This window comes from Physella acuta, unplaced genomic scaffold (genome assembly GCF_028476545.2).
Source record: "Physella acuta isolate Inbredline_101_S28 unplaced genomic scaffold, ASM2847654v3 ptg001236l, whole genome shotgun sequence".
Lineage (NCBI taxonomy): Eukaryota > Metazoa > Mollusca > Gastropoda > Physidae > Physella > Physella acuta.
This window is the reverse complement of record NW_026732752.1, coordinates 46,353-118,441: the sequence shown is the minus strand read 5'-3', so window position 1 is coordinate 118,441 and position 72,089 is coordinate 46,353. Positions and strand designations below refer to the sequence as shown.

The 72,089-nt window shown below is 34.6% G+C and overlaps 1 protein-coding gene across 3 annotated transcripts; it reads left to right on the top strand.

Annotated features, from left to right (window-relative positions):
- The first annotated feature begins 14,164 nt into the window (after positions 1–14,164).
- Positions 14,165–55,774, top strand: LOC131957366 (cyclin-dependent kinase 2). Of its 3 annotated transcripts, XM_059322116.1 has the most exons (9): positions 14,167–14,196; positions 14,343–14,523; positions 28,192–28,269; positions 30,420–30,543; positions 34,412–34,582; positions 40,407–40,508; positions 45,408–45,477; positions 45,741–45,874; positions 53,821–55,773. In XM_059322116.1, the coding sequence occupies exons 2-9, from the start codon at positions 14,381–14,383 to the stop codon at positions 53,929–53,931; spliced, it is 933 nt and encodes a 310-aa protein (XP_059178099.1). In that variant the 5' UTR covers positions 14,167–14,196; positions 14,343–14,380; the 3' UTR covers positions 53,932–55,773. The 3 variants fall into 3 exon arrangements, with proteins under 3 accessions (XP_059178098.1, XP_059178099.1, XP_059178100.1); XM_059322115.1 differs by having other exon boundaries at positions 14,165–14,523; positions 53,821–55,458; XM_059322117.1 differs by lacking the exon at positions 14,167–14,196 and having other exon boundaries at positions 14,391–14,527; positions 53,821–55,774.
- The last annotated feature ends 16,315 nt before the right edge of the window (positions 55,775–72,089 follow it).

The following is a 72,089-nucleotide window of genomic DNA, read 5'->3' as shown; positions in this document are numbered from 1 at the left end:
GATCTATATATTAATAATACTATATTCTGCTTATTTTGGCATTATGCCATTAGGGTAATCCATAAACGACGTCACGCTTTTTTGGACGATTTTTACCTCCACCTTCCCTCCGTCATACATCGTCACAAAAAGCCAGACCCCCATCCCTAAAATGACGTCACACTTCAGCCTGCAACCCCTCTCAAAATTGCAGTTGAATTTTTCTTAATACATCGACGATATTGTTCCAAAATCTTGTCTGAACTCTGTCTATATAATATAGAGTATTGTTATCAATTCCTATTACAATTTATTAAAACAGTTTTCTAAAACCCAATATAACGTCTAAAATTAGTTTTCTAACATGGCTTTTTTATAATGCAAAAGTCACAGTGTGAAGTCGCAACATCTGAACCCCCCCCCCCCTCATCATACACCGTCACAAAATTACGCCCCCCCCCCCTCCCCTACGAGTGTGACGTCATTTATGGACGACCCCTTAGGCCTTAGGCTATAATTAAATTTTACAATAATCTCCTAAATTCTAGACTAAATGATAGATCTAGTTACTAAAAGTTTTAGGATCTAGATCTAGATTAGATCTATGTTTTCAAGGGAAAACTATCTAAAAATTAAATCTAAAGTTCTGATTGTCTAATCTAATTCATAATATCTTAAGCAGTGAAGTTATGTGGCAGACTCAGAAATGTTAATTTTAGGCTAATTATTTTAGTTACGATCTAGATCTAGATATTAGATCTAGATCTAGATTCTAATACTAAATAAAATAACAAAAAATCGTAATTAGAGGGCTGTTAATTTTGTCAGCGTTTTTTGTGTATTGAAAAGTATGCAAGTATGTTTGGGATTATATTGATTATTGATAGATATATCATTATATGTATTTATTGGTTTTCAACTTTAGGTATAATTATCAAGCATGGGGGGGGGGGGGGGGCTTAAATGTTAATAAATTAATAAATATGGCCTAATCATTCACTTTAACTTAAAAAACAACAACTGAATTTTATTGTAGTAGGCCTATTTGTGTAAGGATTTGAAACTGTCTTTAATATTAATTCATGGAGAGAGAGAGAGAGAGAGGAACAGTAGACACAATTATAGAACAAATTTCTACATGTTAAACAGTGTATTTTGATAGGTATTAATTTTGAAAAAAATTAACTTAGTCAACTAAAATTCTAAATTGATTCAAGATTGTCATTCAAATTCCTATTACTGTTACAGCTTCCTATGAGAGAATAAGATGTAAATAGTAGTGTGGAGACCTCAGAGCAACACTTAATTTCATGACCAGCAGTGATAAGATGGTACTATTCGTAAGTCCTACTTATTGATCAACACTACTCATATTATCATATAGAGGACAGAGTAGTCAAATGGTTGAGGACGCTATTGCTAAACATAAAACCAAGTTAGTAGTACATTCATCGGTGCACCTAACTCTGATATATACCCGATTTAAGACTATGAAATAAAAAGGTGGCTAGATATAGTGCTGACTACACAATCCTTTATATACAGATATCAAATAAACAGAGATACTGTACATACCTTGTCCTATTGGCACACGCTAGAAAGGGAACTTGACATTTTTAGACATTCTTATGATACTTATGTACTATAAAATGATAGTATCATTTTTGGAGTTTTGTGTAGGATTAGGCTTGGGTTTGATGTATCATTGTCCACAATTAGTACATTGTTATTAATAGCCTTAAAAATGGAGTATCTAATCTGGCTATCATTTATTGTATTACTCACTCACTTTATTATTATATTTAATAACTAATAACTAAGAATGCCATTTATTTTCAGGTCTCCAGGTGTTGTGTGTATCAATCAGCCCACTGTATCAATCTTTTAATAAATTAAAAGGTCCCCACTGCTTGATACTTCACCAAATACTGGCTACACCAGAAGATGACTAAATGTTCTTAACACTTAACAACTGTAAGTTTACATTGTTTCAAAGTGAATAATAATATTCATATAGTATTTTTTGCTTGCATTTAATGATCAGCATGTGCAGTTAATGCCTTTACTGATATTAGTAAAATAATTTCAGACCACAAGCATCACTTCTGGGTCACTGAAGGGTCCAATAGTTCAATTACGGAAATGATAAAGTTGATGAAATTGCTCAAAAGTTGTCTGGCACCTTCTTAACTCAGAGACATAGGGTAAGGGTTTTATAATATTTATATACATACTATTTTTTTTATTACAAGGTCTTTTTTTTCACTCTTGTTTATAAAAATATACATATAACACACACACACACACACACATATATATATATATATATATATATATATATATATATATATATATATATATATATATATATATATATATATATATATATATATATATATATATATATATATATATATATGCAGTATAAGTGTACACGGCAAGGAACTGCAGTTCTACTATTAAAATTATATATAGCCACTTTTTATTTACTTGGGTAGCATGAGCACCCCAGACCACCAGTCTTTATACCTATATAATATATCGTTACAAAGTAGCAAACATAATGTTAGGGGCTTCTTGTTGTATGTTTATTGCAGTGCAAAATAAAATAAACATAACACATTTAATGCAAAAAGAGCAGTGTATAGTTGTAATTATTTCATAAATGACTTTTAGTGTGTAACTTTTCTTTTTTAGAATGTGGATGGATTATGACATACCTTGCACAAATCAACAACCAGGCTTATATTGGATTTAAAACCCAAAGGAAAGAGAAAGTTTGTTATCCAAAACAAACATGGAAAATATCAGAAACCAACAAAGCACAAGCAGGCAGAATGTCATGGACCCAACTTTGGGGAATCTCCCAAAACCAAGTATAAAAAGAGAGGTGTGGTTGTGTCTCTCAGCTCCACAAGGGTCCACAAGAATGAGGACAACATTGATTTTTGTAATAATTTTAGATCAGATTTTCAATTTTTTTTGGATCAGTTGGATCAGGTTTATTAACAGTTTGATACATATTGCATTTAAATACTTAACAAAAAGAAAAGATTCTCTTACCAAAATAGTCTAAGAAAAATGCTGATTTGTAAATTAATAAATTGTTTCCTTTTGTAATAATATAATAATTTAAGTTTGCATTGTATGTATGTTTAGTGTAGATTTAATGCCCTAAATGAAATACAATATACAATTTACATTTTTTTCTTTAAAGAATTAGTTGCAAATTTCTTTCATTATTTTGTTTCACTGTACAATCTGAAAAAAGTTTGCAACATTTGTATTGACAATACTTCTGCTGGTGATATTTATTTCTAATTAATGAAGTAAATTAATATATATTCAGTTTACTATAATTAAATACCTCATACTCGAGACAAAAAAACATTTATTGAATATCGCAGTGATATCCCTGTTCTACACAATTCATATAAACCCTCGAACCATCGGTCTTTTGAAAGATTGTACATTTTGTATACACAATGGCATTAATTTTAACACTATTTAACCACAACTATAATCTAGAGATCCTGAACATATTTTCGTTCTGTTATTTATGGACAAGGCAGACTGGTCCAGCATTAAACTGTAATCTACCTTAATTAGAATACTTAGAATATACAAGCTATGCAAGTAATTGTTTTAGACAAATATTTTATACTTTTTATTTTTAATGTTATGTTTACGTAAGATACTACAAGACAGCTTCTGTATTCTTGTACAGTAAATTAAGTTTTTACATTAGTTTAATTTAAACTGTACTTACCATCTGTTACATTATATGAACATGTTTTGTATATTTGTTTTAATTTGTTTGTATAAAAGTCAAAATGAAAGTTACTACACTATTATTTACATAGTCGTTTTCAATCAATACTTGATAGTATAGTTATAGTTTTCTTACATTTGAATGGATCGTATAATACAGATTTTAATAAATGAGCAGTTTTTGTGAATGCATTGCTGCTTTACTACATTTTGATTAAAATTTCTTTCACATTTTGAAAAAAACTTTGTAAATATTATGACTGATATGAGAATTGATCTTTTTGTATGCTGAAAATCAAAATCTTAGCCAAGATGTAGCCAGGATATAATACAGGCTGAGCCAAGGTATAGCCGAGATAAAGCCATTATTGGGCCAAGATGTAGCCAGGATATAATACAGGATGAGCCAAGGTATAGCCTATATTGGGCCAAGATATAGCCATTATTGAGCCAAGATATAGCCAATATTGGGCCAAGATATAGCCAATGTTGAGCCAAGATGTAGCCAATATTGGGCCAAGATGTAGCCAATATTGGGCCAAGATGTAACCATGATATAGCCAATGTTGGGCCAATATGTAGCCGGGATATAGCCAATATTGGGCCAAGATATAGCCAATGTTGGGCCAATATGTAGCAGGGATATAGCCAATGTTGGGCCAATATGTAGCCGGGATATAGCCAATATTTGGCCAAGATCTAGCCAATGTTGGGCCAATATGTAGCCGGGATATAGCCAATATTGTGCCAACATTGCGCCAACATCATGCCGAGTTTCACTACCAATGTTTGGCCAAGGTTAAGCCAATGTTGCACCAAGATGTAGCCAATATTGGTAGCCAATGTTTAGCCAATATTGGGCCAATATATGTGTGCTGACTGGGTAATAGCCGTCACCAAACCCGGCCTGTAAACATTTAGCGTGAACCACAGCTCACCAGACCATGTGGGGGGGGGGGGGGGGGTGGTAGCGATAGAGAGGAAGAGAGGGGACTGCAAGGCGCGCTTGCAGCTTGTTTTCTAACGTCTCCCAGAAGAGAATTATATCTATACGAGCCGACCCGCTGCGTATCATACGCCGCTATTTAGTTGTTGTTTTTTTCTACTTTTCAGTAATTTATAATTTGTGAATTCGACAGTACCAATGCTGCCACTGAAAATATTTGCTTAAAAACACTAAACCCCCCTTCCCCCCACCCAACGTGAAAGCAGCCTCCTCTTAGTTACCTCCTCTAAGTTTAAAATCGTTTCAAACTAAATTATCTGCCCCTAATAGCCGTCACCAAACCCGTCTCTATTATTGTAAAACGTAAACAGCGTGAACCACAGCTCACCAAACCATGTGAGGGGGTGGGGGTGGTAGCGATAGAGAGGAAGAGAGGGGACTGTAAGGCGCGCTTGCAGCTTGTTTTCTAACGGCTCCCAGAAGAGAATTATATATATAGATATATAAAGCAAAGTGGTCAAGTGCCCGATAGGGCACTTCCCGGCGCCGCAGGCGCGTCAAATTTGGCACGATGGTGCCTTGGGGCGATAGAACACGAGGGCCGGTGACGGTTGGCCGAAAAGTTCACGGAGAGGGGGTCGAAACTGACCTCGACTGACCGGCGCCTTATATGAGCTCTATTACGAAAAAAAAATTCCTCCGACGACCCCCCTTGAAATTTTGTGAGGTGGTAGGAGAACGCCTTGGGGTGTCACAAAAAACTCGCCCGGGAAAATTCGTTAAATGGGTCAAAACTGACCAGTCGTATTTCCCTATATAATCTTTGTATTTTATGGGAAAAACAGAGGGTTATTTCAAAACGAATTTTAGGGCACTTACCGTCTTTACATCTGGCTAATTTTTTGCATGCTCTTAGGTAAATGGCTTGGCCTTTAAGGAAAACTGTCGGTTTCACTCAAAGCCCTCCACGAGGGCTAAAAAGTGACCGCGAGTGAAATTCTCTTTATATAAGCTCTATTACGAAAAAAAATCTCCTCCGACGACCCCCCTTGAAATTTTGTGAGGTGGTAGGAGAACGCCTTGGGATGTCACAAAAAAACTCGCCATATCCGGGAAAATTCGTTAAATGGGTCAAAACTGACCAGTCGTATTTCCCTATATAATCTTTGTATTTTATGGAAAATACAGAGGGTGATTTCGAAACGGATTTTAGGGCACTTACCGTCTTTACATCTGGCTAATTTTTTGCATGCTCTTAGGTAAATGGCTTGACCTTTAGGGAAAACTGTCGGTTTCACTAAAGCCCTCGACGAGGGCTAAAAAGTGAGGTGGTCAAAGCCCGAAGTCGGCCAATGTTAGGATTGGCCGGCCAATCCGCACATTGGCCAATATCGCCTCCCATAGGTCGGTCAAAGTCCGAAACTTTGCTTGATTTCGGCCTTTGGCCGGCCAGTCCGCAGACTGGCCACGGTGGACCGGCCAAAGTCTGAAATAGCTCTTGATTTCGGCCTTTGGCCGGCCAGTCCGCGGACTGGCCATGGTGGACCGGCCAAAGTCTTAATTAGAAGATCATCTGGCGAGGGACGACCGGCCAAAGTCCGAATTAGAAGATCATGAGCAGATTTTGGTTTTTTTTATACCGTAAGGATCATGAAATTAACTCTTTATTGATTATTAATTAAAGTAAATGACAGAAACATTCAAATTTGTAATTGTACCATAGTCTCAATCTATCAATATCATCATTTGTTACAACATGTTGAACTTTTATGGCATTTAGAATTACGTAGCAGATTGTTATTGGTGACCCGTCAAAAGAGCGCACGACAAAAGAGCGCCGACATAAAAGCGCAGAAAAAAGAGCGCCGACATTAGAGCGCCGACATAAGAGCGCACTAATTTGCCGACAAAAGAGCGCCGACATAAGAGCGCAAGCTAAAGATCGAAAAACCATATTTAATAAATAGGAACAAGAAAATTAACTCAGATCAGAAGGCATTGTTTGATGTTAACTCTTTATTGTATTATTTAAAAAACGAATTGTAGAGTTTCTTAAACTAAAAAAACTGGTATTGACGATTGATATTATTCGTTGTTCCGAACATCATCATTCTGTAAATGTCAGTCCCACAATCCCACAAGACGAAATTTTGTGCTCTTGTTGACGTTTGAAGAGGTTCAGGAATTTTTATCGATTATATATATAGAATATATATTCTATCAGGAATTGTTATCCCTGCAACGTTCTGTGGATTAGGGTATGGTAGCTGCTTGCGTTTTCTCTGTCTTTCTATTGCACGTTGTGAAGCGACGAATGCCGGCAAATGAGGTGCTATGTCCATCGAAATTCCTGCTCTGGCTGGTTGTATAATCTGCCTTGGTTTTTCCACCCCTTCAACTGCCCGTTTTCGTATAGCCGAAACGACTTTCGCTGCTTCAATTTTAGCCTGATCATGAACGTGATTGTGTTCCGATAATGACAGAACAACATCGTTCAGCATTTTTATCCGTCCTCGGCAGCCATCTTTCTTAAAGCATCTTTATGTCGTATTTCCATCAGCATGTGCTCTGTCCTTTCGATATCTGTAGCCTTCGACCTATATAACAACCTTCCCTTTCTGTGATTCGATCTTCTCCATGTTACTTGGGTTAGAACTATTTTCAAACTGCATTCATAACATATTAACCATAATATATAAATAACCACATGTCGTTTTATCGTACCGCCGATTGTTTAATTAAAACAAGTGTTAACCACGTCATATTCGTTAGCATACAACATGTGTTTTTTTAATTGACTGCGCTCTTATGTCGGCGCTATTTTGTCTGCGCTCTTATGTCGGCGCTCTTATGTCGGCGCTCTTTTGTCTGCGCTCTTATGTCTGCGCTCTTTTGTCGTGCGCTCTTTTTACACTTGCAACGATTTGTTGTGCACTTGGTTGTGCAATTGCAGCGAGTGTAGCCTTGGTCCCCAGTCAATGATTGTGAAGATGCGATAGTTCTTAGTTCGTAGTGATTTTTCCTCAGTGCCAACTGACGACAATAAGAGCAGTTTTTCGTGAAGAATTGAAAACTCACTTCTAGCATACAGTTGTTTTAGAACACCATGTTTCATTCCTAATTTGTAGAAACCGCCCTCGACGCTCATGACAACTGCAATCACGCTTCGGGGATCACCGTGACCTCTGTCAACATCTGGAAAACGGATGCGTACATTGTCACCCACTTCATCATCTTTAAATTTTGTATTTGATGTTTTAAGCATCTTAGCACCTTGAGTTTGCGAGCCAGTATGAGCTGCTGATCTGTGTTCCATGATGTCTTGTTTGTTGTGACACAATCTGCAGGTAATGTTCCCTCCGTACCCTTTGTCTGCTTCATTGGGTATTCCACAAATAGCATGGACATCATTGCCACAGGATCCAAAAGAATGAGCTGCTCTACAATGTTTTTCACAAACTATATAGAATCTGTTGGCCACATTATTGTCACGCAACTGGTCTGGGCGTTCCGCCACGGCAGTAGATGTGTTAGCTGAGGATGTCGTTGCAGTTATGGCAACCTCCATTTCTTGTTCAATGTTCTCAAGATCTTCCTCAGTAACTATTTTATCGAGAGCCCATATATGGAAACTAACATGGATTTACATTTTTTTTTCTTTTGACAGCCATCTGCTATGTCTGTCTCATGGTCTGACGGCCCTTTTGATCCATGTCGCTTGCATATAGAATGCTATACAAACAAGAGCTAAACAATACGTTACTCTCAATGAAAACGCACCCAGAATAATGAAAATGCGATCACATTGGCCGGCCAATGTACAAAATACGCTGTCAAGTTTAAGCGCTTCGGACTTTGGCCAGTACGTCCCGGCCAGTGCGCACATTGACCGGCCAATGTACGAAATACGATCTAAGTGCTAAGTTATTCGGGCTTTGGCCAAGAGAGCCAGCCAATGAGCGGATTGGCTGGCCAATCCGCGCTTTGGCCGCAATTCGGGCTTTGACCGTAACACACACACACACACACACACACACACACACATATATATATATATATATATATATATATATATATATATATATATATATATATATATATATATATATATATATATATATATATATATATATATATATATATATATATATTCTGTCACCATCTGAACACCCCTCCCCCTCATCACACACCGTCATAAAATTATGGACCCCCTTCGAGTGTGACGTCATTTATGGACGACCCCATCGAGTAAAAAAAAATTGGAAGATTGTATAGCAAACGCTGTTGTTGCATTGTTGTTTTCAGTGTCCATGGTTAGTGGAGAAAGCAGTTTTTTCAAAAATTAAAATTAATTAAAACTTACTTGCGTTCAACAATGTCTCAAACCAGACTCGTTGCATTACACCGCGTTTACACTTACGACATGTATACTAGACTTGACCTACTAAAGTGTATACTAAACATGTTACGAGTATATGGAACATATTCTGAGTAGCAGAGCACAAAACCACACCCCTTTTTACTTTCTCGTATATACGAAGTATAGAGAAAGTCTTGTAATCGTGCAAAAAAAAAAATCGAGATTTTTACAAATCTCGACGTTTCACACCTCACTGATACGGAAAAACATAATTTTGCAATCTTGTCCGTATGTCTGTGTGATGAAATTTCATATATAAGTATTTTATCAAAATCGTAGATCCTGATCAACTTTTGAGCGATTTCCGATAACCCTCGCTACGCCTCTCCTATAAAACCCGAAAGATAGAATAATAATTAGAAAACAGTATAAATAATAGGCAGTATTTAAAATACCGTGTTTTACCTACACTATTTCACTTTATCCATTCACGCATTTTTTTTCCAGTACTTTAAATTTTAAAAATTTACAAAAGAGTTTCATAACTAAAACCATTGCGCACCTAATGAACGTGATGACGCGTCTATAATAGTGCTGAATAGTTGATTAAAAATTATAAGTAATAAACAGTAGGGCCTACATTCAGTGAATAAAATAAATAAAAGATTGCCTTTTATCAATCCATGCTAATTATAATTTTCTAACAATAATTTCCTCTTACACATCCGAATAATTTGCATTCACATTTTGCTAATTATATTATTGCAACACTAATTCCTTCTATGACGAACGTATATTTGCATTCACATTTTTTATTAGCGTGAGTTTAATGTATTTTTAAATTACCTCCTTTGTCAAAATTAGAAAAGAGTTAAATTAATTTGATTTTTCTACCGTACTGTTATTATCTTATTAAAATGTATCAACTTTTTCTGGGAACCTAAACGAAAATGATATTTGACATTAATCTTTTTAATACGTTTTAGCAGTTTGCGTGTATTTAATATTTTCTTGACGTTATGCGAAAGAGTAAAAACCGTGGCAATTATAAAATAGCTCTATGCCGCTATATAAACAAACCCTACTCTAACACTTATAATAAGACACTGCGGTGCACTGAAAAGCACAGCATGGTGCGAATGTTTACTTTTATGGTTCCAAAAGCTATAGCGATGACGGAAGGAAGGACTGACACACTACTTGCCCGCTTATATTATAGACTAGCTGCATCCCGTACTCCGCCACGGTAAATCTTTTTTAAATGTACCAACTTTGGAACAGAACAAAACAAACAAAAACAACACAAACACAAAAAACACAACCACAAACACAACACAACCACAACACAACCACAACACAACCACAACACAACCACAACACAACCACAACACAACCACAACACAGCCATAACACAACCACAACACAGCCACAACACAACCACAACCACAACACAACCACAACACAACCACAACACAACCACAACACAACCACAACACAACCACAACACAACCACAACACAACCACAAACACAACCACAAACACAACTACAACACAACCACAACAAAAACACAACCACAACAAAAACACAACCACAACACAGCCACAACACAACCACAACACAACCAAAAATCAACCACAACACAACCACAACACAACCACAACACAACCAAAAAACAACCACAACACAACCAAAAAACAACCACAACACAACCACAACACAACCAAAAAAAAAAAACAACACAACCACAACATTAGAATCACCACCAAACAACACGCTTTTTTAGGCGTCCGCGCCCAAAGAGAGCCTTTCCAACATTAAAAATTTAAGTCACATAAATAGATCCTACTCCATAACTTACAATAAAACAATGCGATGCAAATGAATGTACGGCAAGTGGTGTTTACTTTTATGCTTCTAAGAAAACACATTGGCAATGTAATTAGAATAACCACCGAAAAACACGCTTTTCCCAGGCGTCCGCGCCTAGAGAGAGTCTTTTCAGCATTCTCTATACTATAATTATAAAATTTCACCATCTGTTAACACCAAAAAACAAAAACAAAAAATAGTGATTTTGAGAAATCATAGACTAATTAGAAAATAATATAAATAATCTTAACATTTTTCTCTTTTAATTATGAACCTTAACATAGACTAATCAATGCGGTAGTAATAAAAAAAAGATTAACTTAAATTATTGTTGAGTTAAATATATTTTTAAATTACCTCCCTTGAAAAAATTACCACAAAAAAAAAGTTGAATTAATTAGTTTTTTCGACCTACTTTTATGGAAATGTATCCATTTTTTCTAGGAATATAAACTAAAATGATATTTGACATTGATTTTTTTAATATGTTTTAGCAATGTGCGAATATTCAATATTTTCATAACGTTATGCAAAAAAGTAAACACAGTGGCATTTATAAAATAGCTCTATGCCGTTATATAAACGAACCCTACTCTATTACTTATAGTAAGACACTTCGGTGCACTGAAAAGCACAGCATGGTGCGATGCTTACTTTTATGGTTCCAAAATCTATAGCGATGACGGACGGACGGACGGACGGAAGGAAGGAAGGACAAGCACAGCCCGCTTATATTATAGATTATATTATAGATTAAAGAATGTAAATATATAGTACACACAATTCTGTAGAATAGGAACGATTGGGAGGGAAGTGACATTTAGCGCAGGAAATTTAGAGGTTAGGTAGTGTATAATAAATGGTGGGGTTAGGAAAATTAGGGGGTCCTTTCTCTAACAGGCAGTCTATGTCTCTTTTGTACTTTCGTGTTGGTTTATTGTCGAACCTGTCCTCACCTCACATCACAACAGTTGGGTGACGCTAACCGTGTAATGTTAAAATAAATAGCATGTAATTGAGTTAGTTCGAAGTGAGTTTTCATACAAGCCCAACGCACTAATTAAGATTGTCGCAAAATGTAACATATATGTAACATATGTCAATGATGTCACTGAATTTTCATTAAAACAAAGATGTCTAGTACAGTTTACGAAACTAACGAACTTCGCCGATACTTTTTTGGTGGGTAGGTGGGCAAGTGGGTAGGCGGGTAGGTGGGTAAGTGGGTAGGTGGGTAAGTGGGTAGGTGGGTAAGTGGGTAGGTGGGTAGGTGGGTAGGTAGGTTTGTAGGAGGGTAAGTGTGTAGGTGGGTAGCAAGGTAGGTAGGTAGTAGGTAGGTAGGTAAGTGCGTCATTATGAAATAATAGTAAATACATAATTGTTATTTTGGTGCGAATGAATGTTGTTGCGAGAGATATGACGAATGCATGTTTGATGACGCGGATGAAAGAGAGTGAAGTTTTGCCATAGAAACGGGTTGTTATGGTATGCAAGGTAGGTAGTTCGGACTAGGGAGAATGTGAGAGATACTTCGTGTAATGTCGATATCAAGGATAGTTTTATGTTTATTTATATGAGAATAGTAGTTGAATAATTATTGACCAAGAAAATAATAGGCATTGTGTAAAGCGATTATCGCCTGTATCGCGGTGATGAGAATGCAGATGGTAGTGGTACGCTTTAAATGGTAGTAGATCACGTGATCAAACACGACACTCTCACAGCAGCCCTAACAGTCATGTATCAATGTGTCATCTAGACGATATAGGTCTTTGTGCTTAATTTCTCTTTTGCACATTTTTCGTTCTGTTTTTTTTCTGGTTGCGCATTTTTCTGTTTGCGCTTTTTTCTGTTTGCCATTTTTTCCGTTTGCACTTTTTTCTGTTTGCGCTTTTTTCCGTTTGCGCTTTTTTCCGTTGCGCTCTTTGTTTTGCGCTTTTTTCCGTTGCGCTTTTTTCCTTTGCGCTTCTTTCTGGGAACCATATATAGCAGACGCTCTGTGTCAAAGGTCATGCTTGTTTTATAAAATGTTCTATAACATGTTCTGTAAGTGTGAACGCTAAAGTGTACATGTTCTGTGGAGAAAATTGTTCCAGATAAAAATAACTTTTGGCGGGCTTTGTGTTCTGGAAATGTATAGTATACATGTCGTATGTGTAAACGCGGTGTAACAATTTTAATTGAATGTGATGATGCTTCGACACTGGAAATTGAAGGAATTAGTAGAAACCTCTACGAAAAAGAGAAGGCACGAAAAATATGTATTTTGATTTTGTAGTCTGCTGGTAACGTTTATGTAATAGATAATAAATTTATGTCACTTTAAATACATTGTTTTCTTATACAAATTTTAAAAAATGGTTCGAAAGGGTGCGTGTCAATACGTTTTGCCTTGGGCGCTAAATTACCTGGAATCGGCAGTGCAGATCATGGCACTTTTGCCGCCCTCCAGAACCTGAAGGACAATAAAAGAACATAGGGACCTAAGGAGACAATTTTTAAGGTTAGTTTTGGAAATTAAATATCTGCCGACTTTAGTCAAATTACAAAATAAATGCTAGCCCCTAGTAGATCTAGTAGTATTATTACATGACCGTACCATTTAGATCTATCACTGACTTTTCACTACCATCAACAAGAGGCTTCGGGATTTGTTTTCTTTTAAAGGATGGGTCATCCATAAATGACGTCACCCTTTTTTGACGATTTTTACCTCCCCCTCCCATCCGTCACACGTCTTCACAAAAAGCAAGACCCCCCCCCCCTAAAATCACGTCACACCTCAGCCTACAACCCCCCCCCCCTCTAAATTGCAGTTGAATTTTTTTTTAAACATCGACATTTTTCTAAAATTTTGTCTGAACTCTATCAAAATAGATTATTTTAATCAATTCCTATTTCAATTTTTTTAAAAACAGTTTTCTAAAACGCGAAATAACGTCTAAAATTCGTTTTCTAACATTTCTTTTTTATAATGCAAAAGTGTGACGTCGCACCATCTGAACCCCTCCCCCTCATCACACACCGTCACAAAATTACGGACCTCTCCCTCCCCCCCTACGAGTGTGACGACATTTATGGACGACCCCGGAGCAGTAGTCCGAAAAAACTTTGAGATAGACTGTGAGCTAGAATAGACCTAGATCTAGATAAATTAGTAATTAGGCTAGATCTAAATTACTAGGCATCTTTACGACTAGTTATTTAATTCTACAGCATTTAGCCCGGTTCTGTCATCGCGGGAAGTTTCGGTGTCGTCAGGACCTTATTGTATGTTTTCAATGCAGTTAGGCCCAAGCTAGATCTAGAATCTAGATAGACTAGATCTAGAATCTAGATCTATGTGTAGAAGAAATCATTATTCTAGATTATTAGTTTCGAAATTCCTTATTAATTTTTGTACTGTCACTAAGTAGATTCTACATCTATCTGGCCCACTTGTGCTGGATGTTCAATGGGTGTGGCAATGGATGAAAGTTCAATGGAGAACTTTCAGAAAATTGAAAAAATCGGCGAAGGAACCTACGGAGTTGTTTACAAAGCTCGCGAAAAAGCATCAGGCAAACACGTAGCACTGAAAAAAATACGGCTTGATGCGCAAGTTATTTTCTTTTTTTTTTAATCACTAGTTTCTAAATCTCGATTCTGATAATTTTTTTAGATAACCTAGCAAGAGTAGATATGGTAATCCCTTAGTTTAGCGTCGGAAATTATCGGGTAATGTTTGTTGAGTCTCGGTAACTAGAGTTACGGTAAACCATGTTTTATTTGACCATTGAAATATAAATAAATTGAAAGTCGATTGTAGTAAATTAATGTTTTAATTTTTTAAGTTTAATCGACAAAAGGAAACAAGAATAAATATAATAGTAGATTTAAATTAGTAGGCCTATATCTAAAAAAAAAAAAAAAACATATATTAATATAAATATAAATAATGAAGTCAAATGTAGGCTGATAATTTAATGTTTTTTGCTTGCAGCGGATTTGGTACCATTAATTAATTAGATCTAGAATCTAGATATCTAGCTGCTAGGCCAAGTAAAAAAATCTAGATTACGAAAATAGTAAAAATGATTACAAAATGTAAAAATGATTACGAAAATAAATCTATCTAAATTTTAAACATTCTGTAGGCCCTAAAAAAATAAAAGATGACACCAAATAAAGTATGGTTTACAGTACTTCCGGTGAATTCCGGAAGTGTGTGACAGACTTTGGCATTGTTTTACTGTTTTTTATTGCTATACGATTCCGGAATAATAACCGACGCTAAACTAAGGGATTACCATATTAATTATTATTAGGCATTAGGTCTAGTTAGATCTAGATTAGATTTAGAATCTAGATACAGAGTCCGATAATATTAGACTCTTCCATTAAAAATAAATAGACATCTAGATCTAGAATAATTCTAAATAGTAGGCCTAAATAGTAAATAGAATTTCTAGAATCTAGTAAATAGTAGGCTTAATACTGCAATAGGTGTGTTGGGTTGTTAGTTTAGTAGTATTAGGTTTTCTTTTTAAATTCTTTAATTACAATTGTCTGTCACTTATGATATATCATTACAAACTATATCACTTACTGGTTAATTTGAGACCAAATTTAATGGTCTAGCTTAATTAGGGGGCCAAGAAAACAAACAAAAACAAAATGACCAATTAACTTCTTAAAATGCGAAACTCTTTTTCGCCTTCAACAAAGCTCAAAAAGTTACGTTGGTTTGTGTTTTCAGTTCGTATCATGATGTCATAGCAATTACGACAACATTGGGTATTTTAGTTACCAAAAAAAACCAAAACATTTTGTTGGAAATAAAACTTTATATTCATTATGTTTATTAAAGAAATATCAGACATATTTATTATAAATTCTATGTATAATGTACAATTTAAGACATTAGGCCTTCCATGATGAATTGAACAATCAATACCCATGAAGATGATAATAAAATTAATATCCAAAACTAAAAATAGATCTGACAGAAATCTAGATCTAGGCATTCTAACTGTAAAGACAATACAGTATTAGGTAAGATGATAAATCAACTTTTTTTAAAACTTTAAATAAATACTCTATAATTATTTTTCTCTTCTGTAGTAGCATTAGGTTAGGCGAAGTTTTTTTTTTTTTTTTTTAACCAGCTATGTGTAGTAAATCTATTAGTCTATAGTCCTTTAAGCTTGCATGAACTTAAAATGACCCTAAGTTGTTTTACAATTTGCTTGGTTTATGATGGGAGGGGTGGGATTGCCCACCGACGATCTCTAACAGCAATCGTTAATGCTGTGACGTATGTATGGTAGGCCTGCTGAACTCACGGTGAACACTCGACCATGTCAACATTTTTCTCCCGCAGACAAGAAAATGTAAGCAGTCGATCTCGCGAGCGATGCGAGCGACGATGTTTGGAAAATCTTGAATAATTATTTTATAAAATATTATTTCGATCAAAAAAATATTTTTTAAAAAGAAAGAAAATAAAGCCGCTCGTGGCATTTCCTATGTGAAACAATAAAATAAAGCACAACTGATTTACTTCGGATTCGAACTCGGAGATTCTAGGTCACCTACCGCACCGTTCTGTTTACTCTGCCACACACCACGATATATTGGAAAATAAAATATTAGACATTTTGTATCAAAAGATTGCTAAAAGGAAATAAATAATACTTTATTTATTGATATCGTACTACGTAGTAACTGAGTAACTGCGTAAATTTTACACACAATTCCTATATGTTTAACTAACACAAGAGCATTAACGAGGTTACCAAGTCTAAAAATAAAAAAAATTGCCAGTAGGCCTAATTAGATTTAGCACAAAAAAGGCTCGGAATGAGCATTGTTTAAAATACAATACTAAGGCCTAATTAAAAACTACATATAATTTCATATAAATTATGCAGTCGGGTAGGCCACGAAGTATTTAGATCTAGTATTTACAAGGTTAACGACCGGTCACGAATTATGTTCAATAAAACTAACAGTGCAGTCGGCCTACTTGGCTTCCAGTGAAGAAAAAAAATCAATATACTTATAAAATTACTAATACTTTAATACAGTAATAATGTCCACAATTTCTACACACGCTACAACTGAATTATAATTAAAATACTAGACTTAACAGTGCATTCCGCAAAAAACAAAAATTAGTTTTTTCTATCTGACAACTAGCGTAACAATGACGTAACGTTACTAAAAATAGCAAAGGCATGGTATTTCTATGGTGAATTGGATTTTGGAAAGGGGAAACATCATCAATGTAATTAATCATGGTAAATATCTCAAATATATATTTATCTAGGATCTGTCGAGCGCTATTGCCCGGTGGTCGGTCGTTTTTCGTTGAAGTTCAGTTTCTCCTGAGAGTGCTCAACAAGCAATGCTTGTATTAATTATAACTACATATCTTGCAAATTTTTCTGGCATTTAAGCCATAGTATCCATTTCCTTAGCATTTCGCATTAAAATAATGATGAGATATTGCTAGATTAGCAGTTTTTTCATTTTTGTATATAGGACCCCCCCCCCCCCCCCCCCCAAAACACTTAAAATGCGAAAACCAAAAGAGCATGACGTTTCAGGGTCAGGCTCTGACTTCCGGTTTTAGTAAGGAGATTAACTAGTAGTATTGTAATCTCGACCAATTTTATGGTTAGAAATTACTTGAAATTAGGGTTAGGCATATGGTTATGGTAGGACTAGGTTAGGGACAGGGTAGGCTTTTCGGTTCAACGCTTCCGGGTTTGTCATTTTCGTGGCATCTCACGGCTCATGCGCTTACTAAAAATGGCGATCATTTTCGCTTTCACTAAACGGTGGAGGGATAAAACTAATAATTACGAGGCCATCGTTAATTTTAGACATCGGAACTATCCGTTTCTATTTCAGTCTGTTATTTAAGAATTCCCAGATGTACTTCTGACCTAATTTCTTTGTTTGTCTCGCAAGCGACGCGTTAGTGAAAATAGCTCTATAAATTCTTGTCTTTTATATCAAATAACTCTTACATATCGCTTCACTGCGCAAACCAGCTTATGTCAGATGAAAACTCTAAAGTATTAATTTTACACACATTACAATTAACTGGTAATAATTTATTGTGTTAATGAGATATGTGCGTGGGTAGACGATCACCCCCAATAATGCCATTTTATTATAATCTTGTTTAGTGAAAACGAGGCGCGGGAAAATGTGTGCTGCGCAAGAATCCAATCATTTGGCTAGATTTATGACTGTTTTTTTATGTCACACCTAAAAATAGAATGTTTACGTTTTCTTCATTGATGATCGTTTTTATTATTTTTTAAACTGAAAGTATGAATTACTAGTTAGATTGCAGGTTTTGTAACTTGGTATACTTACCATTTATCAATTTTAAAAGCATAGCATCCTGATTGTGTACAAATATACTAATATAGTCATAAAACACAGAAACATTAAGTTATAATTGCGATGTGCCACACCCCCTCAAGAAAACACGTGTTTATTAAGCTGTTTATCTCACTTTACAACAGTAATTAAGATTAATTTTCAAATTTTTATCACTTATTGGGTAAGATTAAGCACATGTTTACTAAAAAATAAAAAAAAAGACAAAAGCAAATTCTGTTTTAATGAAGGTCACGGGTCAATTTTTTTTTCCTTCTGTCAAGTTCTATGCAACAATACAAAATATGTTTGCAGCGGCAGCGGATTCGGGCACTGTGATCTTCAAAGACGGTAAATCAGGCGGCCTCGGCGTTCCACACAAAAGACAGAAGTTGATCTATCGTCGGCGGTATTTCCGTCGGTTTCGAACAAGGTGGTATTCTAAGTCGACACAAAAGATGGGGGGAGTTGACAAGTCATCAGTATGTCTAGCGACGGAAAAATCGGAAGTTTTAACAATGTAAACGAAACGTCTTTGAAATCTGGACCAATTACCACTGAAAATCGGGTGCGGTAAATTTTTCGCAGAAATCTTCGCATTTCAACACCACCCAGCGTAAGTATCGGGTTGTGGTAAAATGCGAGACAAAAAGTCACGTGACAGACCGTTTTCGCGCCCTTCTCGCATTTTCCCGCCTCGCCATTTCGCTTTTCGCGTCTCGCAATTTCCCCACACCCTATTAAAACTTTCAAAGTGACTACTTGGAAGATTTTTCTCCCCAACGTCTCCACTTAGTCGGCAAAAGATAGCTCTGCGCATGCGCATTGACCTATGGTTAGGGTTAAGGATTGGATGAGGGATAGGGTTATTGATAGAATTAGGGTTGGTGTTAGGGTTCTGTGGTTGTTCTGTGGCATGCGCAGTACCATCAAAATCATCGCCGTGATTGCAAGTCATAGTTTCTCTCCATTGCGCATGCGTATCTTTTTCTGGCTAGCATTGGCCTAAAACTTTTTAGTTAAGGCTATAATTAAAGACTAGCGATTAGGCATTTCAACTGATGGAGTTTTGATGCGGTACTTCCACTACCAGACTTTTTAATTAAGCATACTTCTAGAAATTCGCCATTTTTTAATATGTTAATTCTTGCCTTTGGAATCAAAGAAAAAAATGTTTTCGGTACGAAGATTTGAGTTGTATTTTATCTTTTATAGTCCTATATATTTATGAATGAATTAGCTCCCGTTTTACTTTGTCCGATACCAAAAGCGATCTACGATAATAGCAAATAGTTGTCTAAGTCGCGAAGCTACTGAGCTTGCGCATTGACATAATGACAACCAAATTTGAGATATAAAATAAGGGTGAACGGAAAAAAAGTCACAGGAAAAAAAAACACAGAAAAAAAGTCACAGTGGAAAAATTTTATCGGAAAAAAGTCACAGAAATAAAGTCACAGAAAAAAGTCACAAAAATCTTTTTAGAAATATTTTTATTAATTTGTTAGGAATTGTACAATTTTGTATGTTTATTGTTGTGGGTTGTATTTTTTGATAGCATAAATTATTTATAGCCGTTAAAAGCATTATGATTTATAACAATTGTAAGTAAAAATACTCTAAGATAATTAACACAACAATCTCAACTTTTGTTACGTATTTAGTTAAATACGCGGTAGAAAAGTTAATTATTAAAGAAATTTATTCACATTTTGCCGTAGGCTATTCTCTGGTCGGCCTCTCCTGAGCATTGTCCGAACATATTTTGTGTTGCCAATGCGTCAATGACAGCCTTTGAACCTTGTCGGCTTTCTGTTTTGATCCTAAGTTTTGTTATGTAATGAGCGTGATAAATGTGGGCAGTAAAGGTGGTTGAACTAAACATAACTATTGTTGCCATGAGTAGAGGGCAGCAAGTCAGATGAACTTCCCATTTCACGGTAATTAAATATTGGTATTTTAAAAAAAAACACGATGAAAATGTGGACTTTGGAGCATTCTATTAAATGCTACTAATCTTAAGTTTAAAATAATTACAATCTACATACTACATATTTTTAGATGAATTATAAAAAATCCTATGCTTATACAGCCTACACACATTACATTACATTTAATTAATCCTAAGTTAATTTGCACTCTCTAAATATTTAATACATAAAAGTATTAACACATATCATGCAAATATATATTTGTGACTTTTTTTCCTGTGACTTTTTTTCTGTGTTTTTTTTTTCCTGTGACTTTTTTTCCTACAATCAAAATAAGCATCTAATTCATATGGTAGGAAGGAGAAATCCTGGATAATTTGATAATGGCAGCAGAGTTACGAGATATTAATAGAAAGTATGCACACAATGATTTTTATTAACTGTGTTTTTAAATGGACTGTTACAATAAAATGGGCTTAAAATAAATAGGGGGGGGGGGTGGGGGGCTATACTGTAGATCTATAGGCCTATCTAAATTATTAAAATAAAAATTGAAAGAATGGAATTAATTGCTGCCCAAATTATAAAATTTTAAATTAGCCAGATTGTTATTAACCTTTTTAATACCAGGTTATTAATTAGATCTAGATAATTAGTATTAATGAATTATAAACAGGATTTCTGGGCAGATAGATTATAAAGTAGTCTGGCTCGTTGCTTAGATAGCAGGATTGACCGCTGACCCTGAAATGTCACGTGTCGTTTTCTGCCGGTTTTTACGTTTATTTTAGGGGTCCTATCCACGACAAATGAAAAAACTGTTAATCTTGCAAATTCTCATCATTATTTTATTGCAAAATGCTAATAAAATGGATAATATGTCTTAGAATGCCAGAAAAAATCGAGAGATTTGTTGTTGTAAATAATGAGAGGATTTCTAGTGGAGCGCTCTCCGTAAAAACTGAACTGCCGCTAAAAACGACCGACCACCGGGGAAAACGGCCCGACCTACTCTAAATCTATAATATAAGCGGGCTGAGCGTGTGTCAGTCTGTCATCGCTATAGATTTTGAAACCATAAAAGTAAACATCGCACCATGCTGTGCTTTTCAGTGCACCACAGTGTCTTATTATAAGTACTAGAGTAGGGTTTGTTTATATAACGGCATAGAGCTATTTTATAATTTCCACTGTTTGTACAATTTTGCATAACAAAGAGAATATTAAATACACGCACATTGCTAAAACATATTAAAAGGATCAATGTCAAATATCGTTTTCGTTAATATTCCCAGAAACAGTGGATACATATTAATAACATAATAACAGCACGGTAGAAAAATCTAATTAAACTGCTTAGTAATTTTGCCAATGGAGGTAATTCAAAGATAAATTGAACTCACGCTAAAAATGTGAATGCAAAATCTGCAAGACGGAATAATTGTTGGAATAATATAATTAGCAAAATGTGAATGCAAATTATGCAGACGTGTAAGAGTACATTATTGTTGGAATATTATTATTAGCATTGATTGATAAAAGGCTATCTTTTATTTATTTTATTCACTGAATGTACTGTTTACTAATTATAATTTTTAATCAACTATTCTCCATTACTATATTAAGTCATCACGTTCATTAGGTGCGCAATGGTTTTAGTCATGAAACTTTATTGTAAATTTTTAAAAGTACTGAAAAAAATGCATGAATTTATAAAGTGCAATATGGTCGGTAAAACACGGATATTCTAAATACTGCCTTTAATTTATTTGCGGAAAAGCTAGGGGTTTTATAACAGAGGCGTAGCAAGAGGGGGGGGGAGGGTGGAAATCTAAAGTTTGAGGGAGGTGGGAGGGTGTAAATCGAAATTTTCCGCCGGCGTTCGGAAAGGGCGCGATTTGGCGCTACGGGATAGACTGTGAGCAATATGCCTTTATGATTACATTTAAATTGAGTGTTGTGTTTGTTTTTTCGTTTTTGTTTTTTCTTTGCGTTCGTTTGTGTTGTATTTAGTTTTGTTATGTTCCCAACTTGGTACATTTAAAAAAGATTTACCGTGTGTTGTGGTTGTGTTGTGGTTGTTTTGTGGTTGTGTTGTGATTGTGGTTGTGTTGTGGTAGTGTTGTGATTGTGTTGTGGTTGTAATGTGGTTATGGTTGCGGTTGTGTTTTGTTTGTGTTGTGTTTTTGTTTGTTTTGTTCTGTTCCAAAGTTGGTATATTTTAAAAAGATTTACCGTGGCGGAGCACGGGATGCAGCTAGTTAATATATAATTGAGATATTTACCTTGTATATTTACATTATTATTGATTCTAGTTTCCAAAATCTTATCCCAAAATGAGGTACCCACGCTGACATTTCTATCCGCTATTTTTCGTATCATGACATCATTGTTACGCTAGTTACCTTACAGAAACAACTAGTTTTTGTTTTTTGCGGAATGAACTGTTAAGTCTAGTATTTTAATTATAATTCAATTGTAGCATGTGCGGAAAATGTAATATTATGGACATTATTATTGTATTAGTAATTTTATTAGTATATTGATTTTTTTCTTCACTGTGGGCAGACAGTTGCTGCATTCGTGACCGGTGGTTAACCTCGTCAACGTCTATATAATTATAATTTGTATCAAATGTATATTATTTCTAACAATGCTTGTTCAGTGTCCTTTTTCAGAGCTAGGCCTAATTACGGGCGACTATTAGACTTTATTGATCGGCCTTTAGGTCTGTAATTGCTGCATATTTTAAACAATGCTCGTTCAAGGGCATTTTATTTCAGCGCTATAATCTGTATTTTCTGGCATTTGTAGCGTAATTTTTTTTTTTAGCTTGGCCTAGATTCAGTTAATTTTTTTTTTACATGAGCATCGTTTTCGTCTTTTAAAATTACAATTGGTATAAGTACAGGGTCATTTTTTTTTTTTCGTGACAGATTTTATCAAGATAGATCTATTTCAAGTTGAAATTGAATAAAGTTTTAAAATAAGTCTTAGCTTCGTATCCATTCGGCTCTACTCTTATAATTTTAAACACGTATTAATTAGTTTAGGCCGCATTTGCGCGGTTCGCTTCACGTTACACTAAATCTTTATCCCAGTTAACACACGATCTAAAAAAAAAATAGGTATCATGACGATAGTCCTAGATCGAGCTAAATCAAACTGCTCTTTATTAAATTGTTTTTACAGCTATCTAGCATGTGTGATCGTAATCTAAGTCTATATTTTTTTAAAGCCTATGGGAGTTTTAAAAAAAAATGACCAGAAGTAGCAAAGTAGGTCTGTTTTTGAATTTGCTTGAAGAAAAGTGGGGGGGTGGGTGGAGTAAAGACACCGAAGATCTCATGTACGCGTGTTCATTTTATGATGTTTACTATAGGCCTGCTGAACTCACGGTGACCCCGCGACCGTGGTGGGATTTTTCACCCATGGGGTAGTAAAGGTAAGCCAGCAATCACGCTAGTGACGATATATGGAGATTTTATTTTAAAAAAATCACACGTCATGTTTTCAAGATGAAAAAAAAATGAACTGTTGACTCAATATAATGTGAATTGAGTGTAAAATGTATTTGTATTTATAGACTATCAAACTGTTACTACTATCATATTATTTTAAGCATAATTAAAATTAGAATTTGAAATAGAAAAATTTGTGGTCATTTGATTTATGCAAGTGTTCATTATTTCATAAAATGGTATGAATAACGTAGAGTAGAATTTGTAATGTGTATTTTCCTTTAACAATTCGATAAATAACTAGATCTAGTTTTATTATCAACCAGTTTTTTTTTTTGTTATTTTCCGGTGAGTAAATGACCTAAGTTGACACAATTACCTTGGCGGGATTTAAAACATCGTGTACACAAGTCCATGACGTCCTGTTATGCCGGCAGGGGACAAGAATGTGGTTTTGCCTTTAATTTTCTATTTTAGGATAATTTTAAAATTCGCTCTTTTCTCGTCAACTGAGTAATCTAGATATTTAAATGTGGTGTCAAATGTTCTCTTAAGGGGTAAGGAACTTAATGGTGTTTTTTAATTAACAGAATATTTTAATTTTAAAAATCCATAATTCAAGCTATTATAAAGGCATTTTCAAGTAGAGACCCTAGGCCTATATATTTATTGCAAACAATTTAAAAAAAAAAGAATCTATGGCTAAATGGAAATAAAAAAATAAAAAACACAAAAATAATATTGGGTCTAGATATGTGTAATATTAAAAAAAGCCTATTAGGTAGTTTATTTAAATGTAGATCCAGTTAGCCTAAAAATATTTGGAAACATTTTAGTAGTATTAATATTATAATATAATGGTACCTAAAAGCTTATTACTTGTTAGGCTAACAGGATTCTTTTTATGTCATTTATGACAGACTTGGCCAAACAAGGAGAAGATGAAAGAGGAAATCCCACTGCTCTTTCCTCAAAATTTCTCATCTCCATAAAACCATTTTGTGAACCTTTTTTCCCCAATAGACATAACTTAGGAAACTTCTCTTTGTAATAAACCACATGACTTTTTCAATTCTTCAAACATTGGTTGCTGTACATTTTAACACTGATTTTTATAACTATTTTAGTGTTCCTGTCCCCGTGCATTGCTGCAGGTGAGGAATAGAAGAAAGTCTGACAAAATATATAAGAAGGGTTTCATCAATACATTGTCATTACCAATCCTAAATTCTTAGACGTGTGACCTTCTTTTTCTAAAATTGAGTTATTTAAATGTAAAGAATGCCTGCTCTTGTATCATAGTTATCAGGGCACGGGTTTACCTACCACATGAAAACCTTGAGTGTATGTGAAACAGTGAGGTAGAACACATTTTGGTGGAACACCCCCCCCCCCCCCCGGTGTCCCTAGTGCTTACAGGATATCCCATTGCGATTTATTTAGTGAACGACTATTAACACCCCATTTTATCCATTGTCTATAGAAAATTTAAATAACTAGTTATGTCTGCAACACACTGTTCATCAGACATTAATGGCTGTGGCTTGCCTTTACTTTCCAGAAAGTCACCTATTTCCTATCTTAAAATACTCTTCTCAAGCTTACTGCTGTGTACAGGGTTCGTACGCAGTCTGGAAAGTCTGGAAAAAGTCTTGAATTTAGAAAAGTGAATTTAAGACTTTAAAAAGTCTGGAAAATCGCTAGTTTTGGGCTGGATTTTTTAAAAGTCTGGAATCTAGTTTTAGAAACAAAACTTCAAAGTCCATATTTTCCAACTTAAAAAATTGCTATTTTTAATTGTATTTACACCAATTTTTTTTCCCCGCGCATCTACACTGTTGTGACGTTTTTCATTAGTTCGCAGAAAAAAACAACGGATGTTCAGTTGCTACGACAAAAGGAGAGGGAAATTTCATATACAAGTATTTTATCAAAATCGTAGATCCTGATCAACTTTTGAGCGATTTCCGATAACCGGAAGTGGTACATTTTCTACTTTGAATTTTTCAAAAGCCTATAACTTGAGTACTATTTAGGATAGATAAATGAAATTTCACATGTAAGTAAAAGATCTAAATCTCTACCTTCTGTCAAATTTTGAGTGATTTCCGTTGACCGGAAGGTTGACCGGAAGTACTAATTTACGCTATTTCCGATTTCTCAATAAAACGCATGTAAATTTATAAAGTACTAATAATATTGCGCACTATTATGCACATTTTGTTTTGGCGTTCGCTTGGTGGGCAATTCTTTTTTCTATGAAATTCTATTTTTAAAAGTTTAAGTAATTAAAAATCATGTCTATATTCCAAGTTATATAAGAATACTAGCCGTCCAGCCAGGCCCTGCACTGGCATTTCTGAAAAACGTATCTGTAAAGGACCATAACTTGTGTGTTTAGTAATCAGCATTTACCGGGCATTGCCCACCCTAACAAAAACCAACCAAAACACACAAAAAACGCAAACATAACACTAACACAAAACAAACAAAAACGAAAACACAAAAACAAACGCAAAGACAAACCCAACCACAAACACAAAGAAAACACAAACTGCGTGCGCATTATGACAAAAATGAAAAACGTGGGGCGCCATGATTTTCTTACAGTTTTTAATACTGTTGACTCTCTACAAGCTCCCTAATAAAACTCAATAGTATTATCTAATCAATAGTAATATAACTTTTACATCTTATATTAACAATGACGGATAAAAAACTTTTACTTCGGCGCCCCACGTTTTTCATTTTTTGTCATAATGCGCACGCAGTTTGCGATCGCTTATAGTAGAGTGATCGCTTGCATTATTGTGATGTATAGCATTTATTTTCTACTTTTTAGTTCAATCAGAAAACATGGGTTTTTAAAAACTTTTTTAATGATAATTATTAATAAATTAAAAAAAAATGAATTAGGCACCCAATTAAGTTTATTAAGTCAAATTTAATGTCAGAAGTGCCCAAAATTTTGCTTGAGCATTTCGATCTATGATAATAAGCATAGTCGACTGACGACAGGAAGCAAGTTAAATAAAAGCTTGTAACAATGTCTGCATTTGTTTTTTAGAGGTCATAGGGGTCGTTTTCGCACCCATTTTGAAAACAAGTTAAAAATCCATGCTACTTGGAGAGAAAAAATGGCTTTTTCTGCCCTTTTAGCTTCATAACTGCTGTGTTTATGTGTTGTGTGATGTCAGCAGCCAATTGAGGCACAGAGAAATCTCTTGTTTGATTGGTTGATGGCTGTCATTGTGAAAACTTTATGGGTTTATCTAAATTTTACCATGACTTTTAACAAAAACAACTAGACTACTCGTTATTCTTGAAAAACTGTTTCATTGTCATCCATAAATGACATCATGTTTATTTGACGATTTTTATCTTTCCTACTGTCACACAAAAAGTCAGACCCTACATTCAAAAAGACGTCACACCTCAGGCAACATGCTATTGTCTTTTAAAAACACCTATTTCGGCTTTTGTATCTAACATTAATTTAGGTTTGGCTTATAGGTAGATCTAGTCAAATTAGAAGAACTGCCCAGCATATCCTAATTAAAATTGATAATAGTGTTGGAATATAGAACTAATAAAAATCGCAAAAGTGCATATTGTTTAAGATATAGCAGACAGAAAATGTAGCTTTATAATGTAAACTTTTAAATGAGCAACATGAGATCTTTCATGGAAAGCGCCATGCTTGTTGTAAAAAAGTAAATGAATCATGTGACGGCACCATAAATAAAGTAATTGTTTTGAACTTTTATAAGTAAAGTAGTGTTTCTACCAATGTATATATCAAAAAATTAATTAACGTCTTTAAATAAATTTGTGATTATCAATTGGGTAAAAAAGAACATTATTCTCTACATAAATACATATTTTACAGCTCTACACATATTACAGATTCTCTCTTGTAACCAAACAGACAAACAAAAAAACAAATATACACAGTTTGAGCTTGTTTTGTTATTTACTATTTTGCACTTTTTTTTTTGTATGTTTTTTATATGATTCAACCGTAAATGTCAAGTTTTTTTACTTCATTTCTAGCCCCTACCTCTATCATAACAAGTCATAGGTTGTCTAAAATTGACTGATTCGACTAGACATTTAATATAGATATCTAGCCATAATGTGATTACTGATCAGTTTGAATTTTAAAAATCTGACTACAATAAAAAAAAAGTTGTATATTTTCTGTCTTTACAAATAGTTTTTTAGACAACCCTGCCTTTCAAAAAACTAATTAAAAATGATACATTTTTTTTGGTGTTTTAATATTAGTACCTGTTCAAGAAAATGTAGTTTTTTACTTGTCTGTGATAAATATATTTTTAATACTAAAACCCCTAGAATTTAATAAAAACCATGCAAAAAATTGTGTTGAACAATTGCGCAATTAGTCTGATTTTCTTCATCAGCAGGTTTGATTTAGGTACTTTGAGGCAATTAACAATATCGCTGCCATTTTAAAAAAAAATTCTTTTTTATAGGGAAAGTGAAGGCGTTCCCAGTACTGCAATTAGAGAAATATCTTTGTTGAAAGAACTAGAACATCCTAATGTTGTTCGGTAAGTCAAAGCAAAATAATTTTTTTTTCAATTTGTTGTTGGAGAAAAAAGCAAAAAGTAAAGAATTCTGTTTAGACCTAGCGATCTATTGGGCAGATGAAGTAGAGTTCATGTTTCTTGATCTCAGCACATGAAGGGAAAGTGGTAAGCACTAACATGAGTGAGATACCCATCAGAACTGGGTGGACACAGGGACATTGATCTGACTTTGACTTGATTTCAACATGTGCCCTGAGCGGTAGAGCGCTAGGCTGCTAACCTCAAAGTCTCGAGTTGTCATTTATGCCAAACATTAGTTGTATGACTAACAGTTTTACTTTAGAGATTAATTTATTGAAGGAGATTTGATGATGATACAGGTATCTGTTTTTTATAACTTAAGAGTTTACCTACCTCAACCAATGTTAATACACAAAATGAGAGGAAGAAATAATTTTGACCTGCTACTAGTTTTAAATATTTATAGTCTGAACATTTGCACAAAGTCCCAATTAAACAGAAGTCCCGTGTTTGGACAATATGTGGATGGGCATAAAACTGACCAAGCATTTCCTTTTTATGCAGATGACACAGAATCAAATGAACTTCAGTTAAATTGTAGATTTCAAACAAATTCTGCATTTTATGGAATAGTCTATGCAGTCACTGATGATATATTGTTGAGCTCAACTAAGTTTACAATCACCACTATAAATAAAATTGCATAGAAGACCATTTACACCACAAATGAAATAGTTGATGAAATCTATGTTCAAAGCCACTGAACCCTGCAATCCCTAGAGAATCTGCCAATCACTAGTATATGTGCACTATTAGTGAAAAGGAATAACAGTTGCTTAAAATAATCTATTTGTTGGGTCAATTTTTAACTTGTGTTAAGTAAAATATGGAATTGATATCATGATCACACAAGAAAGAACTTTTGGTCATTTTTAAAAGTATCAATAGATTTTAATTTATTATATATATAATTTTAAAAAAATTTATATATGTTAAATTATTGATCAGTGGAAGTTGTATTGCTTATTCAGAATTTTCAAGACCTGAATACCCTTTTAATACTTATTATTAATAGCTATTAGTAAGTTGGTAAGTTGGGGTGCCACATTTCCAGGATATTTCAAATTCAGGAATCAAAGTTTTCACTTCCTGGATTAGCAAAATTTTATATTTAAAATTTCTGGGTTTGCAAACTTGAGCTTTTACTAATCTAGAAATCATTATAACAACTCATTTATACCTCTTATGGCTCTTCAAGGTATTTCTGCATGCATAGATGGTACAATATCCACTTCTGTGCAAAAGCATTGGAGTGATGTCATTTATTTTGCTGCTTCTTTTGTTTTCTTAGCTGACTGAGGCTGATACTTGATTAATTAAAATAGGGAATTAGATTGGTGTAAAAGCAGGAAATACTTGCAAGAATTACCCCACAACAACAGCATACAGTAAATTAAAAAGCATTTGGCATGAATAAAGTTACAACTCATGCGGTCACTGGTCATGTCTGTCTTGCTGTATGAATGTGAGGCATGGACCCTTAGCACAGTCCTCCAGAGAAGAATCCAGGCCCTGGAAATGAGATGTTTATGCAGGCTATTTAACTTGCATACAGAAATGAAGTTTGTAAAAAGATTGCTAATACAGTGGGTCCTTCTGAGAGTCTGCAGAGCAAATTCAGAACAAGAAAATTGAGATGGTATGGGCATATCACACGAATCAACAGACTATCCAAAACAATGCAGGATTCTGTGTCAGGAGGTTGAAGGTAAAGGTTATATAGGACACTAAAATTGCACTGGGCAGTCCATTGCAGAAATATTCAGAGCAGAGGAGGACCAAGACAGATGACAAAAAATTATGAGAAAATCAACCATGTCACCCTAATATTATCTTGAATATCTTAGTTTTTGTTTAATGGTTAACCACAAACTTTTCAGTCAGTGTCAGTCATTTTAAGGTTAAGTAATGCTTTACAGTAACTCTAATTTTGCTTAATTTGAATATTGAGACCTGAGAAATCAGATAGGTAGAACATAACTTTACAAAAAAACATGGCAGCTGTTGAAGACAATTTATTTACAGGTTACATTTTGTTAATTGTTTTTATACGTAAAGCGTTCACTTTTGCAAAAAAACATATTTTTCAGCTTGCTTGATGTAATTCATTGTGATATGAAGCTTTACCTTGTCTTTGAATATCTGACCAAAGATCTTAAAAAATATATGGACTCATTTCCCAGCACTGAACACATCAACCCAGCATTAGTAAAGGTATACTAAATCAATATTGATCTTTTGCAATGAATAATCATGTAAATATGGTTTTACCAGGGCTGACTTACTGAATGATTTTGCCCATTATTTTATTTTTTTGATACCCAAGTTACGTTACTATGATGAGGCCCAATTGGTTATGCGTTATTAAAATAAATGCAGTTTTAAAAATTTCAGTTTTTTTTTTTGTCAGACTTACTAAAGATAGGATGTATTTGATGTTTTTAGTTTAGTATTCAATAACTAAATAAAAACCGCAAAAACAATTGGTATTTTTCATTTTCTCATTGAAAATGTAAATAAACATGGCTTAACTAAGTAATTTGATTTTAAAAAGTATAATTTTGTTCAAAATATTTGCTCACTATGTTTTAAATATAGATAACTATTATGTGTGGGTTTCAGACCAAAATCAAGTAAATTAAAAAAAATATTTCCAAGGTTTCTGATTTTGCAAGTTTTATAACATTGATTCAAAAGGAGATAATTGCATTAAAAAATACATTTTTTAAATTCAAAAGTAGATAATTTGCATAAAAAACACATTAGTTCAAATTCTTCATCAAAACAAGTTTTTGCTCTTGAATACTTTGTCCATTTTTATATTAAGGAAATTATAACTTTAATGAGAACATTTTTTTACTACTTTTTTTTTATTAACAATACAATGCCTACCATATTTTCAGTATTTGTTCATGAGGGCTTTGTGATAGCTTTCATAGAAAAAAGTTTAATGGCAAGATCATCCAAATATTTAAACCACACACTAACATCAGTGCAATTTTTCGGACATTTTAGAATTCTGACCAGTAGCTCTATTAAAAAGTTATCATAACAAAAGCTTTAATATATACTGAAGTATAAGCAGCGTAAATTTGATTGGCATAAGTTAAATAAGTGGTGAATTTAAAGTCTCAGAAAATTTGGGGGGGGGGGGGGGGGGGGGGGGGGGGCTCCTGGATTTCCATGACTATCAAAACTAAAGCTATTTTCAAACATCTTATTGGTTTTTAATACTTTCATAAGCCAAACATAATATTAGTATTTAAAAGACTTTCAATCTTAATTGTAAAGAAAGAAAAAAATTGTGTGTATCCCCTTAAAATATTAGATTTCTAAATTGACAAAAAAATTAATATTTTATCCATATAGAGTTTATATATTGAGGGCATCTCATCAATCAATGGTATCCATAACACTGTTTACACTTATGACCTGTATATTAATTACACATCCACACTATTCATGTTTGGAACACAAAGCCTACCAAAAGTTAATTTTATCTGGAAACATTTTTGACAAAGAACACAAGCATGACCTTTGACCTGGAGCTTCTGCAATGCAGGCCTAGATAAATAATTGAAAGAGTAATATATTAAAAAAATGCTGATAGGGGAGCATGCAACTTTAATATGTTACAGTTACAGTAAAATGGTGTAGCCATGGTGCCTTTAATTCAACAATGAATTGTATTTTAAAAATTCATAAAAAATGTTTTAATGACAAGCTTTTATGTAATAATGCCCTAAAAAGGAGAAAATAAATTATACACTACTATTTAAATAACTGTAAAGAAAAGCATGGTTCACTTTAGTATCTTTTGAATACCTTTACTAATATTTAGGAAGAGACCCGCACCATTCTTTATAGTTACTTAAATAGTCTATAATTTATTTTCTCCTTGTTGTTAGTGCATTATTACATTAAAGCTTGTTATTAAAACGTTTTTTATGAATTTTTTTTTAGTACTTAACATGTTTTATTTACACTAGAGTTACATGACTAAAAACCATTGCGCACCCATTGAACGTGATGACTTGTATGTAATAGTGTGGAGTACTTGGATAAGACTGCCTACTAATTTGATCAAAATTTTAATTCATAAAAAATTAATTAGGCATCCAATTAAGTCAAATTTAATGTCTTAATGCATTGTCTTCATGTCTTGACCCACGTACCAATTACGAACCGTATCTGTGAGTTAGAAGTGCCTGCAAATTAATTAGGCATCCAATTAAGTCAAATTGAATGTCATGATGCATTGTCTTCATGTCTTGCCCCACGCACCAATTACGAACCGTATCTGTGAGTTAGAAGTGCCTGCAATTTCGCTCGGGTGTTTCTATCTAGATAGACCAACAACAGACAGAGGAAGTGAGTTAAATAAAAGCTTGTAAAAATAGAGAATATGCAAGATTATAGACATTTCATTGGAGTGTCATTGGATTATAGACATTACATTGGAGTGTGTTAGCATGACAATACTCACCTACTTTTACCCCACCCCATGCCAGCCATTTCCCCTGCTTGCTGTCACGTAATGACATTTAGTAACTGAGAAGCATTTAGTTTTCTCCTGTACCCTCTCAGGATTTCCAAATTTAAAAATTAAACAAATATTACATAAAGAAGGAATAGACATTTAAAATAATAAAAAACAGTCACTCTTGAGTGGAGAGGAAAGTTTTGCTACAATGCTTTTTGTTTTTTAAGTCATAGTGGTTTAGAACATATACTGCTTCGTTGCTTGCTTAAATTCTTCAGGAACCGCGTGTTTTGTTATAATGTATAAATGTCTCCTGAAACGCCTGATTTATATGAAAATTTGCATATGCAATGTTCATTAAATCATATTTAGATCCAGTTTGAACCCTCGGGCAGACGAGGCTCGTTAGCTGGGGATAGCCACTCTTCTAGGAGAGACAACTCCAAAATGAAACAACTGCTGCCTTGTAGTTTGTTCTTGGTTGGACAAAAGCTATGGAAGCAAATCCAAAAAGAAAAGCAGGCTGAAATCGGAGTCAATGGCGCATAACCAGTTGACACATATCTTTAATTTTGATGGAGGCTTGGTCGAGTCAGCAAAAAGCTCATGGTTGATAATTCTCGATCCCTTCCAACACTAAAAATTAAGAACGAAAAAGAAAGAAGATCCAGTTATAATTAGACACTATTGATGAGTCTATTAAGAATAGGAGTAGATCTAGATTTTTTAGAGTACGGTCTATGACACTTGATTTTTTTAAAATCACTATTTAGTAAGTGTGATTCTAAGCATCTTCTAGTGAGTCCATAGGGGACACAAAGTTGGATACAGACTATGTTGATACACTAAACAAAATATGAGGCAAGGAAAATTGAAGAATAACCTGCAACAATATATTTTTATAATTATTATTTCTTTAATAAAAAATTTTCATTAAAATATGTTTGGGATTTAATGAAAGAAATTATAAATAATTATAAAAAGTACTTTTTTTTTTGGTAGAGAAGTTATATAAATTTCAAAAGTATTTACTCAAAACTTGAATTTAAGTGACATTTTGCGATCAGCAGAGTGTTTAGAAATGCACACTTATTTGAACATTCAGAATTTTTTTGCTCAGGGAGTGATAACAAAATTTTTGTTCAGAATACAAAAAGGGGTGTGGTTGTGTGCTCAGTTACTCAGAATATACCCATAACATATATAGTATAGGCTACATGTTGTTAGTATAAATATGCTGCAAGACTTACGAAGAAGAGTATAAAAGAATGTACTTATATGTTGAAATGTGTATATTATTGATATATTTAATAAATCTTAAGTTTGTATTGCCCTAGAGCTTGTTTGTCTTTGTTTATACTGAACTTTGTTAGTTTGTTGCCATTTGGCATACACTGAAATTTAACCATTATACACACCATGTTGCCGCATGGCAACGTACCTACAAAAGCAATATCCCATAATTTTTTTACAAATTATCCATATAGAAGTAATCTATGATCTACCCATAACAAACACAGCATAGAAAATTTTTTGCATGTTCAAATAAAAAAGCGTGCAATATAGGGTTAAAATACATATTTCCTTTTTATATTTCAGAGTTATATGTTTCAACTTTTAAATGGAATATCTTATTGCCACTCTCATAGAGTACTTCACAGAGACCTCAAGCCTCAAAATTTACTAATTGACATGGAAGGCAATATTAAATTAGCAGATTTTGGACTAGCTCGTGCCTTTGGTGTTCCGGTCAGAACTTACACACATGAGGTAATATCAAAGATTCATTAAGCTTTATTTGATCTGTTGTAAAGTTTTTATTGAATTCTGATTGTTGGCCAAGTTAGTACATTTGTTACATTTCTCTAAAAATTGCCATTTTCCCTATGTTTTGATTTATACATGTTTTGATGATAATACTACTTAGCTATTTATCCTATGTATGATTTGGAAGTCAATCAGGATATAGAGTCCTTGCATATGACGTCACGGATCCTTCAGTATGTAAACATCCGCCATCATGGTGTACAGGTCCGCATTCAAAATGGCGATCGCTGCTGTGAAAGGTTGTGATGGCAGATCTAAAGGGTTATATTAAACCAAGGTGATAGAGCTTGGCAGTCAACACAATGTAGATTCTGTCAATTTTTAGCCAATATTTATCGAAGTGCTGGGAGTGAAGCAGCGGCCAATAAAATGCGAATATGTTCTCGACACTGTTTTTGTTAGCGACAGTAAACACTTCAGTTTAATTAATAAAAGACAACTGTTAATTAAACAAATATGCTTGGCCTTCATAAATGTTTATAGCAATAGACCAGGGGTCTCCAAACTACGGCCCGCATTAAGCCCGCTAGGTCCTATCATCCGGCCCGCGGAGATCTTTTTGTCAATTGAAAAAAATGTTTGTTGGAGGTGGCTTAGGAACTTTGTCCATAAAATTCACAGTTCAATTTGAAAATATAGCTTTGCGTGCTAATACCATTGGCGACGTTGGTGAAAACATTGTGTTTTAAATAGCCAAAAATGCAGGCAAGTTTTGCTAGTTTTCAATCGCAAAGGATGAGTTGCTGGACAGCTGTTCCGCCTCTCAACTGCTTGTGTTTATTTGAGGTGTGGATGAAGACATGAAAATAATACAAGGGCTGGCTTCCCTACATAATATGTATGACACTGTACCGGAGAGGATATATTCAATTAGTTAAAAAAAAACATTTGCTGATTATAATTTGGACTGGACTAACCTCAAATGCCTGATTGTTGATGGAGGTCAACAGTGCAAGGTCTTCATGGCTGAAGCAACAGCTGTTCCCCACGTCATTTGCAAGCGCGATCATCAAAGACCTCCAGCTGCAGTTTCAGCAGCTGTTTTCTGAATTGAATTCAAAGGCAGAAGTGAGACTGTTTTGTTTCAAAACCTATTTGAAACAGTTGTGGCCATTTGCCCAAATGAACTGCAGCTGGAAGTCATTGTGTTACAAGCAAATGACCTCATTAGGGACAAGTTCAAAAAAGATAGACTTTTCTAATATCAAAACTTTTGCATCAAGGTACCTTTCAATTTTTGGATCATACCTGTGTGAACAAACATTATCAAGAATGAAATTGTGAAGATCAAATTGAGAACAAACTTGGACCTTGAGTGTGTTATCGGCTCCCGAACTGCTATTTTATAGTTAATGCGGCCCTTGGGCTAAAAAGTTTGGAGACCAAAGTCAAAAGTAATAATAAAATTTAAGTGGAATATTTATTTAATATTTAGATCTAGAATCTAGCTCTAAATCTAATCATGTTGTAAACTAAATTAAATCTAGATTTAGAGTGACTGGCTACGATAGGTAGGCATAGAATCTAGAATCTACATATTTAATTAAATTTAATTACAAAATCAATTAAATAAAATTACAGAATTCAGATCTATATATTCGATTCATAATACACCAATAATTAATAAATTAAAAAATAGGCCTAATTATAAAAAAATGTAATTGTCTCTAAGATCTAGAATCTAGCTCTAGATTCTAATCATTTTATTTAGCAAACGAAATTATCTTAAATTGAAAGAGATTATATGACTAGACTTAGATCTTTAAATTTTAAAAGTAGTTGATATTTTTGTTGTAGAAGGCTTTAATAAATTACTTAGGCCTAAATACTGTGTCTAATTACAATACTATGTATCAGATACTGGACTGAGTTTGGTTACATTTAGAAGCAGATCAGTGGTACTGATTTCCCCTTTGTTTCCCTGCTGGTCGGATGCTACCTACAAAGAGATCATGTTTTATGATGGGTTAGAAACAAGTGGGAGCTGGGTGTGAAGTATCATGGAGGTGAGAAGTTTTGAGGGGAAGGCAGTGTACTGCTCCTCTTTGGTCTCCACCCTTCTGGACCATGATGGTCCTTAATTACATAACCTACCATCTCTGCTTGGTTGAGAACAGTAATCCATGTTACCTACAAAGAGATGAAGTTTTATGGTGGGCTAGAAACAGGTGGGGGCTGGGTATCATGTAGGTAAGACATTTTAATATTGGTATATTGTGTTGGATCACTTCCTTGCTGGACCTTGAGGGTCATACATTACATAACATGCTACACAGATTGTCTGAGAACTCAGATCTATTACTACTAGTTCTTGTACTGAACTAGAGACTCTAGAATCTATACTAACTAGATGTAAATAGATGTAAATTATCTATATTATATTACTGCATTTTATGTCAACACGAATATAAGGATCTTCAATTCCTTAAAGTTTTTTTTACATATTGTTCCTGTTCTGCGGGTGCGAGGCTCTTAACTTATGATGAAGACATTTTGAGACACGCCCAGCGCTGCGCAATAGCTGATTGTTTGGCGGTGTTCACCACCGTGGCGGTGGACGTAGGTATCACGTGATTTAGGTAATGTGTTTGCAAGGACTCTATACAGGGGATATCTTGTATTTCCGAATTCAACAATCTTATGTTTTCACTCTCTAGATTCACAAGAATTGAGTTTTAAAATTTCCTGGTTTTTCGTAATTAAAACAAATCAAGACTATTTTAAAGTTAAAAATGTTGGCATTTTAGAAACCAATTTTATCATCAGCTTATGGCCCTTTTCACCATTATTATGCGCTGAAAACTGGTAAACAGAGAATCAGATTGGTGAACATTTTTATTTTCGACTGATGTAGTCTAAATCCAATTCACAGTAACTTTTAGCAGGTGGCCATTTTGAAGGACTAAACTAACATTTATAAAAGAGTATGATCATTACTGGACTTGACAACCCAATGTCGTGCTGACATTTGGTCACTATGATCTGAGATTTTTGTCTGAACTTTTTGTGACCTTGCAGTGTTTAGCAGACATGCGTACCATCTCATCTAAAGCAGGTCTAATGTTAAAAAAAAAAATCAAATTGAAAAAGAAAGTGATGCCTGACCTATTTAAATGAGATTGTATTAAGTTTATCTTAACTCAATGCAACAAGTGGTTCGGTTTGTTGAGGCTATGCTGAGGGCTTTTTCTGGCACATATATGATATTCAAAGGGTCAATTGTAAATATTGTCCAAAATTTTCATTTTGGGATTTGAAATAACAAATTATAATGGAGTAAAATAAAATACGATCAACCCACTATGTTCACAAATAAAAATTTAAAAACCTACTAGATCTTGATCTAGAACTATTCTATTTAATAATAATTATAACAATATGAGGAGGAGCCTTAGCATTTGTTTGTTGTCCATATGGCTCATATCTACTGTGCATATATTATAAAGCCTAATGTCTCTTTTCTTAATTTAAGTATTTCTGCTTAGGAATCATCCATTTATGATGTCTACATGGATGGTGGGAGGGGGATGGTCCAAAAGAATTGCCTTTACTTTCCAGAAAGTAACCTATTTCCTTTCTTAAATACTCTGCTCAGATTTTTCTTACAACTTAGCCATCTTACTGCTGTATAATATGGTATCTCTTCCCATTATGTCTCTGCATCTTTCAACATGTCTGTAAGCTGAACATGTCTCTCAACTGTCTATGGTTGAGCCCATGTGAAATTCACCATCTTCATTACAGTATTCAATACACTGCTTGTGTCCACATACTTAGCACACAAAGCTTGCTGGTGAATAATACAGTGCAAAAGCATTGGTTGTAGGATACTTTTTTTCATTCGCTTGTCCAACCAAGTCTTTCTTTATGCCACTCATTTACTTTCCTCCATCAACAGTCAGGCAACTGATGTTAGTCCAGTCCAAGTTATAATCAGCAAATGTTTTTTTAACTCATTGTATATGTTATCTCCGGTAACAGTCCCACACATGTTATGTAGGGAAGCCAGTTCTTGTGTTATGTTCTTGTCTTCATCCACACCTCTAATGAACATAAGCAGTTGAGAGGTGGAACAGCTGTCCACCTACTTATCAATTCAGTTGAAAAATGGCGAAACTTGTTTTCATTTTTCACTTTTTGAGTCACAATGTTTTCATCAATGTCTTCAACATGGAGGGTAATGGAATTTGCACCCAAAGCTACTTTTTAAAATTGTTTTGAATTTTCTAATCGAAGTTACTCAACTAACTCCAACTAATTTTATTTTTCCGTGGACAAAAAGAGCTCCGCGGGCCGTAGTTTAGAGACCCCTGTTCTAAAGCATAAATAAAGATGTGGCTTGGATTGACCTTGGCATATGGAGAGAGAGCGATGCTGAAAATAATGTGATCATGCTGCTGAGAACAATATAACGAATTAAGCTTTGAAATAGCATTGTAAAATAGAACATAAAAAATAAGACAACAGGTAGTGAGGTGGCTGACCAACATCTTGGATGCCCCCAAAGTGACCATGACAATAATAACACTGAGCATAGACCTACACCTCGTAATAAATGCAGTAAGATTGAATACTGACAAAAATACCCATTGCAGTGCTATTGAATACCCATATCAGTGGCATTATACTATTTATACTGGCATTTAGTACCAATAGCAGTGTTAGCGAGTATCCACAGCAGTGATACTGAGTACCCATTGCTAAGACTGAGTACCCACAGCAATCAATTACCAACTGCACCAGCGCTGAGTACCCATAGAAGTGACACAAGCAACCGACTGCAGTAACACTGAGTACCCACAACTTCAATACTCAGAACACATGGCTTCAACACTCAGTAGCAACTGTTTCAGCACTGAGTACCCATATCAGTGACAATATGTAGCTACAGCACAGTCATTGGTAATCCAAAGCAGTATTATTTGAGTACAACAGCAGTAGCACATAGTACCAAAATCAGAAACATTGGGTACCATCAACAATAGCAGTGGATACCCACAACAGTGACAATAAGTACCCACAGCAGCTGCATTGAGCATGGATGAATATACAAGGGCTGAACACTGTCATTTAGGACTGTATTTATTCTCGTGCTTTGTGTGTATAACAAATATAGGTAAAGTGAGAACTAGGCGTCTTTATCAGTTGACCTTGAATAGGGGTTCACTAAAATGGTATGACCAGGTACAACTAAGGCTATGCACATTTATGGAAGTCCTTTATAATGTAGTGTTACTGTAGTGTAGTAGAACCACGACAGCAAGGCTTCAAAGTACCCATTCATAAGAGTTAGACGGTGAGCAGATGCAGCTGAGTTATGTAACTCTATGCCTGAGCTACTAAACTTAAGTTTTCATGAATTTTACAAGCGAGTCTACATCTCCTTGCACATCCATATGCTTAGTTTGTGATATTCTATTGCTTGAGCATGGATATTTAGAGAAACACGTGTCAGTAAAAAAAGTAAAATTACCCGGACTAATTTTTTTTTAATTACTCATTGGTCTATTAGTGCCTGATGTCGCAAATTTGCGACAAACCGTAATTAGCATAAAAAATAAGTCCAAATTTAAAAACAACAATATACCTCAAATTCAATGTAAGTATGATGAGAGAAAGATGGATGTGAACTGGAATTGCTATTTTTTTATATTTGATAAATTGAACATACTGCTGAGGTGTTAAAAAAGTAGTTTTGTAAATCAAAAGATAATACTGCAAAAAAATTAATATGGTTTAATTAAAAAAATGCTTTTATATTTTGTAGGTTGTGACCTTATGGTATAGAGCTCCAGAAATATTGCTTGGGAGCAGATTTTATTCCACACCAGTAGATGTGTGGAGCTTAGGCTGCATCTTTGTTGAAATGGCAAGTAAACTTTAGGACATACTCTCGATTAAAGGGCGTCAATGGAGTACATACTGATAGAACAATATAAAGCTTTTTACAAATACTAATACTGCATTTAAACTAGTTTTGACCTATGGTACTTATATCTGTGCTATACATAATATGGGTATATGGAACATCTGTCGCTGGGCACAGAACCACACCCCTTTTTGTGTTCTAGACTAACGTTTTGTAGGGTGAAGTGAAAACATTCATTATTTTCTTAATAATGAGATGAGTGTGCATGACTGGAAGCGTAGTATGCACATCCCGTCACTCAGTTGATTGCTTTAATGTAACTTAAATATACTAATCTTGAGTTGTTGAGCACACACTTTTGAATCTATTATTACTTCTCTTGAAATTGAAACTTTCAAAAATAATTTTTTCATAAAAATATAATTTAACCACTAATTGACAATTTCCTCCCCCCCCCCCCCCCCCCCCCCCCGCCCCCGCCCCTAATAATGGGGGCTGTTCCTGAAAGATATACAACAAGCAACGAAGCAGCATACTTTCTAAACTATTATCAAAACCATTATAACTTAAAAAACCGCAATTATTAAGAATTGAATTGTTTTAACAAAACATTTCTCTACACCCATTAAATGGTGTTTTTATTTTTACTTTCTCGTATATACTAAGTATAGAGAAAGTCTTGTAATCATGCAAAAAAAAAATTTGAGATTTTTGCAAATCTTCACATTTTAGGGTGTGAGTCGGAAAAACAGTTTTGCAATCTTGTCTATATGTTTGTGTGTGTGTGTGTGTAAATACAATAACTTGAGTACTGTTAGAGCTAGGTTGATGAAATTTCAAGTATAAGTATTTTATCAAAATCGTAGATCCTGATCAACTTTTGAGCAATTTCTGATAACTGGAAGTGGAACTCTTTCTACTTTGAATTTTTCAAAAGCCTATATCTTTCAGATATATAGATGCTCGATCTCCATTTCTGACTGGATTGTCTAATAATATATGCTTATTGCATCATTTGCAAAGTGACGAAACTCTACGGTCTCACACCAAAATCGACTTATTTTTATAAACCGTATATAGAGAAAAATCCCACCCTCCCGTGGCGCCGCCCTTGCGAAATTAAAAAGGATTTTTTACAGAACCCTTCCCTGGAGTTTTATAATGAACTCCCCAAAGTTTCATGCCTATCGGATAAATGGTGTCACTGCAATTCACTTTTTTTATTTTTATATACCGTAAATAGAGAAAAATCGGACCCTCCCGTGGCGCTGACTTTGCGAAATTAAAAATTATTTTTTTACAGAACCCTTCCCTAGAGTGGTATAATGAACTCCCCAGTCTCATGGCTATCGGATGAACAATGCCAAACCAAAATCAACTTTTATTTTTATATACCGTATATTGAAAAAAACAAATCGCGCCGTGTCGGGGCACCACCCCTATGAATTTGAAATATTTTTTCTTTTTGCAGAAACCTCCCAGGAATATTCTCAACAACTTCCTAAAGTTTCATGGCGACCGTGTGAACGGTGTCACGGCAATTCACTTTTATATAGAGAAAAATCGCATCCTGTGGCGCCGCCCTTGCGAAATTAAAAATGATTTTTGTACAGAACCCTTCCCTAGAGTTTTCTAATCAACTTCCCAAAGTTTCATGCCTATCGGATGAACAGTGTGAATTCAAAATAGACTTTTATTTTTATATACCGTATATAGAGAAAAACAAATCGCGCCCTGCCGGGGCGCCACCCCTGGGAATTTGAAAAAAAAATTTCCGCAGAAACCTCCCCAGGAATATTCTCAACAACTTCCCAAAGTTTCACGGCGATGTGATAAGAGGTGTGGTAATGCATAAAAGACACACAGACAGACACACATACATTGCTTTTTATATATATAGAAGATAGAAGATATATATTTATTTATTTATTTATTTATTTATTTATTTACATAAAGTAAAGTGTGTGTGTGTGTGTGTGTCTGTTTGTCTTTTATTCATTACCAAACCATTCATCCGATCTCCATGAAACTTTAAAAAGTTGTTGAGAATACTACTGGGGAGGTATCTGCGAAAATAAAATGTCAAATTCGTAGAGGTGGCGTCCCGGCAGGTTGGGATTCGATTTATAAAAGTAAAAGTCGATTGCCGATTGACACTGTTCATCTGATTACCATCAAAACTTGGGGTGTTGATTAGAACACTCCTGGGGAGGTTTAGCAAAAACAATCTTTTTTTTTGAAATTTCGTAATGGGGTCGCCCCGGGAGGGTGCGGTATGTAAAAAAAAATAAAAGTCGGATGAGGTTCGACACCGTTCTTCCAAGTGCCATGAAACTTAGGAGAGTAGATGATAATACTCCCGAGAAGATTTCTGAAAAAAAAAACATGTCTAATGAGCAGCACCCTGGAGGGTTAGATTTTCGTCAATACACTGTTTGGCGCTCAGAGTTTTAGAGCGGCTATGTTATCACTTGGCATCCGCGATAAGCTTAGGATACAATGAGTTGCTATAGTCGCTCACAAAATCGAATCAGGCGCGTCCTCCGGCATCTCTGTAGGGTGCGATTTGGCACCCAGGGCTTTCCCGCGAGTACTAATCACCTACGTTAGTTTTAAGGAGCACCCTACAATATTGATAATGCAGCACACAACATTTGATGATTAAAACCGTGCTTGGGGCCGTACGGGTTCACGAGAGCGCCACTTCCCGTCCCGACACTTAGGCGGTGAGTGATTAGCGGTGATAATATGGTGAGTGACAAACTTACACTCATGGCTTTTATATAGCACGCCCCATGTCGGTAGTGTAGGTAAACCCGTGCCCCGATAATAATTTTACAAGTTTCAAGAATAAATTAAAATAATTATTAATATTTGTGCATGGGGCTAAAGAGCCGCACCTTGACATCAAAGGAGCCGCAGGTTGCCGACCCTTGTTCTAGGACTATCTCAATCCACTTTAGAAGCTGTTAATTTTTATTTATTTTTTTCTTTACGGATATCACCGGCTCAGGAGGTGTCTCCCATTAGCCAGCCAGGCCTCAACTCGGCAAACAGCGACTAACTGGCTTGAATATCGGTTTGAATAACTTGCATCATACGCTTCCCTCCCTTGGTTCTCACCAGGCTTATCTTCTATCCCACTGAACGCAGTGTAAAGTCGTACCCCACCGTCCAGTAAAAATGAAATTATATAACTATTAGTATTTGTGCAAGGAGCTGGAGAGCCGTATCTTGACGTTAAAAGAGCCGCATGTAGCTTGCAAGCCGCAGGTTGCTGACCCCTGTCCTAACCACATCAACCCGCAAGCACCACTTGTACATCACTTTATTATCCAAACGGCTGCATCTATGTTTTTTTATGCATATATATAGCAACCAAAACAGTAACTCATAAACCTCTCTAAAATTTAATTTTACATATCAAACAGTTTAACATTTTTAAAAATGGCGCAACGCTGTAACTGTCTGTCGAGATTTCTCTTCTCCCCATCCCCGTGGTGTAATGTAAACCGCCGACGTACAGCTTGTATTAAACCACATACACTTAATTTAACTTTAGCCATTCCGTAGATGATAATAATTTAATTATTTAGCTTGAGATTAATTTATTTTTAAATTACCTCCCTTGTCAAAATTAGAAAAAAGAGTAAAATTAATTTGATTTTTCTACCCTACTGTTATTATGTTATTAAAATGTATCTACTTTTTCTGAGAATCTATTTGATAATTTTAATATGTTTTAGCAATGTGCGTGTATTTAATATTTGCCTTACGTTATGCGAAAGAGTAAAAACAGTGGCAACTATAAAATAAATTTAAGTCGTTATATAAACAAACCCTACTCTATTACTTATAATAAGACACTGCGATGCACTGGAAAGCACTGCATGGTGCGATATTTACCTTTATGGTTCCAAAATCTATAGTGATGACGGAAGGAAGGACTGACATACTACCAGCCCGCTTATATTATAGATATTCCAGAAAGTTTAGGGGAGATCACTCCCGGTTTATTTAAATTTTTAAACCTGTTTATTTTTTAAGAGCCTGATACATTTTGAGTAATATTTTTTAAATTTGGAAATTCTCAGTGGGCCTACATCATAAAACATAAAAGCATAGAACATCTCCACACAATCTCGATGTCAATAGCAGTTTCTATGCTATTCTAAGATACAACTATTTCACAGCATGGTGAAATCAGTACTCTATGGTTAAGTGACATGGAGAGTATCAAACTAGTAGCAACGAACATCAGACTACTGTAAACTTACGTCATAAATTGAACATCAGTTGTCCCAAGAAAAACAGGGCAAAACCATTTCGTCAAAGAATTATTAAAGGGTATCTGGGGATGGATTGGACAGGACGCATGTTGCGTTTACAAGCATTTCTGTTTCCTAGCTGAAGTAGTCCTTTGAATAAAATCCCTTTTTTGTTTTTTTCCTAAATTGTTTTGAAAAAATTTGGCTGCCACCATAAACCGGGGCTTGTCTGTGGTAGTGTTGATTAGGCATTTCTGTTTAGGGTCAGAAATCATATGCTCAACTATATGACCATGCAGTCCCATTTGGTGGCATTAAATCTTATCGTAACAAACTGTATGAGCTCTTTGGTTGTGTTAACTATTTTCTTTAACGTAAATGTTTTGCTGCACCTTAGAATACGACTGATAGATTAAGGTTCGTAACTAAAAACGTTTTTATTATATTCTTTTTTTTTAACTTAATATTACAGATAAACCCTTTCTATCTAGTGGGGGGAATAAATCACATTTTTTTTCCGCTAGCAAGTAAAAGTGTACCAAATATATACATTAATGCTCTACTTTATTATTTTCTCTTTAAAACTCAAATTGAAGAAACCACTATTTTTTGTTGTTTAAATTTTTTTTAGGTCAGAAGACAAGCACTGTTTCCTGGTGATTCTGAAATTGACCAGCTTTTTAGAATATTTAGAACTCTGGGTACTTCTTTAATTTTATGTTTTTCATTATGTAACAACACTAAATTTGGCCTTAATTTTTAACTACTTAATTTGTAACAAAATATTTAATTTGCTGTAGTGCAATTTGATTTACTAGATATATGATGTAATATATAGATATACATGTTTTATATATATATATATATATATATATATATATATATATATATATATATATATATTTATTAATTTATTGGTAACAATAAAAGAACTATTCTTTTAGAAATTACTAATTTATTCTAGGCACTCCTGATGAATCTAATTGGCCAGGTGTGACTAGTTTGCCTGATTACAAATCATCATTTCCAAAATGGCCTGTAAAAGAAGTAGGACTACTCGTACCAGGATTGTGTTCTGATGGAATAGATCTTTTACACGTGATTATAATTTATATTTCTAATATTTAACTTTCTTAATATATGCCTAACGTCCCACCAATAGCAGAATAGCTCTGCTATAATGCAAAAGTCATGTCTCATTCAGGTTTTGTCATAATTTGATCAGGGAAAAAATAATTAAACTATACTTTTTTCTTTAATAGAAATAATACATTGAATCTTTAAAAAAAAAGATCTAGGAAAAGTAACTTTTTTCCCAAAGCATTCATTTTCATTTCATTGTTTATTTACTACACATTGAATAGATAATTTTAAAAAAAAATTAGCTGCCAAGATAGTGGGAGCTTTAAAAGTGAGCACATAATTTTATAAATATTCTGTGAAATTTTCATTTATGAAATAAGGAAGTAATCTTTATAAATAGAAAAAATAAATAGAAAGAATATAAGGCATAGTTGAAAACAAGAATACAACTAGATCATTACAGTTTAAATTAGCGTAATGTAGGTATGTCAAAACCCTTTCAGGACCACAAGGATTGCACGCATAATTTCGAATATCTGTGCACACATTTAGTAGTAAAATGCGTAGATTTAAAAAATGTTAATGGTTTTCCGATATCTTAAATAGTTTTTGAGATACAGCATGAGACATATGTGTCCCTATGGGCATCAAGGGAAAATTATCGAAAATAGGTTGCATTGTGTGTTATGTCAATATGTTTATTCTTAAAGTGATCAAACGTTTGTTGTTTTGGTACATTAGAAATTGTGAGTGTCATCTATGAATGGAGTTTTTGGAAGCAGTTACGTGATGTTATGTAACATATGCAAACATGGCAGATATATTACACATATTGTCCGCTCTGTTCTCAATCTTTTCTGTTACACATTGTGCATAACTCCTGCGTTTCTCTTCCTTTGAATTATCAACTTCTGGGGGGTTTGAAGTGAAATTCTTGCCTCTACGACCAGCTCTTGAGGTGATATTTCTTTGATGTAATCCCTAAATGTGAGCTCTTGCTTTCATTTGCCTATATTCAAGCTTGGTTTTGCATTGTAGCCAGCGTTGAATTCTTGTCACATGTAGGTATAAATGGCTTTTAGACTTACAATCTTTATTTTCTCATCACATTATCAATGTATGAAACATGGAGATCAGGTTCAGTGGATCAGTAGTCTTCAAAGTTTAGAAGTAAACGGTATTCCACCTCAAGTTTCATTCTCAAAAATGTACAGCTGTCTTGCGAATGAGTTTGAAAAAGAATCCCTTACTGTGGCATGTAGCCTACAGTTTACTATGATCAATAATTATAGTTACTAAGCACTCAAAATAACAAGGATTTATTTTGCCTAAAAACATTGGGATCTTCATTTCAATCAACATCTATTGTCAATTTTCGAATAGTCCAATTTTTTTTTTAACTTCCTAGTTGTACATTCTCTACTTCTCACATTTTATCAGACACTAGCGGATATTACTTTAATAGCATATTATTAATTAGTTTGATACATCTTATTCATAAAACAAGGAAGGTAAGACTATTTTTTTATATTATTAGTACATGAATTAATTGAACATTTATAATCAATTAATAAATGACGTCATTTAGGAGTGAGGATCTGGCCTTTTTTTAGTCTAAAAAAAAAAGCACGACGTCATTTATGGATCTCTTAAATTAGGAGGTTTTCCTAATTGTGATGTACGTGTGAACCTCGCGTGTATGTTTTTTATGTATTACTAAACCCTTCATGCTATCGCAATGAAAATTTGGGAAGTTTTTGAGTGACGGTTTCCTGCTAAAATTTAAAAAAAGGGGTCCGCTTATTGGGTGTCCTGTCATCAGTCTCGCTGCATTAGGGGCCTCTGCAGGGGCCATGATCCAAGAGCTCAGCGATGCCCCTGACACCATGGCCGGCGCTGAGGGGTGTTTCTTTCACCATCAGCATATTGGCATAAACCGGGGCTTGTCTGTGGTAGTGTTGACAAACTAGCACCCCAACAACTAAGGTCCAAGAAATAAAGTGCCACCATTGTTCCATTTAATTACCACTGTTCTAGAAAACAAGTAAAAGTCTAAAATAAGTACACGATTGGTAACGTGTTAGTGAAAACCTCTTTTTTTAAAAAAACTCAGTTTGGTATGTAGGACTAGATTCAGAGTGTCAGTGCTTCTCACTTAGATACATTTATGTGACCAGCTCAGAGAAAAACAAAAAAATAGCATGTATCCACCAGCACTCTATTATTTAAAAAATCACGTTGACCACAATAAGGTGGCTAATGTTTACAGATTTTTACAAGCTATACATATGTTAATATTATAGTTGTGAGACCAACTGTCAAGAAACTATTACTAAGGGTAAAAAAGCAAGACTAGCAAAAAAAAAGTATCCTAGTTATCTATATAGCCTACGTAACTTTTCATAAATAAGCTAGTGTATTTCGTTGTAGTACTTCCATATTTGTTGAATCAGTTATGTATAAATACATATTTATTACATATAGGTACACACCAAGGTATTCCAAATAATTCTTTTACTTTTAAATACACTACTGGTACTAGAGACTAATAATTTTTTAGAAGAAAAAACCATTGTCTCCATGTGACCCTTATACTGTTCCAATCACTATTGGAACAGTATAAGTAATGTGACACAAAGACTGTTACTATTAACCTGTTCAAAGCTATGGTCATTTTGTATTTGATATAGATCTACTGTATATATCACATTTTATTCTTTGTACTTTTGTGTGTATTTTTGATAGGTTGTGAACCTGGCCCCATCAACTAGGATTCAATTAATGTAGTGTCATTTTATACATTTAAACTAAACTAGACTACCCATTATCCTTGGATAAATGGAGGTTTCTGGTGTCATTCATAATTAATGTCACGATTGTTATTTTCCCCTCTCCACTGTCTCACATCATCACAAAAAGCCAGAACCCACATTTAAAAAGACGTCGCACCTCAGAAATGTTTTTGTTGTCTTCTAAAAACACCGATTTCGGTTTAACATGGGTCTGACCACACTATTAGGTTGTCGCTTGACCTACTATTTTTACCCTCATCATGGTAATAATGGCTGCCTGAACCGACGATAATGTGATTCTGGTTTTTAAACGTTTCATGGTCTTTCAGAAAAATTTACTTAAAATCGTTATTTTTGCGTATTATTCAACGATACCGGTCTAGTTTTAACAATGGACGTTTAGTGTTTGATGCTAACTTGCCATTTATACATTTTTTTGTCTAATGGCAGAGAATATCAAGCAGAACATAGCAAAACTGAATTGCTGTGTTTGATATTGTTCTAAACTTACTGAAAATATATTCTAAACTATAGAAAATTATAACTTGCTTTCTACTAGACTAATGTCATTAATGTTTTAAATATAATACAGGGTAAAAACAAAACCTATAAAACATAATTTGATTGAGACAACAGCAAACTAAGCCCGCCCATTATGCCCACCGTGTATTTGAATGGGGAGAAATCTAGCAGAGAATAAATTTCTGCTGAACCGCAGTGAACAATCAACCGCACCACAAAAACACTCCTTAAAAAACTAACCCACCCTTTCACTGAAAATCAGTCTTATAATCATAGCCATTTAAAAACAAAGGCGTTTTTTCACAAATCATTTTCTAGGCTACCGATTAAATCGGATAAATAAAATTGGTATAAAATTAAAGGATAATGAAGTTTAAAATCTTAGGCGACACCCTGCCCACTATCCCTTCATATATTTAGGTAACAGAAACAGGTGAAATACTTCACCTGCCCCGTGCCCTGCCAAGTTCCGAAAGACAAATTTATCATTCACATCTAAAAAGAAGTCACACCTCAGCTTACATGTTTTTGTCTTTTAAAAGCATTGATTTCTTTTTATAATATTTCTGAGCTCAAATCTTATATGAATAATCAATGAATAAATTATTAAAGCTAACGTCAAACTAATAATAATGAATAAGAGCCAATTGCATGTGTTGTTATTTCCCACTGAAATATCTGAAGAGAAAATTTAAAACATAAAATGGAAATAAGTCACAGGAAAAAACTAACAGGAAAAGAATCAGTTTTTGCTTGTTATAAAACAGTCACAAAGGACAAATTTTATCTGAAAAAAAGTCATAGAAAAAATGCACAAGTCTTCTAAGAAATATTTTGATTTAATTGTAAAATTTTGAGTATTTATTAATGTGGGTGGGTTTTTTTTAATAGGATATTTTTAAAAAACTTTAAAAGAATTATGGTTTATAAGAATAATAAGTAAAAATACTATAAGTTTCACAGCAACCTCAACTTTTGTGACATATTTATTAAATATGCGTAGAAAAATTACATCTTTGTGTTTTGCATGTGTTTTTGGCTGTAGGCTTTTGCTTGGTTTGCTTCTCCTCAGTTTGCCTTGTATGTCCATATTGTTTGTTGTTGACGTTTTAGTCAATGACAGCCTATGTAACGTTTCGGCTTCCTGTTTTGATCCTATGCCTGTTATGTAAAGAGTTTGAAAAATGTGGACAGTACCGGTGGTTGAACTATTGATGTGATGAGTGGAGGACAGCAAGTCACATTAACGACTTTATGCAATTTCACACTAATTTAAGGGGACATGCCCTGTTTTTGTTTCTTCTATTTTTTACAATTCAAGTCTAAAGCCTTTTGAATACTTTTACAATTTTGGTTGTCATGGAAACCCGGAAAAAACTCTGCCATATGGACTTTTTAGGTACTTTTAAAAATGCTATGGCTTTTTTTTTTATGCACTTACAGCAATCAAATTTAAACTGCTTATATTTCAGTATATTACATTAAAACTTTTGTCATGACAACTTTTTGAAATAGCTAATTAGTAAGAATTTTACAAGATCTAAAAAATCGTACACTTTATAGTATTCAAAATTTGCAAATTATTTACCATATACTTTTTTTCTATGAAAGCCATCACTGTAGAGTCCTTGCATATGATCTCACGGATCATTCAGTATGTTAACATCCGCTATCGCGGTGTACAAGTCCACATTCAAAATGGCGATCTGTGCTGTGAAAGATTGTGATACTCTAAGTGGCACATCTAAAGGGATTCCTTTATTTCGACTTATTGCGAACTGAGAAAAACAGCCAAAAGTAACAAAAAGTGGGTCATGTATATGTGTAAAAAGCAAAGCCGATAGTAAGCTTTGGGTGTTTCCGAGATGCTGGAAATTAAGATTATCAAATACATGAGAAATTTAACTTTCCAATGATCGCAAATACAATATGTAAGATTGGGAAAAATCGATTATTTTTTAATTAATAGTCATAAAAGTGGCATTTTAAACGCATTAAAAAATTTTTTCTCATTAAAGCTATTTTCTTAAGGGCAGGTTAAACCCCCAAATTGAAATTGAGGTGTTAGGACTTTTTTGAGTGATAAGGAAGTTGTAACTAGCATAGTATATGAAAACAAGTTAATAAAAAGTCTAGTGACAATTTAAGCGCAATTTCCTTAATTAATTTTTTAGAATTCACAGACCTACGTAAAAATCCTTTCGACCCTCCGCTCATTCGCTATGGTAAAATCCTTTCCAACCTCAGCGCTTTGCTCAGTTTAAATTAAAACTAGGCCTACAAGGTGCTCAGTTTAAAATATATTTTAAAAAATTTTTTGTGACCAAACGAAAGGATATTTTTGTAAACTTTCTTCGGCAATATTGGTTTAAATTATGGCAGGAATCGATTGGTAAATGTTTCAAGTCGCTAAGTGGTCTGGTTGCCGAGATATAGAGCAAAAACTGCATTTGTTCAAGGTTTTTTGTTGCTTTTCCGGGAAATCCAGGAAGGAATTCCGGGAATTTTTTTGGCCCACAATCATCCTTGGAACTTGCTTAACATATTTGCTTTTGGAACTAGTCCTCGATATTGCTTCGTTGAGGAGGAGATACCATTTAAAGCTGCGGACACACATCCATCCATCCATACATCCATTCATACATCCAGAAATGACGAGTTAATCGCAATTGTCCGTACAGAAATTGCGCTAAAAATGCAAAAAAAAAAAATCACTAAAAAGTTATGGTTTTGTGAAAATATTTTCTAAAAAGTCTCATTTTTAGGGTAAAATAGCTCAAAATTAGCTCTCATTGAAATCACAATAACACAGCTTCTGTTTGTCAGAATAACACAAATCTTTAATATAGTGTAATATACGCAATTACAAAAAAGATGAACTAAAACAATTAGAAAATAATAAAAAATGGATTTTAGCCAAATTTTTTAAATGTGAGAAATTTTTTCCAAAAAGTAGGGAGTAGACTTAGCTTTTTTTTTTATAAAATGAGAAGTTTCAAAGATATAGAAATTCTTTTAATTCAACTTTACAAGCAGTGTTTAGTAAACATGTGTGCAAAATTTCAGCTAAATATCTAAAGTAGTTTTTGTTATAGTGATTTAACTGGTACTATTTTGTTGAAAAGTAACATTTTGAGAAAAACGCTAAATAGTGAAAAATATACTAAATTTGAAAAAAAAACGAGAAAAAGCGAAAACTATACCAAATAAGTCATTTTTAAAACCTCCCTGTTACATACATTGCATTTGGAGTGGAGCCTCTTACTCAGCAATAAGAACATCTATTTTAGTTAGTTTTTAATTTTTATGTTGCTAAATGTTGCTTAATATAGGTGAATTACGTCATTAGTCTCATTAATTAAAAAAATATAAAAAACTAGCGTACCCGACCCCCGCGCGTTGCCGCGGGGATAGAAGAAAGTTTGACGAAATATATTAGGATTTCACCAACGCTTTATCAATTATAATTATATGTTCTTAGACGCGTGACCTACTTTTCTAAAACCTTGAGTGTACATTAATTAATATGGTAGAACACACTTCGGTGAGCGCCTCTGTGTAAGAGCGTAGAGGGGCGCTCTCATGCCCCCCCCCCCCCCCCCCCCCACGATTTCACTACCGCATAGGCGCGGCATACTACCCCTGGCTCCTTAAAACTAACAGGCGTCATCGGCCAAATAGCATGACTGCTTGTCTTTACTTGGACTATTTTCTGTACCTTTGTCTACCCTTGGCGTTGAAATATCACTTTCTGTTAATATTGCTATTTCAGTTACAACGCCTGCTTCCACCCCCCTACATGTTAATAAAGGTGCAGATTTCGTCATTCGCTAAAGTGACACAAATGATCAGGATTTTTTCTTTAACACGTAAAAAAATTATTTGACATGTTTTAAGTATCAGTGTGACTGATGCAATATGCTAGCGTTACTAATGGTCTATTATTAGATGCTCGATCTCAATTTCTGACTGGATTGTCTAATAATATATGCTTATTGCATCATTCGCAAAGTGACGAAACTCTACAGTAGGCTCCTCATATTCAAAATGTTATTTTTTCATCTTTCGCAAGGTGATGAAACTGTACAGAAGGATTTCCTCGCGTTACAAAGTTATTTTTAGAAGCCTGTTGTAGTTTTACTGCTGAATATAGTAGTACTCCTTACTCGCAATGCAGGACGCTCGATTAACGGATGCCAAGTGCCAACATAGTCGCTCTAAAACTCTGGGCGTGTATTGACGAAAGTTGTACCCTATATGTCGCCGCCCATAAGAAACTTTCGTTTTCTTTTTCGCAGAAATATTCTAGGAAGTATTCCCATCTACTCCCTAAAGTTTCATGGTACTCGGATGAACCGCAACCGAGTTTTATTTTTTATAAACCGTGTATAGAGAAAAAAAAATCGCTCCCACTTTTTTTATTGTATATAGTTCTGAACTTTTATAATTAAATTAATGGGGTGTTTAAACAAATGAATATATCAATAAATTAATTATCTACTTTAAATAAATTTGGATGGGAAAATTTTTCTCTACATAAATTTTGTTTTTGTGAATAAAAGAAATTTATGTAAAATTAAAATTGTTGGCCTAAACTTGTATTTGATATACATTTTACAGCACTGGTTTTTTTCTTTCATCTCACAGAAAATGCTCACCTATGAACCAAGCAAAAGAATATCAGCCAAATCAGCTCTTCATCACCCTTACTTTATTGGTGTTTGCAGACAGTCTCCAGGAGGGGACATTGTAAAATAAGAATTAAACATTTTGGTGTTGAATGGTAGAATAAAAGTTGTTTACAAGAGCTACAATAATGTCTCCTTATAACTGCTCTTCTCATTATTAATGGCGTGTGCCAGAGGCGTAGCGACCCGTCCCGGCGCCCGGGGACAAACTTTCGATTTGTACCCCCCCAACTTTCAATTTGGTGCCCCCGCTAAGGTCAAACGCCTGCACCCCCCCCCCCCCTCGCTACGCCTCTGGCGTGTGCTTTTATAATTGAAATGCAGCAGGCTTACTTATATATAGAGTTGTAACTTTTCCACTTTTTTATGGAGTATTTGGAAATAGAAGAAAATTGTCAACCAAAAAAGTTATCTTTTTCCACTTAACAAATTTTACAAAAAAGGTCTGAAAGATTCCCAGCTGATAAATTTTTCCCATTTCGAATATTGCCAAAAATAGTAAAGGCAAATTTATTTCAACACAAGTTAATTTACCAGAGACATTGGTGGAATCAATTATAATACTTTGTATTTCACACTTATCTCACATAAACCCAAACCACCCATCACCATCTTCCAATATTTCTTGTTCATAATCATATTGTCTCAATTTTGCTAATGATTTTATTTAAATATCTAAATTTATCAGTTATGTATCCTCTTAGGTTTGGAAGGCTATGATGAGCACTTTTAATGGTGAAAGGGTTGAACAAAATCTAGACCTACCACTATAATTTTTTCACCTTAGTTTACCAGGACCCAATTGTTTCAAAGATTACAGAATGTTCTTGAATTGTTTTTAAAAATCTTTAAACACCATAACTTGTTCGACAAAATTTACTAACATCTCTGAATATAATATTTTATTTTAGATAACCCAGTACTCATCAACTTAGTGTGGTTCTTATGCACTCAGAGAAATATCTAGTTTAGATTATTGTTACTGTTCTCTCTGGACTGCATTACTTTTTGTATGAAATGTTTTTTCTTATTTTTTTGGTGCACTCTGAGAATTATTAGTAATTAATTAGAATGGGTATATTATTCTGCCGAGGATACATTATGCAATAATTATCAGTCTAATGTGGAATGACCTTCTAAAAATGTCTATCTCTGTAGCCATTCATGCAAGGTAAAAAAAAAGATCACAATCTTTTTGGTTTCAAACAATCCTTAACCGATTTGTTAGAATTTTTTAATTAAGCCTTGGACAATTTCACTCCAACAAAATTATATTTATGTCAAATATTAATAATAAGGGACAAAATGAAAAACCATTGAGTTCAATTTAAAATAAGAGAATTAACAAACATTTTAGTTTTTTTTATATGTGAATAAAGAAGTAAACTTTACTAAGTAATATATTGTTAGTTTTGTCTTTTAGTATTTTAATTTTAAAATAGATTTTGTGTATTAGATGTTAATAGAGCCGGTGTTAAGAATACGCGGGGCTTAGGGCCTACTATCCGCCAGGGCCTGCTTTTTTTATTTTTTATAGCCTATATTATATGTATATAATATACATGTATACATAATGGGCCTAATACATCCATGTTTTAGAGTTTATAAGCTTGCAAAACTTCTCACTTAAATAAGAGATGTTCACCTCTCCCACGAATTACCCATTGTTCTTTGTTGTTGTTTTTTTCTAAGATATTAAATCACTTTTGACAGTTATGTAATAGATACCAAATCACTAAAGCAAATTTAATCACATGCCAAACAATTAGGGAAAAAAAGTTGTTTTAATAGTGTGACAGCCAGATACACCTTATTTATGAGTTTCCCCGACGGCATGCTAAGCTTACGACGTGTGAAGAATCAAGACAGCTTTACAATAAAGTGAACTCTACCCGATGTAACAAAACAGTATAGACTTCAAATTTGTTCAGAATCCATACAATATTTTAAAACTAATATCTTTATGGTCATAAATTGTAAATGATATCCCTACAAAAAAAAATGTGCTTAATCACTCTACTAATGCCGTTTCTTTTTTTTTTTTAAGTTCACCAAAGTATCAGATAATAATTGAAAGACCGCGTTTATAAGGGGAATATCAATGACTGCCAAATCACTTCCCTTCACGAATGCCTCTTCCTCCATAAAATGTGGGCGACACGGACAATAGAATATGTTAGCCCTAAAACTTTCGATTTGCACCCCCCTCCCCTCAAACTTTCAATTTGTTTTTCCAACCCATCTTGGCACCCTCTTACGGACAGCGCCCTTGGCGACCGCCTAGTTCGCCTTATAGGTAGCGCCGGCCCTGGGTGGACGATTGTATATAACAATCTATATATATAATTCTTTTCTGGGAGCCGCTAGAAAACAAGCTGCAAACGCGCTCCCTACCTCCCCACCCCTACATAGTTTTAGTGAGCTGTGTTCACTCTAAAATCTAAATGTTTACAAGCAGAGCCAACGATTTTAAACGTAGGGGGGGGGGGGTTATGGTCCTTAACGAGATACTTATAGTGTTTTAAAGAAATTCAGTGGCAGCGTTGGTACTGTCGAATTCACAAATTTTGAATTACTGAAAATTAGAAAAAACAACTAAATAGCGGCGTATGTCATGCCGCGGGCCGGCTCGTATATATATAATTCTCTTCTGGGAGCCGTTAGAAAACAAGCTGCAAGCGCGCCTTTGCAGTCCCCTCTCTTCCTCTCTATCACTACCACCCCCACCCCCACATGATCTGGTGAGCGGTGTTCACTCTGTTTACATTTTACAATCACAGAGACGGGTTAGGTGACGGCTATTAGGGGCAGATAATTTAGTTTGAAACGATTTTAAACTTAGAGGAGGTAACTAAGAGGAGGCTGCTTTCACGTGGGGGGGGGGGGGGATAGTGTTTTTAAGCAAATATTTTCAATGGCAGCTTTGGTACTGTCGAATTCACAAATTATAAATTACTGAAAAGTAGAAAAAAAACAACTAAATAGCGGCGTATGATACGCAGCGGGTCGGCTCGTTTGGATTAATTCCGTAAATTAATAATTCTGTCTGGGAACGGAGGAATCCTTAAGATGATACAAAATAACACTTAACTTTCTTCACAAAAATAATAAAAAATAAATCGCTCTGTTGTATTTGGATGCCCCCCCCCCCCTCCCCACGAGACAAGTACATATTCATATGAAAACAACAAGAAAGTCAGGTCTATCATTTATCAGGTCACTGTCTATACAGGCATCCCGTCTGCTCACTAAAAAGACTACGTGTTTTCATAATTTTCCTACAACGTCAGGTCGGGAGTTAATTCCCGTCCAACCATCTCCAGCCAATGCAAGGCAACTGTACCCTGCACTCAGCGTGGTGTGACACTGTTTTTCTATCGAATTACGACCTGTTCCAGTTCATGTGGGTGATAACACTAACATCAAGCTCAGTTATAACGATCAACGTCAGCATTCGACCATTTAGTTTTTACCAATTTAATTCCGCAACAATTATTTAAGTTTACAAACTAATTCAGATAACAATGACGGCGCTGAAGCGCGGGGCGTAGGGCTACCGCCCCGTTTACCACCCCCAAACGCCGGCTCTGGATTCTGGATGTTAACAAAATTCACATTACAATTACACTTCGATTTATTTGCTTTGACCCAACAAAGATTACATATTGTTACCGTAACAACGAAAGCAGATCCAGCCCATTCAATTAAAAAAAAAAGGTATTGACATTATAATAGATTGGAAACACTGACGAGAAGCCGCGTTGATTGTTAACAAGCCTTTATTCACCATGATGGAAGAGAGAGAGGACGGAAGTGACGAGAGACAATTATTTATATACATGTAAGGGACATCACTCAAGATAACAGTATAAATATAAGACTAATACAAGAAGAGTGAGTTCCCTTGACTTCACAAGTCTCACTATATTACATCCCTTAACCCTTAGTAAACACAACACATCTCTCAATAGAACAATTTACCGTATCCTAAAATCACCAATATATTGCGACATGAACATTATGGTAGATTGCACCCTTACAAACAATGCACAATATGTTACAACATAATTAAAATACAAAACAATGATGTCAAAGTCCTTTTGACCTTTAAAATCATAGGTCTAACTTATTTGGGACTTTGATTGTCCTGTTTGACCTTCTCAGTGGCTTTTGATTTGGTGACTCAAGATTCTGACCATATGGATTCTCTATCTCATGAGGTCTAGGATTTAAATCATTAACTCCAGAATTTACATTTCCTGACTCCAGACAACTTGGTTCACTCATATCAACAGAACTTGGTTGTGGAACAAACTGAGTTGGTGTGAACTGTTCAGATTTGGTGGGATTGACAGATTCACACTTATTATCTGCACAAGTTATTTTTAACTGGTCTGCATGTCTACGGACAATAAGTCCATCATTTGTTTTTACTTTATAAGACACAGGTCCTGTACATTGAACAATTTGACCTGGTATCCATTTTTCCTTTCTCCCATAATTTCTTAGATACACATTATCATTAACACCAAATTCTCTTTCAATGGGTGTCTTGTCATGATTTAATGGAACTATTTTTGAATTGGCATCTGGAAGTATTATGCTGTTTTTCAGATCCTTAACTGACATAGATTTCTTTGATTAATCAATTTTCTCAGGTAATCTGATAGTGCTTTTTAGTAACCAAAAATACTGTTTAAAAGAAATATCCTGGACAATATCACTTTGCAACTGTGATCCAGTATTTGAAGTGGGTGTATTAAATGGCAAAAATCTTTTTTTTCTTTTGATGTTACCCTTTTAGTTTCTGTAAGTGCTAATGATGTTAGCAAAGTTGTTTGATGATCACATTCCTTCTTATTTAAAGCATTTGAAATTGCCATATCACCATAATCATTTATTAAGTTACAAATACTTTGTTTAGGCAACTCTGACTGATAATGGACTGCATCTTCTCCATCTTTTAGACTTAATTCCATTTTTCTTATTTTATATGGCCTTAAGTCATCATTCACAGACTCTTCAGGCCAACCATGCTTACAGTACTCATATACTTTTATTAAGCACTCATCTTTTTGTGTTTCTCTTTTAATATCATTCACATTTATATTGGAGTTATCCATGATAGTGAAGAGAACAAATACATCTTCTGGTACATAGCTAAGGCTTTGGTTTTTTAAAGGTAATCTACTAAGACTATCTGCACTATTCTCAGATCCAGGTTTGTATTTTAATTCATAATTGTATGCAGTTAGTGTGATAGCCCATCTTTGAATTCTTGGTGAGGCATGCTCAGGTAGGGTTTTGTTTTCTCCAAATAAACCTAGCAATGGTTTATGATCTGTAAAGATGGTGAACTTCCTTACCAAACAGAAACTTATGAAATTTCTTAACACCAAAAATGATGCCTAAGCCTTCCCTATCTAACTGAGAATAATTTTTCTCAGCTTGGTTCAAAGATCTACTGGCAAAAGCAATGGGTCTGTCACCCTTTTCATCTATGTGGGATAAGACTGCTCCTACACCATCTGGTGAAGCATCACATGTTAATATAAGTCTTTTCCCTGGGTCATAGTGAGTTAGTAAGGTGTCAGAAGACAAAGCTTCTTTTGCTGTATTAAAAGCAGCTTCTTGTTGTTTACCCCAGTGCCAAGTTGCATTTTTCTGCAGCAGCTTGTACAGTGGTGATAGTTTACCAGACAGATTCCCTATGAACTTTGCATAGTAATTTATCAAGCCCAAAAAAGCTCTTAGTTGTTGGGTATTTTCAGGTTTGGGTGCTTCTTTAATGGCTTTTGTTTTCTCAGGTTGAGGTCTGATACCTTGCTTGCTTAATATATAACCAAGAAAACTAATTTCTGTCAGCATGAATTGACATTTATCTTTGTTTATCTTTAAACCTTTTTCACCAACTATTTTCAAGACTTTATCAAGTGTTTTAAGATGTTCAGTGTCATTCTTACCAGTTATGTACACATTGTCAAAGTAAACACAAACATTTGGAATGTCCTTAAAAATACTGTCCATGACAGCCTGGAAAATTCCAGGGCTAGATGATATGCCAAAACATAGTCTTTCATATTGGTAGAGTCCTTTATGTGTGTTTATTGTCGTATAGACTTTTGAATCTGGATGCAGTTCTAGTTGAGTGTAAGCATGACTAAAGTCTAATTCAGTGAATTTGTCTCCTCCTGCCAAATTCAAAGAAATTTCCTCAATGTTAGGAATAGGGTACCTATTTAGCTCTATTTGCTTATTCAGTGTAGCTTTATAGTCTCCACAAATTCTTACAGAACCATCCTTCTTTAACACTGGCACAATGGGCGTTGCCCAATCGGAATAGTCTACCTTCTTTATAATGCCATTAGATTCCAATCTACTTAGCTCATTTTCAATTTTATTCCTCATTGCATAAGGTGGAATTCTAGCTTTGCAGTATCTTGGATTTGTGTCTTTAATGCTTATCTTCACTGTTCTATCATTTAGTAATCCAGAATTACCAAAAACACATTTATTTTCAGATATAACTTTATCTATTGAAGTAAGACTAGATTCTCTTACATTGTTCAATGAACATATACTCTCCCAATTTAACTTAAGATCAACTAACCAGTTCCTACCTAGTAATGGTGGTCCATTTCCTTCAACCACAAGAAGAGGAAGTTTAACACTTTGACCATTATAACTTACATGAACCATACACTCTCCTATTACCGGAACATTGTCACCAGTGTATGTTGTTAGACACTTGTGACATGGTTGTAGAGGCACTGATCCTCCTGTGACAGCGTCAAAGTCCTTCTTTGTGATGACTGTTAGAGATGCTCCAGTGTCAAGTTGGAAGCTGATGCTCTTACCGTTGATATTAACTAGTACATTGATGGGAGCATGACTTATTGATTTCACAGAGAACAGGTTGAAATCCGGCTGCGAATCAGTTAGAGCATTTTCACAGGTAGAGTGGTTCATTGGTTGGGTTAGGTAGTCTTGGTGAAAGTTAACATAGTGCTGCCTTTGGTTGCGGTACTGTCTTGACTGGCTAGATTTAGCAACAGACGAAGACTTTGCAAAGCAGGCCTTGGCAATGTGACCTTGCTTACTGCACTTATAACAAGTTGCAGACTTGAACTTGCATCGATGAGATGCATGGGGACCTTTGCATCGATGACATTTTTGATAATTATTACTAGATTTAGATCTAGGCTTTAAACGTGCAGGCTGTTTAGCATAAGTTGAAATGCTCTGATGGGGTTGGTGTTTGTTGACTAACCTGCTGTTTACTGCATGGATCCCTGAGGGTGCTAGAGATCTCGCCGCATCGGATGACTGCTGGTATGAAGTTGCAAGTTGTATTGCTTTTTCCAATGTGAGATCTGACTCTAGAAGCAACTTTCTTTGAATATCAGGGCTGTTTACACCTGTCACAAACTTTTCACATAGTCTGTCAGACAGCGTGTCTCCGAATTCATAAAATTCACTTAGATGACGTAAAGCAGCAACATATTCTGATATTGACTCGTTTGGTTGACGAGTCCTACCGTCAAATCTAGCTCGACATAGAAACTTTGATGGGGTAGGCGCATGGTGGTCTGTTAGCAATTTGCTCAGCTCGTTAAAGCTCTTGGTAGTTAGACTAGCTGGTGCGCATAAGTCCTTTAATAGCCTAAATTGTTGAGGCCCTATGACTGTTAACAAAACAGCTCTCTTTTTGGCTTCTATCGTCACGTTGTTTGCTTCAAGGTAAAAGCTTAACCTATCTAGATAATCATGAATGATTTCATCATTCGAATCAAATTCTTTTATTTGGCCATACAGCGCCATTATTCTAGAAATACTTAGCCAATATGCTCTAGCAAACCTCTTTTTGAGTATGTAGGTGCTCTTTCTAGTGGATTATTTATCCTCGTCGCCAGATATAATAGATTGGAAACACTGACGAGAAGCCGCGTTGATTGTTAACAAGCCTTTATTCAGCCATGATGGAAGAGAGAGAGGACGGAAGTGACGAGAGACAATTATTTATATACATGTAAGGGACATCACTCAAGATAACAGTATAAATATAAGACTAATACAAGAAGAGTGAGTTCCCTTGACTTCACAAGTCTCACTATATTACAGACATTGACTTGTTTTTATTTAAAGTCAGTTAATTTGCTTTAAATAGGTAGTCCAAACTTGCTTAAAAGTGCGTTTTAACTTTTAGGGTCAGTTTTTGCGATTTTCAAAAAAAAAAAAAAAAAAAAAATCCCCACTTCTAGTTGTCCTATAAGAATAAAAATTATATGTCAATAAAGTTTAAGTCTTTATTATCTGTCGTAATCTGGTATTTTTATATATGTAACACATGTTTGAATGTGTTTTATATTTGGTTGAAAAGTATCAGTTACGTCCACAAATTTCATAGTTTTGCGAGTACCGATCGACCCCACACTGTTTCATTTGGTTGCGGCTTCGCGACGAAGCATCGTAGAAGCATAATCTTAATGTCATTTTAAAGAACGAATTCTAGTCTATCGTTTGATATATAAATTGAAAAAATAACTTGCTTATTTCACTTTAAAAAATCAGTTTTTAAATGACGATATATACACGAAAACAAACGAATTCTGTTTCAATTTTTACACTGATGTAAAGTTCACTTTTATAACTACTTTGTGTTGTAATTCAAGTGTTTCTGACTTACGGTCGCGAAGCCGTGCCCTCAATAAACATATAACCCTCGAGTCGACTTTCAGCCACGAGTGAGTAGCTCGCCGAACGGTTTTAACCCTTAAATGCATACCGGTACAAATCTGCAACATACCAGTTACCTTCCCATAAAATATTAGCCTAAACATGTTTCATTCTGTGCATCACGTTGTTTGACTGCTACAATGTTAACCTACAGCTTGCGCATGTCTAAGTGACCTAGATTTGTTTTACCGCCAAGCCGATCTCAAATTTGTGCATGATCACAAGGTTTTTTATATCAGCATTTTTGGTTGGCGTTTCAAAGTTCATCAAAGTCAAATAAACTGGTTTTGGAATTTCAAAAAATATGTTTCTGACAACCTAAGGTATGTATTACATATTGTATGTGTTGTTTTGAAAATCAATTCATAATTTATTTTAAAATCTTCACAAAACTTTGGTTGCAGTGCTGCAACGTTATGCAAATTGACCTACTTTTGAACTATTTTTTTTTTACTTTATACATCAGCATTGGTGATTATATAGTACCTTGTTTTTCTTCTAGTTTCAGCATAATCATTAAGAAATCAATGTGAATCAAGGTGAAGAATAATATGAAGTAGATGCTCTTGGTGATCCAGAGTATCTTCCTGGATCTCCTGGACCAGTGTGGACCCTAGATATCCTGGACCAGTGTGGACCCTGGATATCCTGGACCAGTTTGGACCCTGGATCTCCTGGACCAGTGTGGACCCTAGATATCCTGGACCAGTGTAAACCCTAGATATCCTGGACCAGTGTGGACCCTAGATATTCTGGACCAGTGTGGACCCTAGATATCCTGGACCAGTGTGGACCCTAGATATCCTGGACCAGTGTGGACCCTAGATATCCTGGACCAGTGTAAACCCCAGATATCCTGGACCAGTGTGGACCCTAGATATCCTGGACCAGTGTAGACCATAGATATCCTGGACCAGTGTGTACCCTAGATATCCTGGACCAGTGTAGACCATAGATATCCTGGACCAGTGTGGACCCTAGATATCCTGGACCAGTGTAGACCATAGATATCCTGGACCAGTGTGGACCCTAGATATCCTGGACCAGTTTGGACCCTGGATCTCCTGGACCAGTGTGGACCCTAGATACCCTGGATCAGTGTGGACCCTAGATATCCTGGACCAGTGTGGACCCTGGATCTCCTGGACCAGTTTGGACCCTGGATCTACAAGACCAGTGTAGACCCTGGATATTCTGGACCAGTGTGGACCCTAGATATCCTGGACCAGTGTGGACCCTAGATATCCTGGACCAGTGTGGACCCTAGATATCCTGGACCAGTGTAGACCATAGATATCCTGGACCAGTGTGTACCCTAGATATCCTGGACCAGTGTAGACCATAGATATCCTGGACCAGTGTGGACCCTAGATATCCTGGACCAGTGTAGACCATAGATATCCTGGACCAGTGTGGACCCTAGATATCCTGGACCAGTTTGGACCCTGGATCTCCTGGACCAGTGTGGACCCTAGATACCCTGGACCAGTGTGGACCCTAGATATCCTGGACCAGTGTGGACCCTGGATCTCCTGGACCAGTTTGGACCCTGGATCTACAAGACCAGTGTGGACCCTGGATCTCCTGGACCAGTGTGGACCCTGGATATCCTTGACCAGTTTGGACCCTAGATATCCTGGACCAGTTTGGACCCTGGATCTACAAGACCAGTGTGGACCCTGGATCTCCTGGACCAGTGTGGACCCTGGATCTCCTGGACCAGTGTGGACCCTGGATCTACAAGACCAGTGTGGACCCTGGATCTCCTGGACCAGTGTGGACCCTGGATCTTCTGGACCAGTGTGGACCCTGGATAAGTGTGGACCCTGGATCTCCTGAACCAGTGTGTACACTAAGTTTCGTGGAATAGTGCAATGACAGGTGCAAATTCACATCAAGCTCAAACAGTTTGCCACAAGTGCATCATATATCTTTGTTGTAACAAGATCAACAACCGTCTTAAAATGTATCACCTTACTACATAATGTTGCAGACATGCAACATTTCGGATTTTAATTAAAGAACATGTTTAAACTAAAAATATTTTTTTACTTGACTATACTCTTCATATACCCACCAAAACAATATAAAAATATTTTTTTCAATCATTATTAAAAAGTCATGCATTTAAGGGTTAAAGGTTGACGACCGATGATGCTAAATGGATTTTACCCTTGCTAGAGCCTTCAAACAAGTTGTAAGTATCATTTTAAAAGTTTCATTTCCATTTTAATAAATGAATTTTAAGTTTGAATGTCAGTTTGGTTTAATTAGTACACGTTGTTAATGTAAATTTGAACGCTACTTGTCCACGTTTTTAGCGTGTGAACAGTAGCGTACGCAGGGGGGGGGGGGGGGGAGCAGGGGGAGCGGCCGCTCCCCCTCTGGCCATTTTCAGCATAGTGGCGCCTTTTTGGAAACATTTTAAACTCAAAGTTTTAAACAATGATTTCTGTTAAAAATTATTTTTGGTCGGCACATCTATGTAAATCACAAGATTTCTTTTCATGCAGCAACTAAGCAGAATTGTACTATTCTAGTAGCGTCTACATTTACAACACGTATTAACAGCTGTATCAAGTTTGTCATTCTAAAAATAACTATTACGATGCATTGCAATTTTTAAAAACCTTAACGGGTAGTACCACTTGGTAAGAGGGGTGTTAAGTTTAAGGCAACTGTATAATGTATTTGCTTCAGAATAATTGATTTAGAAAATATTATACACAAATCTTCACACATGATTACTTCATATATACAGTTTGGATCGTGTAATTAATTTAAAAAAAATTACAATACAGACACAAATACAACATATGTGGCACCTCTATTTAAATTTACTTATGGGCAAACTGCGTAGTGGTGGGGACATTTTGACAAGGTCAACAACGTCATCACGATGAAGTAGTAGTATTATGACAGTTTGGGCGATAGTGATTACGATTACAAATTATATGAAACAGTTACAACCCCCCTCCCCCCATGGACCTCTCTGTAAAAAAAAAAATAGTGTCATAATACCACTGCTATTTATTTACATCTATTTCTGAATCAGTATATATGTGTAATTGAATATGTATGTTTAGAACAGTCATCTAAAAACTGACGCTATGTTCACTCTGTTCACCACACACACACCTCACCACCACGATTGTGTAGAGCGACATTAATGTCACACCTAGGTATACACTGGGTTGGATAATTGACCTAAAGTGACCGGACAGTGGTGAATGAAGTTGAACCCCCTCCCCCCCCCCCCCCCCAACTCACCCCGAACTGATCTGTTAAGTACATTTGGGAAAACTTATAACGATGTACCAAAGTCCCATGCCGCCAGAATCATAGCTTTTGCAACAGGTAAAACTCTGTGAATATTGTTTTTGCAATTACCAGTAAAAAGGTATGTGATCAATACAGTGATCTAACCTATACCAGATCACTATGTTAAAAATGATCTTCAAAGAACACAAAAAGCAGTAGTTAATTAAAGGATGTATGATCTGAACTAAACGACCGATAATTTAGTTTGATGTAAGCTATTATTTCGGATGCTTTTCTATAGTATTTAAAGCGTGTTTTTATACCAACCTTCATTATGCTGTAATACTTTAGCATTTATAATGACGGTATATTTAATTCTGATTGTAGACAAAAAAAATATTTGAAAACACGAAAACTGTTAAACAACTATATTACATTCTAAAGCAATTATTGATTTGTTTTGAGATTTATAATTAAATATGTAGATATACCTATTTATAGAAAGAGCGTGATTATTTCCCCTATTTCGCTTGTCTTAATTAATGTCCCAGGAATGTTAAATTTTTTTTTACAAGAATTACAAAACAGATTGTGTTGCGTTTATTGTTTTTGGTTGTAGTGTATTTATATATATATATATATATATATATATATATATATATATATATATATATATATATATATATATATATATATATATTGTTTACATTGATACAGTTTTTGTTTTGTCGGCCTACATTGTGTGTTTTTTCTTATTTCTTCAAGTGCTAATAATAATTTATTTTACATCATAGCGAAGTAATGACATACAGCTAGTAATTATATATATATATATATATATATATATATATATATATATATATATATATATATATATATATATGTATATATATATATATATATATATATATATATATATATATATATATATATATATATATATATATATATATATATATATATATATAATACACGTATATAGAACGTGTTGAAAAATTCGGCGCCTTTTTTTGCTCATTTCGCTCCCCCTACAACGAAAACCTGGATACGCCTCTGCGTGTGAACTACGCTTGTACACGATTGTAGGAAAAAAAGCTCACAGGAAAAAATAAACCGGGAGTGATCTCCCCTAAACTTTCTCGAATATTCTTATATAAAACAACAGGGGATGGGAACTCGGGCTATAGACATGATTTTTAATCCATTTTAAATACTTAAAGTTTAAAAAATAGAATTAAATCTTGTAGACAAAAGAATTGCACACCAAGTGAACGCCAAATAAAAATGTGCATAATAGTGCGCAATATTATTAGTACTTTAAAAATTTACATTAGTTTTTTGAGAAATCGGAAGTAGCGTAAATTACTACTTCCGGTCAACGGAAATTACTCAAAATTTAACAGAAGGTAGAGAATTTGATCTTTAACTTACATGTGAAATTTCATTTATCTATCTGAAATAGTACTCAAGTTATAGGCTTTTGAAAAATTCAAAGTAGAAAAAATACCACTTCCGGTTATCGGAAATCGCTCAAAAGTTGATACGGATCTACGATTTTGATTAAAAACTTATATATGAAATTTCATCAACCTAGCTGTAACGGTACTCAAGTTATCGTGTTTACACACGGACAGACAGACACACACACAGACATACGGACAGAATTGCAAAGCCCAGTTTTTCAGACTGGATTACGCATTAAACCTCTTAATTTTGATAAATCTGGATTGATAATTTTTGCCCGATTAAAATAAGTCCTCTATACTTCGGATGTTATGGAGGACTGAGGTGTTACATACAGAACTGAGCTTTATATATTAGACTAGCCGTCCCGGCCAGGCCCTGCTCTGGCTTCTGTGAAAAACCTTTCTGTTAAAGACCATTACATGTGTGTTTAGTAATCATCATAAACCCGGGATTGCCCACCCAAACCACAACCAACCAAAACAACAAAACGCAAACATAACGCTAACGCAATTACAAATACAAACGAAAACAAAAACCTAACAACAAACCCAACCACAATCACAAACACCAATACAAACACAAAGAAAAAACAAACAAAAAAGCAAACGAAAACAAAAACCTAACAACAAACCCAACCACAAAGACCAATACCAAAAAAAAAAAAAAAAAAAAAAAAAAAAAAAAAAAAAACAAACAAAAACAAACGAAAAAGCAAACGAAAACAAACCAAATCCAAACGCAAAACCAACCAAAAACATAAATACAAACCCAAAGAAAAAAACACAAACAAAAACGAAAAAAGAAAGAACAAAAACGAACCAAATCAAACCGCAACCACTAACGCAAACCCAACGGAATCGCCTGTTTTAGCTTAATAAACGACTATAGTACCCCAACTTATTCATAGTCTTTTGCACTCACTTAAACGAACGCGCCTGTTTCAATTTAATGAACAATTTTAATACTCCAAGCTTATCCGTAAAATACCTACAACATTTGCACTTGATCAATCCCCGCTAATTATGTAATTATTTTTTTCCCAACACCAAAACAAAGTAATTAAAAAGTAAATTCTTTTCCACAAATGCAATGGTTTTATAAAGGGAAGTAATTGTGTTTTCCTAATTTATCAAAGGGAAGTAAGTGCTATAGGACTAAATAAAGACATAATTAGAATTTTTGTAAAAGATGATATTTTTTTTAAAACTTGTGTTTAATGAACATGCCGACAATTATTACTATAATTTGAAAAATGAAAATTATTTCCCAACACTTTCAATAGTAATTTTTTAACTCATAAATTTAGACAAATGCGCACGATAATTGTCTAACACTTAAATCCATCCAAGACCAACGACAAACATATGCGTTACATACAGAACTGAGCTTTATATATTAGACTAGCCGTCCCGGCCAGGCCCTGCTCTGGCTTCTGTGAAAAACCTTTCTGTTAAAGACCATTACCTGTGTGTTTAGTAATCATCATAAACCCGGGATTGCCCACCCAAACCACAACCAACCAAAACAACAAAACGCAAACATAACGCTAACGCAATTACAAATACAAACGAAAACAAAAACCTAACAACAAACCCAACCACAATCACAAACACCAATACAAACACAAAGAAAAAGCAAACAAAAAAGCAAACGAAAACAAAAACCTAACAACAAACCCAACCACAAAGACCAATACCAAATTTAAAAAAAAAAAAAAAAAAAAAAAAAAAAAAAAAAAAAAAAAAAAAAAACGAAAAAGCAAACGAAAACAAACCAAATCCAAACGCAAAACCAACCAAAAACATAAATACAAACCCAAAGAAAAAAACACAAACAAAAACGAAAAAAGAAAGAACAAAAACGAACCAAATCAAACCGCAACCACTAACGCAAACCCAACGGAATCGCCTGTTTTAGCTTAATAAACGACTATAGTACCCCAACTTATTCATAGTCTTTTGCACTCACTTAAACGAACGCGCCTGTTTCAATTTAATGAACAATTTTAATACTCCAAGCTTATCCGTAAAATACCTACAACATTTGCACTTGATCAATCCCCGCTAATTATGTAATTATTTTTTTCCCAACACCAAAACAAAGTAATTAAAAAGTAAATTCTTTTCCACAAATGCAATGGTTTTATAAAGGGAAGTAATTGTGTTTTCCTAATTTATCAAAGGGAAGTAAGTGCTATAGGACTAAATAAAGACATAATTAGAATTTTTGTAAAAGATGATATTTTTTTAAAACTTGTGTTTAATGAACATGCCGACAATTATTACTATAATTTAAAAAATGAAAATTATTTCCCAACACTTTCAATAGTAATTTTTTAACTCATAAATTTAGACAAATGCGCACGATAATTGTCTAACACTTAAATCCATCCAAGACCAACGACAAACATATGCGTTACATACAGAACTGAGCTTTATATATTAGACTAGCCGTCCCGGCCAGGCCCTGCTCTGGCTTCTGTGAAAAACCTTTCTGTTAAAGACCATTACCTGTGTGTTTAGTAATCATCATAAACCCGGGATTGCCCACCCAAACCACAACCAACCAAAACAACAAAACGCAAACATAACGCTAACGCAATTACAAATACAAACGAAAACAAAAACCTAACAACAAACCCAACCACAATCACAAACACCAATACAAACACAAAGAAAAAACAAACAAAAAAGCAAACGAAAACAAAAACCTAACAACAAACACAACCACAAAGACCAATACCAACAAAAAAAAAAAAAAAAAAAAAAAAAAAAAAAAAAAAAAAAAAAAAAAAACAAACGAAAAAGCAAACGAAAACAAACCAAATCCAAACGCAAAACCAACCAAAAACATAAATACAAACCCAAAGAAAAAAACACAAACAAAAACGAAAAAAGAAAGAACAAAAACGAACCAAATCAAACCGCAACCACTAACGCAAACCCAACGGAATCGCCTGTTTTAGCTTAATAAACGACTATAGTACCCCAACTTATTCATAGTCTTTTGCACTCACTTAAACGAACGCGCCTGTTTCAATTTAATGAACAATTTTAATACTCCAAGCTTATCCGTAAAATACCTACAACATTTGCACTTGATCAATCCCCGCTAATTATGTAATTATTTTTTTCCCAACACCAAAACAAAGTAATTAAAAAGTAAATTCTTTTCCACAAATGCAATGGTTTTATAAAGGGAAGTAATTGTGTTTTCCTAATTTATCAAAGGGAAGTAAGTGCTATAGGACTAAATAAAGACATAATTAGAATTTTTGTAAAAGATGATATTTTTTTAAAACTTGTGTTTAATGAACATGCCGACAATTATTACTATAATTTGAAAAATGAAAATTATTTCCCAACACTTTCAATAGTAATTTTTTAACTCATAAATTTAGACAAATGCGCACGATAATTGTCTAACACTTAAATCCATCCAAGACCAACGACAAACATATGCGTTACATACAGAACTGAGCTTTATATATTAGACTAGCCGTCCCGGCCAGGCCCTGCTCTGGCTTCTGTGAAAAACCTTTCTGTTAAAGACCATTACCTGTGTGTTTAGTAATCATCATAAACCCGGGATTGCCCACCCAAACCACAACCAACCAAAACAACAAAACGCAAACATAACGCTAACGCAATTACAAATACAAACGAAAACAAAAACCTAACAACAAACCCAACCACAATCACAAACACCAATACAAACACAAAGAAAAAACAAACAAAAAAGCAAACGAAAACAAAAACCTGACAACAAACCCAACCACAAAGACCAATACCAACAAAAAAAAAAAAAAAAAAAAAAAAAAAAAAAAAAAACAAACGAAAAAGCAAACGAAAACAAACCAAATCCAAACGCAAAACCAACCAAAAACATAAATACAAACCCAAAGAAAAAAACACAAACAAAAACGAAAAAAGAAAGAACAAAAACGAACCAAATCAAACCGCAACCACTAACGCAAACCCAACGGAATCGCCTGTTTTAGCTTAATAAACGACTATAGTACCCCAACTTATTCATAGTCTTTTGCACTCACTTAAACGAACGCGCCTGTTTCAATTTAATGAACAATTTTAATACTCCAAGCTTATCGGTAAAATACCTACAACATTTGCACTTGATCAATCCCCGCTAATTATGTAATTATTTTTTTTCCCAACACCAAAACAAACTAATAAAAAGTAAATTATTTTCCACTAATGCAATGGTTTTATAAAGGGAAGTAATTGTGTTTTCCTAATTTATCAAAGGGAAGTAAGTGCTATAGGACTAAATAAAGACATAATTAGAATTTTTGTAAAAGATGATATTTTTTTAAAACTTGTGTTTAATGAACATGCCGACAATTATTACTATAATTTGAAAAATGAAAATTATTTCCCAACACTTTCAATAGTAATTTTTTAACTCATAAATTTAGACAAATGCGCACGATAATTGTCTAACACTTAAATCCATCCAAGACCAACGACAAACATATGCGTTACATACAGAACTGAGCTTTATATATTAGACTAGCCGTCCCGGCCAGGCCCTGCTCTGGCTTCTGTGAAAAACCTTTCTGTTAAAGACCATTACCTGTGTGTTTAGTAATCATCATAAACCCGGGATTGCCCACCCAAACCACAACCAACCAAAACAACAAAACGCAAACATAACGCTAACGCAATTACAAATACAAACGAAAACAAAAACCTAACAACAAACCCAACCACAATCACAAACACCAATACAAACACAAAGAAAAAA

Coding starts and splice junctions, on each gene's coding strand:
- LOC131957366 (XM_059322116.1), top strand. CDS start 14,381: ATGGGTGTGGCAATGGATGAAAGTTCAATGGAGAACTTTCAGAAAATT. Junction 45,478..45,740: donor TAGAATATTTAGAACTCTGG/GTACTTCTTTAA, acceptor AATTTATTCTAG/GCACTCCTGATGAATCTAAT. Junction 45,875..53,820: donor ATGGAATAGATCTTTTACAC/GTGATTATAATT, acceptor TTCATCTCACAG/AAAATGCTCACCTATGAACC.